This window comes from Bufo gargarizans, chromosome 2, assembly GCF_014858855.1.
Source record: "Bufo gargarizans isolate SCDJY-AF-19 chromosome 2, ASM1485885v1, whole genome shotgun sequence".
Classification (NCBI taxonomy): domain Eukaryota; kingdom Metazoa; phylum Chordata; class Amphibia; order Anura; family Bufonidae; genus Bufo; species Bufo gargarizans.
Window position 1 is genome coordinate 540,632,359 of NC_058081.1, and position 72,089 is coordinate 540,704,447.

Consider the following 72,089-nt stretch of genomic DNA (forward strand, 5'->3'; position numbering starts at 1 on the left):
AAATATCATTTTCAATGTGTGATCAAGCACATGTCAAAGCAGAGCATCAAGGGGCAGTGATGGTCAGTTTGCAGTGTTCGCCAACGAACACATGCGGCCGGCCATCTTGACTCACCCGTCCAGCGATGCACAGGTAAGCCCTTACCTGTGCCAGGAGCCGGTCTGAAATCAAATGCGGTCACCGGGAACAGGCAGTTCTGATAACAGCCCAATGATGGCCCCCGGCGGCTGTTCTCAGAACTGCCTGCTCCCGGAGACTGCATTTGATTTCAGACCGGCTCCTGGCACAGGTAAGGGCTTACCTGTGTATCGCTGGACGGGTGAGTCAAGATGGTAACCCGCATGTGTTCATTGGCAAACACTGCGAAATGGCCATCACAGTCAAGGGGACCTGTCCGCCAAATACACACGTCCATGTAACACGGTCCGTGAGATACCGGCCTGGATTCTTGCTGAGTGAAGGAGCGCACAGCCTCATTGGTTGCACTGATCTATACGAGTGTAGGCCTCATGCACAGGAACGTGTGAGCTCCTGCACTCACCAAGAATTCAGGCTGGTATCTCATGGTCCGTGTCTGTCATGTGCATTTTGATGAAAAGTGATGATCTCATATACTTACCTTTTCTGCGTAGAAGTGGAATCTTGATGGATTGCGTGCCTGATTACGTCTGGTGTAGTCCTTGTTCAACGCTGAAGGCAGACATATCCGATTTTTAGTAATAAAAATTGGACATGTTCGTGTTTAGCTGTGAGTACATACACATTTAAATAGTAACAAATTTTAAATTACATTATAATAGACGTAAGTCAAAATGAGGTATTAGAAGGTATTTACACCAAATTGTTTAAAAATGTGGATTTTACTAAATACCTCAGCCCGCAAGCCCACGTCAAGGGTCCTCATTCTCTTGCGAGTCCCTAATCTAAACTAACAACAGGGGATCTAACCAAACTAAGAAATTTCAATTTTTTTAAAAATTTAAACCAGATTCCAGCTGAAATCAGCGTCTTCCACGGATGGCATCCAATTGCCACGACAATGCCCCCTCAGGACTGCAGAAGTAGTCGGCATAGAGTTCCCAAACAGCTAGTCCAGCTGTACCAGGGCGTCCAGGCCGGCTCAGGTCTAAACTGACTGAAGATGTCATATTTAGGCCCAAATCTGCATCTGTGGAGGCATCGTGGATCCTGGTGAAGTTGTGTAGCAGTACACAAGCCGGTATCACCAGGGTGGCATTGTCCGGATTCATCTGTATGGATGACATGAATACTCTCCACTTAGTGGACAGTATTCCGAAAGCGCACTCCACATACCGACGGGCGCGAGTCAATCGATAGTTGAAGATGCGCTTCCGGTCATCCAGATCACGTCTAGGGAAGGGCTGCATTAGGTGGGGTGCCAATGCAAATCCTTCATCTGCCACGATCACAAATGGAGCCGGCGGACCTGCAGATCCGGGAAGTCTACTGGGCTCTGGCAGGGCAAGCTGGTTTGTCTGAAGCCGTTCACCCATTCTGGAAGCACTAAAGATGCGGCTGTCTGAAGTGCTCCCATAGGCCCCCATATCCACAATTACAAACTTGTAGTTACTGTCAGCCAAAGCCATCAGCACCACAGAAAAATACTGCTTGTAATTGAAGTACCGGGACCCTGAGTGAGGCGGCTTCTTCACACGGATATGCTTACCGTCCAGTGCCCCAATGCAGTTAGGAAACTGCGCAGATTGGTGAAATCCCTCGGCGATACGTAGCCAATCTTCCGCCTTGGGGGTGGGCATCACCGCTTCTCTGAGACGCTGCCATATAACTTTGCAGGTATGGCAGACAATCACAGAGATTGTGGAGATTCCAAGCAGAAACTCAAAATGTAAAGAAGCGAATGAGTTCCCGGTAGCAAGGAATCTAAAATAAAACAAAAAAAATAAAATTTGTTCTAACTTTCATTTTCATATAATAATATTTAATACCCAGTATATAAAAATGGCACATTCACTTACCTCAGGGTGACAAGCAACCGTTGTTCAGCAGAAATGCAGCGCCTCATGCTGGTGTCCAGGAAATTAAGGTCATGATGTAGAGAGACCAGCAGATGATCGAATGCTTCCATGGACATCCGGCAATAGCTTTTGAACTTTAAAGGGTCACGTCGCAGATCGTTGTATAACTTGTGAAATTGTCCTTTTTGAAGGCGCTGAGCAACAATGGGATGGACCCACTGCCGTCTCCTCTTCCTCCCCGGTTCTTCATCCAGCATAGATGACGGCCGTCTGAATCGCCAAGAGAGAATCCAGTGAAATAGTACGTTATCCATGTCTTCTGCCATGATGATCGCTGAGAAATCGGTAAAAAACTATGCCAGCCAAGCAGAGGTTTCTTACACAGCTCTGAACGACACCAAAAGCACAATACAATGGCGCCTGTACAAGCACATGTCCTCTGTTTTATACCCCTTTTTTTTTCTTCTTCTTTTGCTACCCTAGCAACATCTACTCCTCCTCCTTTTTTTTTTTTTTGCGGAAAAACGGAAACACGGAACGGATGCACTTTTTTTTACGGAAAAACTGAAGGTTTTTGCGGAATCACGGAACCGCAAAAAACGGACCGCAAATCTGGAAAGAAAAAAGACGGACGTGTGAATGTAGCCTAACCCGTAGTACGTGCAAATGTACCACTGTATTTATTTCACTCCCCTTTTTTTTTTTTTTTTTTTTTTTTTAAATGAGTAATTATGTTTATCATCCCCTATTTTATTTTATTTTTAGGGAGTGTGTGCATAAATAAAATAATGCCATAAGTCATATTAGTATGTGTATGTATGTGTTTGTTTTTTGTCACTTTCATCTGCTGTAGCAGGAGTGACCACCAGAGGGCGTTGATCTCCAGACCTGCTACACACTCTCTAGTGAGCTCCCCGTCCTGCATCCTCAACTGTGGCCACCAGGGGCGCAAGGAGACGGACAAGAACGAGCCTAGGACGCCGAGCGATCTGGAGCAAGCGGGCCGGCTGTCACGACTATGTGTTTGGTCGTGACTCTTTGTGTCACATGCAGTTGTCAGCGGTCTGCTTGTTGTCTACCGCAGGTGAGGGCAGTTAGTATGTTGTCTCACGTGTGGTTGCCGCTGGCAACATGTTGTTGTTGGCAGTGTAGCAGCCTGAGCTGGTTGCCAGGCGGCTCGCTGTCAAGGCATGCGGTTGCATTTAGCAAAGTGTGTTTGTATGTGTTCACGTTCCATGTTTGGTTTGCACGGGATTTAGTTGTGTGTGCATTTCCCCTTTAAGTGACACTTACCTTGTCTGGTGTTGGAAGGGTTAACTCCTTTCCTAGTATGTGTGTGTGGGTGTGGCTGCTTGGGCTATTTAGCTCCTGCTGGATGCCTGTAGCTGAGGGGTACTCCAGCCATGCTTTATGCTAGAGTCATCCTCCTGGTCTCATATGCCATCTATCCAGTGAGGGCCACCCTTGTGGTCATAAAAAATATATGTATGATGTTAAGAAGATTTTTTTATGCTCTTTATATTTATTGCAGCTATGGGTGTCCTGGGTATCTGTGTGATTTATGTGTGTGCTGTGTCCTTAATGTTTGTGTGGACATCAGTACTTGTGCACGGGTTCCAGTCAGCGTGTCTGTGGCAGGTAGGTGTAGTACTGGTTTAACTCACCTGCCATATCCATATGCTGTATATGTTTCCCTTCTCCTTGCTCCTTGGCCAGTGAGACTCCTGTTCATCCATGTCTAGGAGGAACAGGTCATCTTACCCTGCTTCTAGTCCAGGGATTTCCTGGGGGCTAGTAGGGACCCTAGGTTCCGGAGTATGAGCCCTCCTACCATCTGGGTTGGCTCATACGGTTAGGAGTCAGGGTCAGAATTAGGGATGCGCTAGGAGGTGACCTGCTCCCTGATCCTGTCGTCCTGGCCTAGCAGCTACCCTTATCCTATTTATATCGCACAGTTGAGGGTTCCCCCCATTCTCAGCCGTGACACCGGCGGCAACAGGAGAGGACACCAGAAGGGAGAGGACACCGGAAAGTAAGTTAAACAATACCCTGCCTCACTAATGGCACAGCGGCTCGTGCCAGACATTTACAAACGAGTTCAGGACCACGCTGGCCCCTGCACCCTGCCTATACTGCCGCGTGGGAGCCGATGCATCCAGGCAGTTCACTCCTGTGCAGCGTGACTCCCTCTTACCTGGGGAGCCGGCGCTGCCGACCGGACTTTAAGCAACGGGGCCGCTGACTGAGCCGGCATCTTACCTGAGAGGTGGGCGAACGGGGTAGACACAGCGCACAGTGTAGACTTCGGAGCAGGAAGGCAACTAGTCCAGACGCACACGAATATGGCCACGATCTGTGTTGAGCAGACGTAGAATGTAGGGGAGGGGGAAATGAGCCTAAATAGCAGGGAAGAGCCCCTCCCACAAATACAGGCCAATAAATCGTCCTTAAAACATGTTTGCTGTTCATTTTGTACCAATGCTTGAGAAAGGCTCATGTATGAGCCGACATGTCGCTCTGTGCCACTTGATGGGTGAATAAATTGACTCATTGGAAAGTCCTTTGGAGTGCAGTCCAATTTTTGTCTTATACAAGTGGGTAAGCACCTATTGCCATACTTGGGCCTTGCACCCTCCTTTTTTCCTCTTGGATGGTGCTGCTGGTGGTTTTTCTTTTATATATATATATATATATATATATATATATATATGTTTAAATTAAGTTTAGCCTCTATTTCTAAAAACTTTTGTGATAGGATTTGAACTCACAGCATCTGCATCTAATACAGAAGTTCATGAGTTCAAAGTCTAAAATACAGGCTAAATTAGATTTAAATACACTGGGGTGTCCTCAAGCACTTACTCCATATGTGGACATAACTATATATGGAGTCAGAGCAGGGATTCCTAAGCCGAACTAGAGTCCCGACACCGTCCCCTCTTCAGAGCAGAGGGTGCCTGGGGTTCTACCATTGTGCTCGGGTGTGTGAAGTGTTCTACTCAAGCACACAAGCACTTTGGTGCTCGCTCAACATTATTTATTATACAAACCGGATTCCAAAAAAGTTGGGACACTAAACAAATTGTGAATAAAAACTTAATGCAATGATGTGGAGATGGCAAATGTCAATATTTTATTTGTAATAGAACGTAGATGACAGATCAAACGTTTAATCCGAGTAAATGTATCATTTTAAAGGAAAAATAAGTTGATTCAAATTTTCATGGTGTCAACAAATCCCCAAAAAGTTGGGACAAGTAGCAATAAGAGGCTGGAAAAAAGTAAATTTGAGCATAACGAAGAGCTGGAAGACCAATTAATTGACTAATTAGGTCAATTGGCAACATGATTGGGTATAAAAAGAGCTTCTCAGAGTGGCAGTGTCTCTCAGAAGCCAAGATGGGTAGAGGATCACCAATTCCCACAATGTTGCGCAGAAAGATAGTGGAGCAATATCAGAAAGGTGTTACCCAGCGAAAAATTTGCCAAGACTTTGCATCTATCATCATCAACTGTGCATAAATTCATCCGAAGATCCAGAGAATCTGGAACAATCTCTGTGCGTAAGGGTCAAGGCCGTAAAAACCTGGATGCCCGTGATCTCCGGGCCCTTAAACGACACTGCACCACAAACAGGAATGCTACTGTAAAGGAAATCACAGAATGGGCTCAGGAATACTTCCAGAAACCATTGTCAGTGAACATAATCCACCGTGCCATCCGCCATTGCCAGCTGAAACTCTACAGTGCAAAGAAGAAGCCATTTCTAAGCAAGATCCACAAGCTCAGGCGTTTTCACTGGGCCAGGGATCATTTAAAATGAACCAAAGAGGACAAGGACAACCCAAGTTGTTATCAATGCTCAGTTCAGAAGCCTGCATCTCTGATGCGTGTGGCATGGGCAGCTTGCATGTCTGGAAAGGCACCATCAATGCAGAAAAATATATTCAGGTTCTAGAACAACATATGCTCCCATCCAGACGTCATCTCTTTCAGGGAAGACCCTGCATTTTTCAACAAGATAATGCCAGACCACATTCTGCATCAATCTGCAACATCATGGCTGCATAGGAGAAGGATCCGGGTACTGAAATGGCCAGTCTGCAGTCCAGATCTTTCACCTATAGAGAACATTTGGCGCATCATAAAGAGGAAGGTGCAACAAAGTAGGCCCAAGACGATTGAACAGTTAGAGGCCTGTATTAGACAAGAATGGGAGAGCATTCCTATTTCTAAACTTGAGAAACTGGTCTCCTCGGTCCCCAGACGTCTGTTGAGTGTTGTAAGAAGAAGGGAGATGCCACACAGTGGTGAAAATGGCCTTGTCCCAACTTTTGGGGGATTTGTTGACACCATGAAATTCTGATTCAACATATTTTTCCCTTAAAATGGCACATTTTCTCAGTTTAAACTTTTGTTCCGTGATTTATGTTCTATTCTGAATAAAATATTAGACGTTGGCACCTCCACATCATTGCATTCAGTTTTTATTCACGATTTGTATAGTGTCCCAACTTTTTTGGAATCCGGTTTGTATCTTTTCATGGGACAATGCTGAAGATATGACACTTTGATACAATGTAAAGTATTCAGTGTACAGCTTGTATAACAGCGTAAATTTGGTGTGCCTTCAAAATAACTACCATTAATGCCATTAATGTCTAAACCACTGACAACAAAAGTGAGTACACCCCTAAGGGAAAATGGCCAAATTATGTCCAAAGTGTCAATATTTTGTGTGGCCATCATTTTTTTCTAGTACTGCCTTAACTCTCTTGGGCATGGAGTTCACTAGAGCTTCACAGGTTGCCACTGGAATCCTCTTTCACTCCTCCATGATGATATCATAGATTTAGTGAATCTTAGAGTCCTTGCGCTCCTCCACTTTCTGTTTGAGGATGCCCCACAGATGCTCAATAGGGTTTAGGTCTGAAGACATGCTTGGCCCGCCCAGCACCTTTAGCCTCAGTTTCTTTAGCAAGGCAGTGGTCATCTTGGAGGTGTGTTTGGGGTTGTTAACATGTTATAATACTGCCCTGTGGCCCAGTTTCCGAAGGGATGGGACCATGCTGTGCTTCAGTATGTCACAGTACATGTTGCCATTCATGGTTCCCTCAATGAACTGTAGCTCCCCACAGCTGGCAGCAGCCATGCAGCCCTAAACCATGACACTCCCACCACCATGATTGACTGTAGGTAAGACACACTTGTCTTTGTATAGTACTCCTCACTTGGTTGCTGCCATACACACTTGACACCATCTGTACCAAATAAGTTTATCTTGGTCTCATCATACCACAGGACATGGTCCCAGTAATCTATGTTCCTAGTCTGCTTGTTTCAGCAAACTTTTTGTGGGCTTTCTTGTGCATCATCTCTAGAAGAGGCTTCCTTCTGTGACAACAGCCTTGGAGACCAATTTGATGCAATGTTAGGCATATGGTCTGAGCACTGACAGGCTGACCCCTCACCCCTTTAACCTATGCAGCAATGCTGGCAGCACTCATACAACTGTTTTGAAAAGATAACCTCTGGATATGACTCTGAGCAAGTACATTCAACTTCTTTGGTCGACCATGGCGAGGCCTGTCCTGAGTGGAACCTGTCTTGTTAAACTGCTGTATGGTCTTGGCCACCGTGCTGCAGCTCAGTTTCAGGGTGTTGGCAATCTTCTTATAGCCTAGGCCATCTTTATGTAGAGCAACAATTCTTTTTTTCCGGATCCTCAAACAGTTCTTTGCCATGAGCAGTGGCGTGCTAACAGGGGGGCAGGGAGGGGGGTGGCTTGCGGTCCACACCAGGTGCCCGCTGTCAGGGGGGTGCCAGAGCCTAGAAGCAATGAGAGCTTCCATCAATACAGATGGCAGCGCTCACTGCTGTAGCGCAGGGAGCTGCGGTCCTGTCACTCATCTCCCTGCACTCTGTCTCTCCTACACTGAACGATGAAGCAGGGAGACGTCTCCCTGCTCCACTATTCAGCCTGCAGGCACAGATCGAGCTGCCGGCCTGTGTTGGAGGCCCCTGCAACCCGGAAATCTACCTAAGCTCCTCCCGCACATGGCTTCAGAGCGATCTGTGTATGAAGGGGAGAGAGGACTGTGAGCTTCAGGAATGGGATAAGGTGAGTAGGTACTGTGCTTTTTTTTTGTTTGTTTTTTAACAAAGGGGGCACAGAGGGTATTACTACTACAAAGGGGGCACAGAGGGCATTAATACTACAAAGGGCACAGAGGGCATTACTACTACAAAAGGGGCACAGAGGGCAATACTACTACAAAGGGGGCACAGAGGGCATAACTACTACAAAGGGGCACAGAGGAATTACTACAATAAAGGGGGCACAGAGGGCATTACTACCACAATGGGCAGAGAGGAATTACTACTACAAAGGGGGCACAAAGGGCATTACTACTACAAAGGGTCACAGACGGCATTACTACTACAAAAGGGGCACAGAGGGCAATACTACTACAAAGGGGGCACAGAGGGCATTACTACTACAAAGGAGCACAGAGGAATTACTACTAAAAAGTGGGCAGAGAGGGCAATAATACTACAAAAGGGGCATAGAGGGCAATACTACTACAAAGGGGGCACAGAGGGCTCAATTACTACAAAGGGGGCACAGAGGGCAATACTACTAAAAAGGGGGCACAGAGGGCTTTACTACTGTGAAGGGGGCACAAAGGGCATTTCTACTACAAAGGGGCACAGAGGGCATTACTACTACAAAGGGAGCACAGATGCAATATTACTACAAAGGGGGCACAGAGGGAAATACTACTATAAAGGGGCACAGAGGGCAATACTACTACAAAGGGATCACAGAGGGCAATATTACTACAAAGGGGGCACAGAGGGAAATACTACTACAAAGGGGCACAAATGGCATTACTACTATTAAGGGGGCACAATAGGCATTACTACGATGAAGGGGGCACAATGGGCATTACTACTGTGGAGGCGGCACGATGGGCATTACTATTATGAATAGGGCACAATGGCCATTATTACTATAAAGGGGTCACAGAGGGCATTACTACTATGAAGGGGGAACAATGTGTATTACTACTATTTAGGGGGCACAGAGAGCATTACTACTGTGAAGGAGGTGGGCATAATTGTTATGAGGCACTGAATGGGCATTATTACTGTCAAGGGGCACAATGGGCATTACTACTGTGAAAGGGGCACAATGGGCATTACTACTATGAAGGGAGAACAATGGGCATTACTATTATGAAGGGGCACAATGGGCATTGTTACTATGAAGGGGGCACAATGGGCATTACTACTATGAAGGGGGCACAATGGGCATTACTACTATGAAGGGGCACAATGGACATTACTACTATGAATGGGCACATTACTACTGTGAAGTGGGGCACAGAGAGCATTACTCATATGAAGGAGGTAGGCATAATTGTTATGGGGAACTGAGTAGGCATTATTACTGTGAAGGGAGCACAATGGGCATTCCTACTCTGAAGGGGCACAGCGGTCATTATTACTGTTATGTGGCACTGTGAGGGCATTACTACTGCGAAAGGGGCACAAAGAGGGCAATACTAATGTGAGGGGGTACAATTTTTTTTAAGTATTGGGGGGTGCCAAACGGAGCTCACGAGCGGACCGACGAACGCTAGTGTGAAAGTAGCCTTATTGGGCACAATTTTTCCATTTTCATTATTGTTGCCAGCGGTTTAGACATTAATGGCTGTGTGATGACTTATTTTGAAGGCACACCAAATTTTCACTGTTATACAAGTTGTACACCGACTAATTTACATTGTATCAAAGTGTAATTTCTTCAGTTCTGTTCCATGAAAAGAAATAATTAAATATTTACAAAAATAAATAGGGTTGTACTCATTTTTGTGAGATACTGTATATGTACTGGGGCACTATGTGGGGAAAATTATATATACTGGGGCACTATGTGGGGGCCTTTATCTAATATATAAAGCTGAGTGTATGTGTGTATGTCCGCTAAAGGAATCCACACCATCGCATTTACAATCACAAAATTTGGTACACAGGTACATCAGGTGTCCGGGAAGGTTTTAGACCAGGTCTCAGCTCTCTAGCACTTACCGTTCCTGAGATATTCCTGAGAGTGAGCTGTTCAAAATGACATCCCTGTGTCCGTCCAGGCCCCTGCACCGGACTGAGGACAGGGAGTCTGAATGCCGGACTGTCTGGCCTAAAGCCAGACCACTAGCCACCCTAGGGGCAGGCTGCTGTGGAGGTCACAGTTAAGGGGACGATCCGCTATGGAGGTCAGTGTTAAGCTCCGATTGCTGTAGAGGCCACTGTTAAAGGGACAGGGTGTTGTGGAAATCACTGTTAAGGAGATGGGGTACTGTGGAGGTCACTAATAAAGAGCCAGCCGCTGTGGAGGTCACTGTAATAAAGGGGCGGCCTTTAGATGAACTATACCCGTGCAAAGCCGGGTCCTTCTGCTGGTATGTATATATATATATATATATATATATATATATATACATATACATATAACCAAAGAAAAGAACAGCACCTCCAGACAGAATCGCAGTTGCAAGCTACCAAGGCAACAATGTATTAAAACACGAAGAAAGTAGCAGCACACTACTAAATGCACTAAGACTGGGTGAACAGGTGAATGTGTGAACAGGGTCAAATACATAACGCCCATACTTACTATTAAGCGGGGTAGAAGCTCTTAGCGCATATAATTGATCAAAAATATGTCGTGCCCTTCTACCAGACGTCAACGTGGCTTCTAATCAGATGGGACCTACTCTTACACGGAGTATCCAGCTCTATTGTTACTCTGACTAAAAGCACCAGAGGGTGGGTGGGGAGTAGAGGAATAAGGTGTCCTCCGTGGAACTTAGCACTCCCCGCCCACCCCCTGGTGCTTTTAGTCAGAGTAACAATGCAGCTGGACACTCCGCGTTAGAGTAGGTTTTTGCGGAATGGAAGTGCAGATCCGGAAGTGTGGATCTGCAAATTCGGATGCAGACAGAACATTCTGGCTCCATTGAAAATGAATGGGTCCGCACCTGCACCTGTTAGGGTCCATTCACACATCCCTGTGTGTTTTGCGGATCCACGGATCCACGCATCCGCAAAACATGGACACCGGCAATGTGCGTTCCGCATTTTGCGAACCGCACATCACCGGCACTTAATAGAAAATGCCTAATCTTGTCCGCAATTTTTAACAAGAATAGGGATCGGAATTGCGGACCCTAAAGTGCGGGTCTGCCTTTCCGGATCCAGGCTGCACATCGTGAGGCCCCATAGAAATGTATGGGTCCACAATTCCGTTCCGCAAAATGTGGAACAGAATTGCGGACATGTGAATGAAGCCTTATAGTGGTGTAGAACACTGTGCCGTGCAGTAACACGCATAGGGAGTCTGCTGTGGTAGTGAAATAATACTGCAAGTCTGTATGACATGCAGATGACAGGCATCGCTCTTAGAATCACTGCACACTTCACTTATTTGGGCAGTCACGGGGCCAAAACTGACCAAATAACTCAAGTATGAACTCAGTCTTACAGGTCAATGTTAGTGCCAAAAAGAAGCGCACTCCTTTTACACCATCGTCAGCTGACTCCACATAGATGTCTACAGGACCTGTTCTATTAAACACTTATACAAGTGTAGTGTCCCACTAGGTAAATGTGGGCACTACACAAGGGTCAATTCGGCCACGTTGTTCCCACCTCCTGCGGGACAGGGTCATTGTATTTTATGTGATGTTTGTATGTGTATTTTCCCTGTTAGCTGTGCATCAGGCCTGTAGTTCCTCCTCCTAGACAGTAGAGGGAGCTAGGGAACCCCTAGTATTTATGGTCAGGCCCAGCTCAGGGAGAGTCAGTCAGGAGTCTGTGTAGAGTCAGAAGAGAGTGGGTACTTTAGCCAGAGAGGAGCTGAAGGCCACATCCTGACATGCAGCTAGACAGCCCAGGCTTCTAGTTGCCACCATGAGAAGAAGCTACCTCCTGGGAAACCAGAAGTTCCTATAACAGTGCAGAGCAGAGCCAAGTTGTTTCCAGCCAACCTGAAAGCTGAAGGGCAGAAGGATATATTTAAAGCAAGAGACATATACCTGAGGAAGTTTTCTCTAACCCAGGATAAAGCCAGCAATAGGGCATACGGTCCTTGGAATAAAGACAGACAGGATTCTGAGGAAAAGTGCCGCCTGATTTGTAAGTGTTTAACCCTCTGCGTATCTTGCAAGAACATTGTACCTGCCAATTGTTGTAAAGCCTGCTTGTGACTGCTGCTGACATATGGAACTTTGACTAAAAGACTGTAAATAGTTAACTGTTTCCGGTAAAAGAAAGTTTTGGTTCACCACAACATCGTGTTCCTCAATTATTCCTACCATAAATCGGTGTGCCACCGTTACCAGCACTGGCGACACAAATTTAAAGGGATCTTGCCACCGGCACATTAAACAAACCTGCAACATCCAGTGCACCTCACCTACCATCAGGCCTGGTCCCTATACACAGAGAGTGCCCCAGAGGTCCCCTGTGCCAGCCTCTCCATCACTGCTGTATGTCTGCCCAGGGTATACAAAAGACTGTGAGTACTATAACCACCCTCGGTTAGTAACTACCCCTGTGACCTCACTATTCGCCTCACCCACCCTGCAGGGCGGCGTACTGCACAAGTAGAGCCCCCCGGACAGAGTGGAGAGGGTGTCAGCAGTAAGTTTGTGATGATGTCACAGATTATTTTGCCCTTCCTCTGATCCGTCAGAACAATAACCCACATAAAACGGATCCTGTCTGTTGAGCATCTACCTTCACTCGGTCAGCATTTGGTCAGTAATCCATCAGTATTGCTAAAGCCAAAAAAAGAGGAGTGGATCCAAAACAGATTTAAAACGTGAACCGAATAGTTGCATGTCTTCTGTGTTTTTCACCCACTCCTGGTTTTGGCTACCAAATGACAAGCCAATTCTATTTTTTTTATTTTTTTTATTTGGGAGAAAAAACTAATATTTGGGAGAAAAAACTAAGTTTATTTAACAAACAGGACATTAATTTAACAAACATAAAATACAACACGGAAGGGGCAAAACCACAAGATTTAAAAGAGAAACTGGAAAAAATAAGTATTTCATTAACAAGAATGTCCCATCACTGTAACCAGTGTCGGGTGACCAGGATGGTAATGCATATTGATCATGAAATGTATGGGGTCATGGCTGCTAACTGGAGGACAGCCCAGCAAACACGGCGACTCCAGCTCATTCCTACAGTGCAGGCTACACAATCACAGCTGGAAGGTAACTGGTGGGTACAGGCAACACCCGAAAATCTTCATAAATAAGCCTTAGTATGTGCAGGTCTCACAGCTGCTGTAACAGAACAGTAAGAAGCGGTATAACATGTAGTAAGCACTGCAGGGATCATGCCTAAGACATGTAAGACGTCCGGGAGGTCCCGAACATTGTGGACAAGGTCCGAGATAAGAGTTGTCAATGTGTTCAATACTGGATGTTAGTGATGGCCAGCTCAGTGATGAATCCCAGCAATCGGATTAGGTAGTCCTTACTTTTCCTTCACAATGCGCTGATGCCACAAATGCCGTCACCTTGATGAGCTGGGTTGCTGATAAGTGGATTCTAAAGTGCCTGAAGAACTGCGAGTAAAGACATTGGAATAAATTGTCCACTTCCTCCAATGTGACCTTGTCCTTTGATTTATGAATATTATTCCATAAAGTCTTGAAGTCCTCTGTGTGGATGGCATAAGAAATGTCCATGCGAGGTTCGACAGGCACAGAGAAAACAAGCTCTGTGGCCGACATTGATCCAGACACGTCATACCCAGTCCACATCATGGCTAGCCACATAAAAACTGATAACCTGCTTACCGAAACAACAGTCAAAGTTTTTTCGAACCACGTCCCTACGATAGCTGTGAGCGCCTCTGAGCCGTTATACAAGAAAAGCAGGAGGCAATTAAATGTCTCTGGTAACATCTCCATTAGATCGTCCTCTGTGGGATGCAGAACAAACCTGTCCACACAATCCGGTCCTCTGTGCTTGCCTTGGTGATTGTAGACTTGGATGAAATCTGTATGAGCACAGCCAGTGGATCTATGTCCTTTCCTTTGAGTCCAGGTAAACAGGAACATTTGGCTTTTAGGTTCAGCTCTGATCCCACTTCAATGGCAAGACCCTTCTGCTTCTCGGCAGCTGTGTGGGCAGACAGGTGCTTGGAATACCCTTTAAGTCTGGTGTATGAGAAATGATACATCGTTGTCACGCTGTACAGAGTCCATTGTTTTTGAAGAAGCAAAGCAGCCTGTGCCGGGTCAAGAGTTTCCTCAGAGGGGGTGCACAGCGGGATTTTTCTTTTAGACAAGCTTTGCAATGCGGACCGACGACGTGCAGAGGTCAATCTTCCGGGTGGATACCTTGAGCTGTGAAAATGTCACGGGGCGCCAAAGGCGCACTTGGTCTCCCATCAGCCGCAGACCTGCTGCTTAGCTTCGGGAGCGAGGATCTGTGTTTGGCCTCGTTCCCAGGGAGGCTTTGCTAGCTGGGAGACTCCCTGCTCCTAGGTCTGCCTTGAGCGCCGAGCTGATCACTCGGTGCTCGACTTGTCTGTCTGTCGGTCATGTGACGCTGGCCACGTCACATGACCCTCAGACCCCACTATAAATACAGGCAGCCTGCTGGCCACAGGTTGCCTGTTAATTCTAGGTTCCTGGTTATTTGTTGGACTACTGATTACTCACCTGATCCTGTTCCCTGACAATCCTTTGCCTGCTCCTCCTGTACTGCGCATCCCTCCTCTGGTATTGTGACCTCGGCACCCACCTGACTACTCTTTGCGGACTCCTCTGGTACTTCCCTACTCTCCTGGTATTTGACCCCGGCTTCTCCTGACCATTCTTTGCTTAACCCTTTGTACTGCGTAGCTCTCTTGGTTCTGACCCTGTCAGTTCACATTCCGTTATTTGTCTTGTCTGTCTTCCCAGCACGTATCCTAAGTTAGGGACTGCCGTCTAGTTGTCCCCTGTCATTAGGACTTGCGAGGCAAGTAGGCAGGGCCAGGGGTGACGGTGGAGCGCAGTGGTCACTATCCTCCCCCCTGTGTGTAGTGTACGTGACCATCACAGAAAATGACTGCTCCTTCGTGCCGATGGCCTACTTCTGGGGGTTAACACCCCATTGGTTGGTGTTTGCATATCCTTGCGATAAATGATGTTCCCATTCACTGACTGTAAATAGAGAACTTGACAGACAAATGTATCAAACTCTGCCACCATCTTTCTAGGCGCCATGTCTCCAGTCCCCTGACCAGCCATATTTACCAGCATCTCTTCCAGGACATGAAGCATTGGAATGACATTGTTCATCCCGAAGTCCTGGAGACTGACAAATAACATGGCCTCCTCAAAAGGCCTGAGCAAACGGCAGGTGTCACGCATGAGCTGCCACTGGCTGACATCGAAGTTACACAGGGGACTATTCCTGTCCGCTTGGATCACCAAGAAATCGTTGATGGCCTTTCTCTGTTCATATAGTCGGTCCAACATATGGAGGTTGAAACGTCACATATTAGCCGATGTGCATGCAAAGTTTCCTGGCCATTGTTAGGATGTCTTGCAGATGGGTGGAAAACTTCAGGAACCGCTTGACAACTAGATTGAACACGTGGTTGCGATTTTCAGTTGTTGTGGGGAAATCCAGGATTCGATTTCTTGCTGAAGGACATGGAGCAGTTTCTCCCCTGTGTGACTATATTCGCCCAGGCAAACCAGGTGCAGAACAGCGTGAGAGTGATGAGAGGGGTCGCACATGGCTTGCATGCACTACATGCCTCCAATATAATTCTTGGATCTCCACATAAAAATAATGTATTTGGTGTAAATCGCGCAAGGGGCATAGTTGGAGACATTAACGTCACAAGGCATACAAAGTAGCAGAGTTTGCTTTGAAATTAAAAATTTCACCACTGCGTCATTCGGCCCATACAACAAAAGGAGGTGTACAGTCACCCATCAATTTTCCCAAACAAATCCCGTTTCACATAAAAAATTTCACCACTACGTAATTCGGCCCATACCGCAAAAGGTGTAGAATTACCTATACATTTACCAAAACAAAGCCAGTGTGACATAAATAATTTCACCAGTAAGTAATTTGGTCCATACCACAAAAGGAGGTGTACAATCACCCATACATTTTCCCAAAGAAATCCTGTGTCACATAAAGAATTTCACCACTAAGTAAGTCGGTCCATACCGCAAAAGGAGATGTACAATCACCCATACATTTTCCCGAAAAAAACATGTTTGAAATAAAAGATTTCACCAATAAAAGGATAATGGAATTCGGTTCACACAGAAGAAACTCTACAATCACCTATCAATTTATATTGATATTAAAATGAGACTTTCACCAATATATTCTTATATCAAGAACATATCGGAGCCTGTGCACCCCCGTCAAGGTCTCTCAAAATGGCAGGGGACCTAACGCTAACCTACCTATGCTATATGGACAATTTATGATAGGTGCATAAAGTCCAACACACAGCCAGCAGCTCCCAGTTACCTCCAGCATGAAATCACACTTACAATGGGAGGAGAGAAGAGGCTGTGAGTCCAACCTGGCTCATGTAATGCAGGCTGCCCAGGTGCACCTGAATGTTACCCACAGATAAAAATCAAGGCACATTGAAACTTAAGGTTGCCCCACCACCAGGCATGCATATACAGACAAAATCACTGAATAAAGTGGTCTAAAAGACACCCCAAATGCTGTTATGCATTTCTACCTCTATGCATTTTTGCTGGGGATTGCTGTTAGCAACGGATCACATGGGCAGGATTTTCTACCCCAGGTAGAAATGCACATCAGCATTTATGGTTTTAAGCATCTTTTGCCTTTTAGACCACTTTATTCTTTGATTTTTGTCTGTATATGTATGCCTGGAGGTGGGTATATATAGAAATCTGCAGCACTCTTCCAGTAGTGAAAAAATTCCGGTCTTTAATTTAAACCAGCAGCATAATACAGCGACGTTTCGACCACTTCCGATCTTTGTCAAGTGCTTGACAAAGACCGGAGGCAGTCGAAACGTCACTGTATTATGCTGCTGGTTTAAATTAAAGACCGGATTTTTTTCACTACTGGAAGAGTGCTGCAGATTTCTATATATACCAACTTCACGCTGGGACCCATGGCCAGGATCCCTATCTGCGAGCACCATCACTCTTCTTAATGGTATTTCTTATTCCAATGCTGGGATTTGTAGTGCTGCTTATCATCCAAGTGCCTGGAGGTGGGCAACCTCAGGTTTCAATGTGCCTTGATCTATGGGTAACATTCAGGTGCACCTGGGCAGCCTGCGTCACATTTGCCAGTTATGGGTGGAACTCACAGCCTCATCCCTCCTCCCATTAGATGTTTATTTTCACGCTGGAACTGGGAGCTGCTGGTTGTGTGTCGAACTTTATGCACCTATCGTAAATTGTCCATACGGCATAGGTAGGTTAGCGTTAGGTTTCGTGCCATTTTGAGAGACCTTGACGGGGTGCACGGGCTCCAGTATGGTCTTGATATTAGAATATACTGTCGAAAGTCTCATTTTAATATCAGCGTAAGGGTTTAGCCATATATTGTCAATTGCATTTACTATTGTAGTGCACCATTTTATTTTATTTTTTCTATTTCTTATAGTCCTATCCGCACATTTGTCTTACATGTGGTCCGTTATGGGCATCCTCCATTGTATGCATTTTTTGCTGGTGATTGCTGTTAGCGACAGGTCACATGTGCAGGATTTGCTCCCCTGGTTAGAGATGCGCTACAGCATATGGGGTTTTGAGCATTTTCTGCTGTTAAGACCTGTGTAGAATGTTTTTGTGGTGCATGTGGTCTGCTGCCGGCATCCTCTATTGTATGCATTTTTGCTGGGGATTGCTGTTAGCAATGGATCACATGGGCAGGAATTGCTCCCCCAGGTAGAAATGTGCAACAGCATTTGGGGTTTTAACATCGTTTGCCTTTTAGACAACTTTATTCTGTAATTTTGAGGTCTGCAATCATCATCAATTTTCCCCCAAAAAAACATGTTTGAAACAAAAAATTTCCCCGATGAAAGGAAAATTTCACCACTACGTAATTCGGTCCATACTGCAAAAAGGGCTTCACCACATATAACTGCACCGCATATAACATATAACACAAAAAGCTTTTCACCAGATAAGTGCAAAGCTGGATGAAAATATTTTTATTTCGCCACTAATACACAGCAAACAGGGTTGTAGAATATAACACTGCACAGCTGAACGGCAATTAGGCCCTATTTTTTTTTCTATTTTTACACTACACAAAAGGCTTTTCAACAGATAAGTGCAATGCTGAACGTCGAATATATTTTTCTGTAGGTAGAGACTTCTGCAGAAGTCTCTACCTGCACTAAGTACACTGGTAAATGGCAGAATCTAAGATGGCTGCCGCTGTTTATAGGGCTGTGACATCACAGGACTGGCTGGCTGCTGATTGGCTGCATGCATGGCATTATGGGTGATCCTGCCTTCCCAGAGTTTATTTCTCCATGTCCTCACATGTGCAGCAGCCATTGTAGGAAAAATGTGATTAGTTACCAGGAAGCGCAAGGAAGTTCGCCTTCGGTGCGAATCGTAGGACAGTACTATATTTTATTATTATCACACTGTCACTGCTGATTCAAAATAGAAAAACTCAGACCATCCCTTTAAGGGCCCTGTGCATTTGCTGCGGACCACAAAGAGCAATCCGTGTGCACGCTATTTGCAGATGCGGACCCATTGACTTGAATGGGTGTGCGGTCTGCAAGAGACGGTCTGCACCGTAAATAAAAGTAGGACCGAAATACCACAGAAGTGTTTGTAGTGCTTCCATGAGCTTCCAATCCGTGCCTCTGCTCCGCACTGCTCCGTATCCTGAGGATTGCAGATCCCTTCAAGTCAATGGGTCCGCATTTGTAATACAGAGCACATGCGGCCGGTGCCTGTATATTGCGGACTCGCTATGTGCACGGGGCACTCAGGTTGTAAGAATGAGGATGGACTGGGATCTGTAGAATTAGTTCAACATTTTAAAAGGAATGTGTCATCAGTAGAATTGAGCGGACACCTGAATGTTCGGGTTCAGCAGGTTCGGCCCAACTTGACCCGGAACCCAAACCCCATTGAAGTCAAATGGCTCTAAAATAGTCCTGGAAAGGGCTAGAGGGCTGCAAAAGGCATCAAAATGTGCTTAAGAGCATGGCAACTGTTCTGCAAACAAATGTGGATAGGGAAATAACTTAACATACAATACAGACAAATTTTAAATAACAATCTGGATCTAGGAGTAGGAGGTTTAGGCGGTGGATGGGTGGATGTGGCGGTGTAGGTTGACGTGGCGGTGTAGGTGGAAGCGGTGGTGAAGGAGGAATAGGTAGCCAACACTGATTTGTGTTATTTTTTTATTTTTAAATTGGGGTATCCCCCAAAATATTGGGACATAAAACAAAATAAAACTAAGAATAAGTGCACTTGAGTACAAGAATGGATGGTTGAGGCTGGTATAAATGTCTATTCTGCACAAGGTACGGACAAGTCCTGTGGAATCCATGCCTGGTTCATTTTAATAAACGTAAGCTTGTCCACATTGGCTGCGGCCTGTGATAATGCTCTCTGCTGTGCTAAACACACGTTCACACTATACACTGGCTGCAGGGCAGGTCAGCACCTCCAAGGCTGACAAAGCTTTTCCACATTTGGGCCATGCTAACCCTGCCTTCTCAGCTGCTGGCGGTGCCCCAGCTGTGTTGGCGACCTCTTCCTCCTCCTCTGCCTACGCCTTGTGCTTCCACTGTGCCCCCGCTGTCAGGTGGAATGCCACCAGCAGCGTGCGCTTGTAGTCGTGCATCTTCCGATCAGTAACAGATGTTTTCACTAAATTGAGTTCCCTGTCAGCAATGCAGAGCAGGGGTTCATTCATGGCAAAAGGGGGTTCATGTCACCCAGCAATAGAACAGAGGATTTTGAGAGATTTAGGCCCCTGTCAGCAATGCAGAGCAGGGGTTCATTCACAGTAAAAGGGGGTTCATGTCACTCAGCAATAGAACAGAGGATTTTGAGAGATTTAGGCCCCTGTCACCCAGGCACAGCAGGGGTTCATTCACGGCAAAAGGGGGTTCATGTCACCCAGCAATACAACAGAGGATTTTAAAAGATTTAGGCCCCTGCCACCCAGGCACAGCAGGGGTTCATTCACGGCAAAAGTGGGTTCATGTCACCCAGCAATACGACAGAGGATTTTGAGAGATTTAGGCCCCTGTCACCCAGGCACAGCAGGGTTTCATTTACGGCAAAAGGGGGTTATTGTCACCCAGCAATACAACAGAGGATTTTGAGAGATTTAGGCTCCTGTCACCCAGGCACAGCAGGGATTTGTATACGCCAAAAATGGTAAAATGGCACCCGACAATTAAAATTAAGAAATTTTTCAATTTAGGGCACTAAATTTTTTTAATTAAAATGGCTCTAAAATAGTCCTTGAAAAGGCTAGAGGGATGTAAAAGGCACTAAAATGTGCTTAAGAGCATGGCAACTGCTCTGCAAACAAATGTGAATAGGGAAATAACTTAAAGAGAAATAAAATAACTAAAAATTACTAATTATTAACCTGCAACTCAGAGAAGGAGGTGGATATGGAGTCGGAAGTTGAAGAGGCAGTGAATGTGGTGTTGTAGGTGGAGGCAGCAATGGAGGAGGAACAGGTAGCCAACAATGTTTTTTGATATTTTTTATTGGGTAGGTAGCCGCCAAAATATTGGGCCAAATAATAAAAAAACGAAAACAAAGAATCATTGCACTTGACTTGAGTACGAGAATGTATGTTTGATGGTGGTATAAATGTCTATTCTGCACAAGGTACAGACAAGTCTTGTGGGATCCAAGCCTGGTTCATTTTAATGAATGTGAGCTTGTCCACGTTGGCTGTGGACAGGCGGCTGCGTCTGTCTGTAATGACTCCTCCTGCTGTGCTAAATACACGTTCAGAGAGTATACTGGCTGCAGGGCAGGCCAGCACCTCAAAGGCATACAGGGCAAGCTCTGGCCATGTGGACAATTTGGAGACCCAGAAGTTGAGTGGGGCAGAACCATCAGTCAGTACGTGTAGTCGTGTGCACAGGTACTGTTCCACCATGTTGTTCAAATGCTGCCTCCTGCTAACACGCTCCATATCAGCAGTTGGTGACAAAGGCTGACAAAGCTTTTCCACATGTCGGCCATGCTAACCCTGCCTTCTGAGGTGCTGGCGCTGACACAGCTGCATTGGCGACCTCTTCCTCCTCCCCTGCCTTCGCCTTGTGCTTCCACTTGTCGCCCGGAATCAGTCCGGAATGCTCTCAGGAGCGCGTCTACCATCGTGTGCCTGTAGTCGTGCATCTTCCGATCACGCTCCAGTGAGGGAATTAAGGACGGCACATTGTCTTTGTAACGGGGATCAAGCAGGGTGGCCACCCAGTAGTCAGCACACATTAAAATGTGGGCAACTCTGCAGTCGTTGCGCAGGCACTGCAGCATGTAGTCGCCAATGTGTGCCAGGCTGCCCAGATGTAAGGACAAGCTGTCCTCTGTGGGAGGCGTATGGTCTGCATCCTCCGTATTCCCCCAGCCACGCACCAGTGATGGGCCCGAGCTGCGTTGGATGCCACCCCGCTGTGAACATGCTTCATCCCCATCCTCCTCCTCCTCCAGTAGTGGGCCCTGGCTGGCCAAATATGTACCTGGCCTCTGCTGTTACAAAAATCCTCTTTCTGAGCCAAGACTGGTCTGAAAGTGTTATAGATGACCCCTCTTCCTCCTCCGCGTCCTGGGCCACATCCTCTTCCATCATCGCGTGTTTTCTCAAGGAGACATAGAAGTGGTATTGTAACACCGATAACGGTGTCAACACCACTGGCCATGTTGGTGGAGTAAACGAAACAGCGCAACAGGGCACACAGGTCTTGCATGGAGGCCCAGTAATTGGTGGTGAAGTGGTGCTGTTCCGCAGTGCGACTCACCCGTGCGTGCTGCAGCTGAAACTCCACTATGGCCTGCTGCTGCTTGCACAGTCTGTCTAGCATGTGCAAGGTGGAGTTCCACTTAGTGGGCACGTCGCATATGAGGCAGTGGGCGGGAAGGCCAAAGTTACGCTGCAGCGCTGACAGGCGAGCAGCAGCAGGGTGAGAACGCCAAAATTGTGCACAGATGGCCCGCACTTTATGCAGCAGCTCAGACATGTCGGGGTAGTTGTAAATTAATTTTTGCACAACCAAATTCAGCACATGCGCCAGGCAAGGGATGTGCGTCAAACCGGCTAGTCCCAGAGCTGCAACGAGATTTCGCCCATTATCGCACACCACCAGGCCGGGCTTGAGGCTCACTGGCAGCAACCACTCGTCGGTCTGTTGTTCAATACCCCGCCACAACTCCTGCGCGGTGTGGGGCCTGTCCCCCAAACACATCAGTTTCAGAATGGCCTGCTGACGTTTACCCCTGGCTGTGCTGAAGTTGGTGGTGAAGGTGTGTCGCTGACCGGATGAGGAGGTGGTAGAAGAGGGGGAGAAAGCCGAGTAGGAAGAGGAGGCAACAGGAGGCAAAGAATGATGCCCTGCAATCCTTGGCGGTGGAAGGATGTGCGCCAAACAGCTCTCTACCTGGGGCCCAGCCGCCACTACATTTACCCAGTGTGCAGTTAGGGAGATATAGCGTCCCTGGCCGTGCTTACTGGTCCACGTATCTGTGGTTAGGTGGACCTTGCCACAGATGGCGTTGCGCAGTGCACACTTGATTTTATCCGATACTTGGTTGTGCAGGGAGGACACGGCTCTCCTGGAGAAGTAGTGGCGGCTGGGAACGATGTACTGTGGGACAGCAAGCGACATGAGCTGTTTGAAGCTGTCCGTCTCCACCAGCCTGAATGACAGCATTTCAAAGGCCAGCAGTTTAGAAATGTTGCCATTCAGGGCCAGGGATCGAGGGTGGCTAGGTGGGAATTTACGCTTTCTCTCAAAGGTTTGTGAGATGGAGAGCTGAACGCTTCCGTGTGACATGGTGGAGATGCTTGGTGACAGAGGTGGTGTTGTTGGTGGCACATCCTCTGTTTGCTGGGCGGCAGGTGCCAACGTTCCTCCAGAGGTGGAGGAAGAGGCCGAGGCAGCAGCAGAAGAGAGAGCAGGAGGGGCCTGAGCCCTTTCTTGGTTTTGAAGGTGCTTACTCCACTGCAGCCCGTGTCTCGCATGTAGATGCCTGGTCATGCAGGTTGTGCTAAGGTTCAGAACGTTAATGCCTCGCTTCAGGCTCTGATGGCACAGCGTGCAAACCACTCGGGTCTTGCCGTCCGCACATTATGTGAAGAACTGCCATGCCAGGGAACTCCTTGAAGCTGCCTTTGGTGTGCTCGGTCCATAGTGACGGTGGCCAGTAGCAGGCGAACTGTTTTGGTGACGGCTGCTCTACTTTTGCACCCTGCTCCCGCTTTTGCTATGCTGTTGGCTCAGTCTCACCACTGCCTCTTCCTCCGAACTCTGAAAGTCAGTGGCACGACCTTCATTCCATGTGGGGTCTAGGACCTCATCGTCCCCTGCATCGTCTTCCACCCAGTCTTCCTCCCTGACCTCCTTTTTGGTCTGCATACTGCAGAAAGATGCAGCAGTTGGCACCTGTGTTTTGTCATCATCACAGACGTGCTGAGGTGGTATTCCTATGTCCTCATCAGGAAACATAAGTGGTTGTGCGTCAGTGCATTCTATGTCTTCCACCCCTGGGGAAGGGCTAGGTGGATGCCCTTGGGAAACCCTGACAGCAGAGTCTTCAAACAGCATAAGAGACTGCTACATGACTTGAGGCTCAAACAGGTTCCCCCGATATGCATGGGTCTGATGTGAAAGACTGATGGGCATGGGTTTCAGGCGCCACCTGTGCACTTTCTGCAGAAGACTGGGTGGGAGATAATGTGAACGTGCTGGATCCACTGTCGGCCACCCAATTGACTAGCGCCTGTACTTGCTCAGGCCTTACCATCCTTAGAACGGCATTAGGCCCGACCAAATATCGCTGTAGATTCTGGCGGCTACTGGGACCTGAGGTAGTAGGTTCAGTAGGATGTGTAGCTGTGGCAGAACGGCCACGTCCTCTCCCTGCATCAGAGGCTCCACCAACACCACCACCACGACCATGACCGCGTCCCTTATTAGATGTTTGTCTCATAGTTAGCGTTTACAAAGCAAAGTAAAAAGTGGTTAAGTCGGTTAAAAGTTAACCGCCAATAAAAACCCTGATGTAGGGTATTTGCACTCAATTATTATTTTTTTTAACTCTATATGACAGCGGTATTTGTGGCCTAAATGTGACACTCACTTATGCACGTGTAATCACAGATATGCAGTATATCAGAGGCTTTTTTCACCCCAGTAACCAAAAAGGCATATTTCTGGCCTAAATGTGACACTCACTTATGCATGTTTAATCCCAGATGTGCAGTATATCAGAGGGTTTTTTCACCCCAGTAACCAAAAAGGCGTATTTCTGGCCTTAATGTGACACTCACTTATGCATGTGTAATCACAGATGTGCAGTATATTAGAGGATTTTTTCACCCCAGTAACCAAAAAGCTGTATTTCTGTCCTAAATGTGACAGTCACTTATGCACGTGTAATCCCAGATGTGCAGTATATGAGAGGCTTTTTTCACTCCAGTATGCCAAAGCCGTATTTATGGCCTAAATTTGACAGTCACTTATGCACGTGTAATCCCAGATGTGCAGTATATTTGAGGGTTTTTTCACCCTAACCAAAAAGCTGTATTTCTGTCCAAATGTGACAGTCACTTATGCACGTGTAATCCTAGATGTGCAGTATGTAACCAAAAAGCTGTATTTCTGTCCTAAATGTGACAGTCACTTATGCACTTGTAATCACAGATGTGCAATATATTAGAGGCTTTTTTCACCCCAGTAACCAAAAAGCTGTATTTCTGTCCTAAATGTGACAGTCACTTATGCTTGTCTAATCCCAGATGTGCAGTATATTAGAGGGTTTTTTCACCCTAACCAAAAAGCTGTATTTCTGTCCTAAATGTGACAGTCACTTATGCACGTGTAATCCCAGATGTGCAGTATATTAGAGGCTTTTTTCACCCCAGTATGCCAAAGCCGTATTTATGGCCTAAATGTGACAGTCACTTATGCATGTGTAATCACAGATCTGCAATATATTAGAGGCTTTTTTTTACCCCAGTAACCAAAAAGCTGTATTTCTGTCCTAAATGTGACAGTCACTTATGCTTGTCTAATCCCAGATGTGCAGTATATTAGAGGCTTTTTTCACCCCAGTAACCAAAAAGCTGTATTTCTGTCCTAAATGTGACAGTCACTTATGCACGTGTAATCCCAGATGTGCAGTATATGAGAGGCTTTTTTCACTCCAGTATGCCAAAGCCGTATTTATGGCCTAAATTTGACAGTCACTTATGCACGTGTAATCCCAGATGTGCAGTATATTTGAGGGTTTTTTCAACCTAACCAAAAAGCAGTATTTCTGTCCTAAATGTGACAGTCACTTATGCACGTGTAATCCCAGATGTGCAGTATATGAGAGGCTTTTTTCACCCCAGTATGCCAAAGCCATATTTATGGCCTAAATGTGACAGTCACTTATGCACGTGTAATCCCAGATGTGCAGTATGTAACCAAAAAGCTGTATTTCTGTTCTAAATGTGACAGTCACTTATGCACGTGTAATCACAGATGTGCAGTATATTACAGGCTTTTTTCACCCTAACAAAAAAGCTGTATTTCTGTCCTAAATATGACAGTCACTTATGCTTGTCTAATCCCAGATGTGCAGTATATTAGAGGGTTTTCTCACCCCAGCATGCCAAAGCTGTATTTCTGGCCTTGCAGATAGCTTATGCTGGTGCACTATCGTTTCATAAAATGGCTGCCGATCAGGTATTGATATTGATGAAATGAAGAAAAAAAAAGTTTGTTTTCAGCAGTAGTTGGTTCAGGGCAGGCTTAAAAAAAATTGTGCACTGCACCCACAAAACACTTTTTCTGTAGATCTCTGAGTACATAAACCAGTTCTTGATAAGATTGCTCCCTGATCGCTCCCTCACAGCAGCTGCAGGCTCCTCCTACACTAATCCGAGCAGAGTGAAGGGCGGCGCTAAGTGACACCAGCTTAAATAGAGGCTGGGTCACATGCTGCGGTTGGCCAATCACAGCCATGCCAATAGTAGGCATGCCTGTGATGGCCTTTAGGGGCAAGTAGTATGACGCTTGTTGATTGGCTGCTATGCAGCCTTTAAAAAGGCGCCATAAAAATCACCGAACCCCGAACCCAAGCTTTTACGTAATTGTTCGGGTCCGGGTGCCGAAAAACCTAATGTTCCGTACGAACCCGAACTTTACAGTTCGGGTTCGCTTAACTCTACATATAATTGCACTGTTGAACGGCAAATATATTTTTCTTTTGCCACTAATACACAATAAAAAGGGCTGTACTTTTAGCACTTCAGCACACAACGGCTAATAAGCCCTTTTTTCCCACTTATACAAGCCAAAAAATGCTTTAGAACATATAACTGCACCTCACAAGGGCAAATAAGATATAGAAATATTTCCTTGTAATAAACCCTATTAATGACTGTATCAAACAGCACTTGCACCCTAATAACAAGAACGGTTTGCTAGAATTACAGAGCTGTATAATGGCAATTTGAATCCCCAGTCAGTGCAGCAAGGTATAATAGGATTGTTCCTATTACTCAGGCTTTAACCTCCCCTACTGAATCCTGTTCCACTTAAATGCTGTGGAATGATTCCTACCTATCCATTCCCTACACCTTGAATAATCTTTTTCCTGAACTTGTAAACTGTTTTTTTTAGCACAATGAAGTCTTTCCTATCACTGTCCCTAGCGCCTGCTGACGTCTCTCCCTGCACTAAGTACACTGGTAAATGGCAGAATCTAAGATGGCTGACGCTATTTATAGGGCTGTGACATGACAAGCTGGCTGGCTGCTGATTGGCTGCATGCATGGCATTATGGGTTATCCCGAGTTCCCAGAGTTCTTTTCTCCATGTCCTCACACATGCAGCAGCCATTTTAGGAAAAAATTTGATTCGTTACCTCGAAGCGCGAGGAAATTCGGCTTCGGTGCGAATCGAATCTTTCCTGAACTTTGGATCGAATTCCACTTTGTCAGTTTTGATTCGCTCATCTCTAATAGTCATATCAAAATGGCCAAGGCTCCTTTATTAGTCAAGGCCAAAGTTTCATGCCGCTAGCCATATAACGTGATATATTGAGACTTGAAATATTGTTTGTCATTTAATATTGTTTGTGCATTGCTCGTCATTATATATCTTTTTCAGCTCATACTGTTTGGAAAGTACCGTAGGTATAGTAGAGTGCTTCAGACAGTTATTTAAGAGTGACTAGTTTTTGAGTATCTGAAGTGCAGTAAATTATAGTTTTATTCCATTAAATCCACAGGAAAGCACATGGGGTCACGTTATTACCTGCTGGATGTGAGAAGCCTAGAGAAGGCACAAAAAATAATGGGAGAGATTTACTAAGCTAAATGGGTCAGTATTCTGCCTCAATTTACACCACATTTATTATTTTTTATTATTATTATCTATTATATTATCTATTATTATTATTATTATTATTATTATCTTTGCCATTCACTTTACACTTTGGAAAAGTAGCTAGAAAAAGGAGGTGTAGTCTAGAGAAGAGTGAGCTGGTTAAAATGCACCAAAATTTTGCAGAAAAATAATATTCTACATTAAAGTGAACCTGTCATGTTGAACATGGTGTTTGATCTGCAGGCATGTTATTGTGCAGGGGGAACTGAGCAGATTGCTATATAGCTTTGTGGGAAAAGATTCAGTAAAACTGATCTGCATGATCAACCCTATTAAACCATACCATTCTTTTGTCTGTATGCTAAACAGCTGCAGAGATATCTGCATTTTTATTCATATACAAATGAGCACATTGGAACACCAGGGGGTGGGACTGAATACTTGGAGTACTGCTTTTGTAACACCCCTGTGATCTGCACACTCCCTCTTCCCCTTGATTGACAGGGCTAGATGTAAGCATGCTGAGGGCAGAGCTGTCTTCTAGAGATATATTCTAGCATGTACATATCATATACACCACTTACTGTAGCCTTACCACATTGAGAAGCTAGGAATACTATGCTTAGAAAGCTAATATATTTTGGTGCTTTATTCACAGACACAATATATGATTATAATTAGAGATGAGCGAATCGAAGCTGACGAAGTCAAATTCGTTCCAAATTTCAGGAAAAATTTGATTCCGAACTAATGCAAATTTCCTCGCGCTTCGTGGTAACGAATCGCAATTTTTCCTAACATGGCGGCTAGCCGGCTACAATGGCTACTAAAATGGCGGCTACACATGGGGAGAGGAACTCTGGTAATGCGGGATGACCCATAATGTCATGCATGCAGCCAATCAGCAGCCAGCCAGCCCAGTGATGTCACAGCCCTATAAATACGGCGGCCATCTTAGAGTCTGCCATTCACTATCGTACTTTGTCCAGGGACAGATGTGTAAGCAGGCGCTAGCGAGAGTGAAAGAAAAACGAATTGTTAAAAAAAAAAAAAAGGAAAGAAGCGATTTACTAGTGCAGGGAAAGGATAGTGAAGGAAATCTCACATGCAGGGGAAGACGTGTGCAGATGCTAGGGAGAGTCATAGGAAAATCCTCATTGTGAAAAAAAGCTATTTACAAGTGCAGGGAAACATTACATGGGGATCCAGATAGTCTCATAATACAGCTCTGTCATTCCAGCAATTAGTTATTGGGGTGCAAGTGCTATGTTGAAAAGCCTTTAGTGGCTTTTATCTGTGGAAAAATATAAATATATATGCAGGTCACTTTTGCTGTTAACTGCGCTGATATCATTTAGTGGCCTATTTCAATACAATACGAGAAATATTTACGTAGGTCACTTTTGTTGTTATTTGCACTAAAAGTGTTTATTGCCATGTTTCTAGAGAAAAAGAGGAAAATAGACTGTTCGTATTTGCTGTTATTTGCGCTAAAAGCGTTTCTTGTCATATTTCACTACAATACGAGAAAAATAGACGCAGTTCACATTTGGTGTGACTTGCCAATCTGTGGTATCATGCTGCTGCTGTTGCTGCCATCTCCACATTATTTCACCCCACCACTTTGTGGCCTCCTGATGCTGCCATGTCCACACTATGTCACCTTGCCACTCTGTGATATCATGCTGCTGCTGCCATCTCCACACTATGTCACCGTGCCACTTTGTGGCCTCCTGATGCTGCCATGTCCACACTATGTCACCTTGACACTCTGTGGTATCATGCTGTTGCTGCCATCCCCACACTATGTCACCTTGCCACTTTATGGCCTCCTGATGCTGCAATCTCCACACTGTCATCTTGTCACTCTGTGGTAGCATGCTGCTGCTGTTGCTGCCATCTCCACACCATGTCACCTTGAAACTCTGCGGCCTCCTGATGCTGCCATCTCCACTTTATGTCAGCGTGCCACTCTGTGGCCTAATCATACTGCTGCTGTCACCTCCACACTTTGTCATTGTGCCACTCTGTGGTCTCTTCATGCTGCTTCCACCTCACCACTATGTCATAGGGCCACTCTGTGGACTTTTCATACTGTTACTACCCTCCCCACTCTATGACAGGGTCGCTATTGTCTTTGTTTGGACTTCTTGAAATCACCATTTATTTGACCTTTCATCTGATCTGTTAGAAGGAAGGAAACATGAAAAGCACAACAGATCATGTCTGTGTAGCAGCTGTAAGGCCTGTATGGTTCCATCAGAATTGGCTTATGATTTGGTAGCCAAAAGCAGGAGTGGGTCCAAAACACAGAAGACATGCAAATATTACCTTTACGTGTCATCTCTGTTTTAGATCCACTCCTGTTTTTTTTTATGCATTACCAATACTCATAGATTACTGAGCAAATGCTGACCGAGTGAAGGCATATGCTCCCCAGACAGCAGGGGCGTTACTAGGTTAAAAGATTCAGGGCCTGGGCCCCTTATGTTTTGTCCCAGGCCCCGAATGTCCTGCCTTCCAGCTAGATACATCCACAGGACGGCAATACAATTGAATCTAATGCAGTGGAAGAGCTGAAGGACCTGTGGTGACATCACAGGTCATGTGACCAGTAAAACAGTCAGAGGTTGAGAAGGACTTGCAATGATGTCACCATCATGTGACCAGTGCAGGAGAGGGTGGCAGTGAAGAGGGAAAGAAGCTGAGGTGATGTTTGGTACATCAGGAGAGGTAAGTGAAGGTAGAGGCAGAGCAATGTTGGGAGTTGTGGTTATTTAACTGGGACTGTATGTTAGGGTTGAAGGGAGGGATGTTATTTACATGGAGCTGTGTGTTGGAGGTGGCTGTGGATGGGATCATGTTATTTACATGGGACTGTATGTTGATAGTGGCTGTAGGAGGGAGTGATGTTATTTACATAGGACAGTATGTTGGAGGGGGCTGGGGCAGGGTGATGTTATTTACATGGGACTGTATGTCGGAAGGGGCTGGGGGAGGCAGTGAAGCTATTTACCTGGGACTGAATGTTACAGTGGTCTGAGGGAGGGAGTGGTGTTATTTACATGGCACTGAATGTTCAGGGGGCGATGTTATTTACGTGGGACTGTATGTTGAAGGTGGCTGGTGGGGGGGAATGATGTTATTTACATAGGACTGAATGTTGAGGGGGTGATATTATTTACTTGGGACTGTATTTTGAAGGCACCTGGGGAGGAGGTGATGTTATTTACATGAGACTGTATTTTGGAGGGGGCTGTAGATAGAAAGGGATGTTATTTACATGGGACTGTATGGTGGATGCGGGAATATAACAGGGACACTGCAAATCCAGGGGACATAAGGTGTTCTTATTACTACTGAGGGCTCTATAAGAGGGACTTATAGATCTGCCTTTTTTCTACTAAGAGTACTATGGGGGCCTTATTACTACTGAGGGGTTTGTAGAGAGCTTTATTACCACTGGGGGAACAATAGGGGGCCTTATTTATACTGGGGGCTCTGTGAGGGTATTATTAATACTGGAGGGCTCTTCTACTAATGAGGGCACTCTTGGGGAGCATTATCACAGTTGGGGGCACTGTAGGGGGCAGTATTACTATGGGGGCACTAATATTTCTTCAGGATATAATTTGGGGGTATTGGGGGGCACAGCGAGCAGCAGAATAACACTGTTGGGACTCCAGGTTGGGTGATGATGATGATAGAAATGTGAGGAAGCTACGATGTCTGTGTGTCACACTCTGCTTAGACAAGGCGGCTGAGAGAAGTTGTACGGACCGAATGGAGAAGATGATGACAGAGAAGATCTACATCGGAGGAGATGTCCCCTGGAGGCCCTGGATGTGAGAGGTATGTGCTGCTGTATAGCAAGTACAGCAAAATGCAGTGTGTCGGGGGAGGGGGGACGACTTAGAGAACTGGGCTATATTTATTGGGGCTTGGGCCCCAGATGTTTTGAGACCCTAGCAACATTCCTGCCAGACAGGATCCATTTTTTGCATGTTATTGTTCTGACAGATCAGAGGAAGGGCAAAATAATCAGTGACTTCAACACAAATTTACTGCTGACACCCTCTCCACTCTGTCAGGGGAGCTCTACTTATTTAAAGAGGACCTTTCACCTGTAAAAACAATGTGAACTAAGTATGCTGACATGGAGAGCGGCGCCCGGGGATCTCACTGCACTTACTATTATCCCCGGGCGCCGCTCCATTCTCCCGTTATGCCCTCCGGTATCTTCGCTCTGTAAGTTATAGTAGGCGGTGTCTGCCTTTGTCCTGTGGGCGTCTCCTTCTCCTAGGCTGCAGCGCTGGCCAATCACAGCGCACAGCTCACAGCCTGGGAGGTTTTTTTCTCCCAGGCTGTGAGCTGTGCGCTGCGATTGGCCAGCGCTGCAGCCTAGGAGAAGGAGATGCCCACAGGACAAGGGCAGACACCACCCACTATAACTTACAGAGCGAAGATACCAGAGGGCATAACGGGAGAATGGAGCGGCGCCCGGGGATAATAGTAAGTGCAGTGAGATCCCCCAGGTGCCGCTCTCCATGTCAGCATTCTTAGTTCACATTGTTTTTACAGGTGAAAGGTCCTCTTTAAGTGTTTAATAAAACAGGTTCTGTGGAAGTAAAAAAAAAAAAACTGTCAGTCAGTATGACACGCAGATGACCGGCGTCGCTCTTAGAATCACTGCACTCTTCACTTATTTTGGAAGTTACGAGGCCAAAACTGACCAAATAACTATGAACTCAGCCTCACAGGTCGATGTTAGAGTCAAGAAGAAGCGCACTCCTGTTACACCCTCATCAGCTGACTCCACATATATGTCTACAGAACATGTTCTATTAAACGTTAGATGACACGGGGAGTTCAGACCTCTCGCTGCGACTCCTGCTGCCACGCCCCCTTACTCTGCTGCGACCTGTGCCTGCGCCAGAAACATTTAGGCCTCTGCCACTCCCCTATGCAGGGCCTGGCACTTCTCTGTCTGACATACTGTTAGATCAAATAAATAAATAAAAAGGAAATTAAAACACCCCAAAAAAGTCTGTAATTTTCTCACTTCACCACACAACAGCAAATACTTTTTTGTGCCACTAATACATGCAAAAAAGGGCTTTAGAACATATAACTGCACCACTGAACGGCAAATATATTTTTCTTTTGCCACTAATACATGACAAAAATGGTTTTAGAACATATAACTGCACTGCTGAACGGCAAATATATTTTTCTTTTGCCACTAATACCCGACAAAAAGGGATTTAGAACATATAACTGCACCGCTGAACGGCAAATATATTTTTCTTTTGCCACTAATACACGACAAAAAGGGCTTTAGAACATATAACTGCACTGCTGAACGGCAAATATATATTTTTTTTTGCCACTAATACCCGACAAAAAGAGCTTTAGAACATATAACTGCACCGCTGAACGGCAAAGAATTATTTATTTTTTGTGCCACTAATACATGCCAAAAGGGCTGTACTTTTCGCACTTCACCAGACAACGGCTAATAAGCCCTTTTTTCCCACTAATACAAGCCAAAAAATGCTTTAGAACATATAACTGCACAAGGGCAAATAAGACGTATAAATATTTCCTTGTAATAAACCCTATTAATGGCTGTATCAAACAGCACTTGCACCCTAATAACAAGAACGGTTTGCTGGAATTACAGAGCTGTATAATGGCAATTCGGATCCCCAGTCAGTGCAGCAAGGTGTAATAGGATTGTTCCTATTAGCCAGGCTGTAACCTCCCCTACTGAACCCTGTTCTACATAAATGCTGTGGAATGATTCCTCTCTATCCATTCCCTACACCTTGAATAATATTTTCCTAAACTTGTAAACCATTTTTTTAGCACAATGAAGTCTTTCCTAGCACTGTCCGTAATCTTGCGATGCGCGAGCTCGTGCCTGCATAGTGTTCCTTCCCTGTGCTGGCATCAGCCTCAGGGAAGGAACTGCGCATGTGCGAGCTCACACATCGCGAGATTACGGCGATCTAACTGTGAGCAAAGAGGAGATTCGGAGGACGCAGGCAGTGCTGGGCTCCTTCACAGGGGGCGTGGCTGGGCTCCAAGAAGGTTAGTACAGCCCCTTGGGCTCCTTACCAGGCTAATTTACATATCTATGAAATCATTTTTTAAACACAATAAAAGCACACAGCGCTACGGGACAGGTATATTGCGGACATGCTAGCGGCGATATAGCCGTGCATGTCCGCAGCTCTATAGGTTAAAATGAGGTGACAGAATCCCTTTAAAACTGTCCACTGTTCCTGCTGTGACCACGTCCTGAGGAAGTCTTTTCCACAGCTTCACAGTTCTTACAGTAAAGAAGCTTTAACACTTTTGGAGACTGAACTTTTTCTTCTCCAGTCGGAGGCAGTGCCCCCTTGTCTTTTGAGGGCATTTTACATGGAACAGCTTTTCACCGTATTTTTTGTATGGCCCATTTATATATTTTTATAGGTTAATCATGTCCCCCCTTAGACGTCTCTTCTCAAGGCTAAATAAATTAAATTATTTTAATCTTTCTTCATAACATAAGATCCTCATGCCCCTTATCAGTTTAGTTGTTCTCCTCTGTACATTTTCCAGCTGCATTGCGTCCTTTCTATGGACTGGTGCCCGGAACTGAATATTCCATATGAGGCCGCACCAACGCTTTGTAAAGTGGTAATATCACATCCCTGCCCCGCAAGTCCATGCCTTGTTCAATGCATGACAATATCCTGGTGGCCTTAGAAGCAGCTGATTGACAATGTATGCTGTAATTTAATCTACCATCTACAAGGACACCCAAATCCTTCTCTATAAGTGACTCTCCCAGTGTAACATCACCTAGGACATATGAAGCACAGAGATTATTACTACCAAGATGCATAACTTTATATTTATCCACATTGAACCTCAAGTTGATGCCCAATCACTCAGAGTGTTAAAGTCAGCTTGTAGTTTATGGACATCTTCCATAGACTGTACAGTTCTACACAGCTTAGCGTCATCTGCAAAAATAGAAATGGTGCTATTAATCCCCTCCTCAATATCATTAATAAATAAATTAAATAATAGAGGGCCCAGCACCTTGGGGTACACCACTTATAACTAAGGACCATTCTGAATAAGAATCATTAACCACAACTCTCTGGACACGGTCCTTCAGCCAGTTTTCAATCCAATTACAAACTATACTTTCCAAGCCTATAGTTCTATAAATACCTGTGGAGGACCTAGATCCTTTTTTGAATATGGGCACCACATTTGGCCTTGCGCCAATCACTTGGCACTGTACCAGTACCTAGAGAATATTTAAAAATTATTAACAGGGGCACAGCAATGACTGAACTGAGTCCTTTAAGCACTCTTGGGTGTAATCCATCTGGACCCGGAGCCTTGTTCACATTTACCCTATTTAACTTCTCTTGGACCATATCTACAGTTAGCCAATTGAATATATCACTGGATGTACTAACAGCCCCAGCACCACATTTATCAGCTCCTTTCTCTTCTTTTGTATATACAGAGCTAAAAAAAACAATCCATTTAGTAACTCTGCCTTTTCCTTATCTTCAGTGACTACCCCCTTTTACCATTATTTAGGGGACTGACCTGCTCAGACCTTGGTTTTTTAGATTTTTTTAGCCTGGTATGTAGAGATCCCGGATTTGAACCTTGGGAGAGACTTTCAGGTATATTTCTTCAGATATTTTTTTCTCCCTCATTTATCCCATAATAAATGGATACAGACTTATCATATTGAGTAGAGATGATCGAATTGAAGCTGACGAAGTGGAATTTGATCCGAATTTCAGGAAAAATTAGATTTGCTCCGAATTTCCTTACACTTCGTGGTAACAATTCAAAATTTCTCCTAAAACGGCTGCTGCACGTGTGAGGATATGGAGAAAGGAACTCTGGGAACGCGGGATCACCAATAATGCCATGCATGCAGCCAATCAGCAGCAAGCCAGCCCTGTGATGTCACAGCCCTATAAATAGCCTCAGCCATCTTGGATTCTGGCATTTTTCAGTGTACTTAGTGGAGGGAGAGACGTTAGCAAGCGCTAGGGACAGTGATAGAAAAAACAAGTAAAAATAAGAGCCAATTTGCAGTTATATGTTATAAAGCCCTTTTTGGCGTGTAATAGTGGCAAAATAAAAATATATTTGCCATTCAGCGGTGCAGTTATATGTTCTAAAGCCCTTTTTTGTCATGTATTAGTGGCTAGTGTTGAGCGGCAGGGGCAATATTCGATTTTGTGATATTTTGTGAATATATGGGCGAATATTCGTCATATTACTAAAATCGCAATGTATAATTTGCTTAATGCGCATACGCAAAAAAGGTCGTGGCCTAGCAGCTGTTTTTGAACTACCCGAAGTCTGAGGTGATTGGAAAAGATGGTCGGAAGCAATTTTCGAGACAGTGAGGAAGAACTCCTGATCACTGTAAGTAATTTCACTTTACACCAGTGTATTTGATTACATTTCACATGCATGTCAGACCAATCGCTTTATATGCAAATAGAGTTTTACTAAATATTTGCGATTATGAAAATTGCCACTTATGATCTGAATGTTTTTTTTCGCGATACATAGAACTTCACTTTTTATCAGGTCTAAGTAGATACTACTGATTGGTGCACTAAGTATTGTTGTAACATCAGAGCACTATGTCTGTAGCATGTATGTATGGACAGCATAGAAATATCTCTCACATGCACATTGCACATCCATTTTCCTGCCACACACTATATGCACCCCCCCACACACACAAACGCAGTCTATAGATTAGAGTTTGTGTCCTGTTGGTCAGAATCAGAAGAAGCTTTCTTAGTTTTACCGCCAGTATTTGCTGGTTCATTTAGAGTTACCCAGGGTGCACCACAGGGAGGCAAACCAGCTGTACACCCCATATAGTACTGTCACTTTACTAGACAGGTACATCTCTGCTTAGCTGGCCAATATCCGATTGCTTAGACCCCACACACATACAATAGCAATACAATCCCATCTTATAACAGTAACATTAAATCTAATATTTCCCCTTCGAAAACAAAATACTTTTTGATGTTTTGCTGAGTACATTATTTATAATACTTGGATTAAAATAAATTGGGATTATATGCTTGCATCTTTATCCTGCAGCGCACATTGGAGCAGGGCTATGACCGGACCTGGGTCCACGCTGAGTAGCAGGCCATTGTAAGGGGATCCATTCCGATCTCAAGAGGAAGTTTAAGGGCAATCACCCTAGAATGGCCATATTTAAAAAAATGGTCAGATTTGAAGAGGAGGAATTCAGAGCAGACCAGAGAGATCCGTGACAGAAAATGCCCAGGTACAATGCTTACATTACTTTTGTATCTCTCGCCAACACTCTGTAATATATATATACAGGTTTGAAAATAAGTATTTCATCCCTTTACAAATGATTACTTATTAACTGGTGTGACATGTAGCAAATCAGCCAGTTAGATCATACATCTTTACCTCGCCATAAGTGTATATACAGGGAGTGCAGAATTATTAGGCAAGTTGTATTTTTGAGGATTAATTTTATTATTGAACAACAACCATGTTCTCAATGAACCCAAAAAACTCATTAATATCAAAGCTGAATATTTTTGGAAGTAGTTTTTAGTTTGTTTTTAGTATTAGCTATTTTAGGGGGATATCTGTGTGTGCAGGTGACTATTACTGTACATAATTATTAGGCAACTTAACAAAAAACAAATATATACCCATTTCAATTATTTATTTTTACCAGTGAAACCAATATAACATCTCAACATTCACAAATATACATTTCTGACATTCAAAAACAAAACAAAAACAAATCAGTGACCAATATAGCCACCTTTCTTTGCAAGGACACTCAAAAGCCTGCCATCTATGGATTCTGTCAGTGTTTTGATCTGTTCACCATCAACATTGCGTGCAGCAGCAACCACAGCCTCCCAGACACTGTTCAGAGAGGTGTACTGTTTTCCCTCCTTGTAAATCTCACATTTGATGATGGACCACAGGTTCTCAATGGGGTTCAGATCAGGTGAACAAGGAGGCCATGTCATTAGATTTTCTTCTTTTATACCCTTTCTTGCCAGCCACGTTGTGGAGTACTTGGACGCGTGTGATGGAGCATTGTCCTGCATGAAAATCATGTTTTTCTTACCTTGCAGACTTCTTCCTGTACCACTGCTTGAAGAAGGTCTCTTCAAGAAACTGGCAGTAGGACTGGGAGTTGAGCTTGACTCCATCCTCAACCCAAAAAGGCCCCACAAGCTCATCTTTGATGATACCAGCCCAAACCAGTACTCCACCTCCACCTTGCTGGCGTCTGAGTCGGACTGGAGCTCTCTGCCCTTTACCAATCCAGCCATCTGGCCGATCAAGACTCACTCTCATTTCATCAGTCCATAAAACCTTAGAAAAATCAGTCTTGAGATATTTCTTGGCCCAGTCTTGACGTTTCAGCTTGTGTGTCTTGTTCAGTGGTGGTCGTCTTTCAGCCTTTCTTACCTTGGCCATGTCTCTGAGTATTGCACACCTTGTGCTTTTGGGCACTCCAGTGATGTTGCAGCTCTGAAATATGGCCAAACTGGTGGCAAGTGGCATCTTGGCAGCTGCACGCTTGACTTTTCTCAGTTCATGGGCAGTTATTTTGCGCCTTGGTTTTTCCACACGCTTCTTGCGACCCTGTTGACTATTTTGAATGAAACGCTTGATTGTTCGATGATCACGCTTCAGAAGCTTTGCAATTTTAAGAGTGCTGCATCCCTCTGCAAGATATCTCACTATTTTTGACTTTTCTGAGCCTGTCAAGTCCTTCTTTTGACCCATTTTGCCAAAGGAAAGGAAGTTGCCTAATAATTATGCACACCTGATATAGGGTGTTGATGTCATTAGACCACACCCCTTCTCATTACAGAGATGCACATCACCTAATATGCTTAATTGGTAGTAGGCTTTCGAGCCTATACAGCTTGGAGTAAGACAACATGCATAAAGAGGATGATGTGGTCAAAATACTCATTTGCCTAATAATTCTGCACGCAGTGTATATATATATATATATATATATATATACACACACACAGTACAGACCAAAAGTTTGGACACACCTTCTTATTCAAAGAGTTTTCTTTATTTTCATGACTATGAAAATTGTAGATTCACACTGAAGGCATCAAAACTATGAATTAACACATGTGGAATTATGTACATAACAAAAAAGTGTGAAACAACTGAAAATATGTCATATTCTAGGTTCTTCAAAGTAGCCACCTTTTGCTTTGATTACTGCTTTGCACACTCTTGGCATTCTCTTGATGAGCTTCAAGAGGTAGTCACCTGAAATGGTCTTCCAACAGTCTTGACAGAGTTCCCAGAGATGCTTAGCACTTGTTGGCCCTTTTGCCTTCACTCTGCGGTCCAGCTCACCCCAAACCATCTCAATTGGGTTTAGGTCCGGTGACTGTGGAGGCCAGGTCATCTGGCGCAGCACCCCATCACTCTCCTTTATGGTCAAATAGCCCTTACACAGCCTGGAGGTGTGTTTGGGGTCATTGTCCTGTTGAAAAATAAATGATGGTCCAACTAAACTCAAACCGGATGGAATAGCATGCCGCTGCAAGATGCTGTGGTAGCCATGCTGGTTCAGTATGCCTTCAATTTTTTATAAATCCCCAACAGTGTCACCAGCAAAGCACCCCCACACCATCACTCCTCCTCCTCCATGCTTCATGGTGGGAACCAGGCATGTAGAGTCCATCCGTTCACCTTTTCTGCTTCGCACAAAGACACGGTAGTTGGAACCAAAGATCTCAAATTTGGACTCATCAGACCAAAGCACAGATTTCCACTGGTCTAATGTCCATTCCTTGTGTTCTTTAGCCCAAACAAGTCTCTTCTGCTTGTTGCCTGTCCTTAGCAGTGGTTTCCTAGCTGATATTCTATCATGAAGGCCTGATTCACACAGTCTACTCTTAACAGTTGTTCTAGAGATGTGTCTGCTGCTAGAACTCTTTGTGGCATTGACCTGGTCTCTAATCTGAGCTGCTGTTAACCTGCGATTTCTGAGACTTGGTGACTCAGATGAACTTATCCTCCGCAGCAGAGGTGACTCTTGGTCTTCCTTTCCTGGGGCGGTCCGCATGTGAGCCAGTTTCTTTGTAGCGCTTGATGGTTTTTGTGACTGCACTTGGGGACACTTTCAAAGTTTTCCCAATTTTTCAGACTGACTGACCTTCATTTCTTAAAGTAATGATGGCCACTCGTTTTTCTTTACTTATTTGCTTTTTTCTTGCCATAATACAAATTCTAACAGTCTATCCAGTAGGACAATCAGCTGTGTATCCACCTGACTTCTCCACAACGCAACTGATGGTCCCAACCCCATTTATAAGGCAAGAAATCCCACTTATTAAACCTGACAGGGCACACCTGTGAAGTGAAAACCATTTTAGGTGACTACCTCTTGAAGCTCATCAAGAGAATGCCAAGAGTGTGCAAAGCAGTAATGAAAGCAAAAGGTGGCTACTTTGAAGAACCTAGAATATGACATATTTTCAGTTGTTTCACACTTTTTTGTTATGTATATAATTCCACATGTGTTAATTCATAGTTTTGATGCCTTCAGTGTGAATCTACAATTTTCATAGTCATGAAAATAAAGAACTCTTTGAATGAGAAGGTGTGTCCAAACTTTTGGTCTGTACTGTAGATGGAAATGCGAACCATGCTCCATTTCTATGAGGGCTCCGGAGATAGTCAAGTACAGTAGGGTACGGAATGCCCATTCTTGTGATCGGTGGGCTCCCAGCGGTAGGAACACCACCAATATTATACTTATCCCCTGTTCTGAGGATAGGGGATAACAAATTATAACTGGAATGGCCATTTAAATCAGCTTGATAGGCTAATTATGCCCACTTTCCCACCCACTGAAGGGATTGGTGCAAACAATTTTATAAACCAATAAAGTAAACAAAACACCCTATTTTGCAACTTTTTGAAGCCAGAATTCTTGAATGCAAAGCTTGCTAAATCCCATTGTGCTGATTTATAAATGTGCAGCGGGCATTTACAACACCAGAAAAATAAACTTTGGCTAAGAGGCCAGCCGTCAGAATATACAGAAGCAGAGACGCGTATAATGGTCAAAATGGAGAAAAACTTTATCTCAGCAGACAGCTGTGTGTTTTCCCAATAAGAATAAATGCCCTTAGCCAGTAATGAAATATTTATTTCCATTAAATTGCAATGAACCAGAAAACATCTAGCTCGTTGGAGCCCAATTTCTTTTACCATAAGTTTCCTAAGTAAACCCCAGCCCTCCGTAGTACATGCCACAGAAGACTGTAGGGAATGGCGATTGTAAATCCTATTAACCTTTCTAATAATTTTCCAGTCCTGCCAGTGGTGTGTTGTATTCTACAAAACAGATTTGTGTTGTTGTTGTCTAATTAATTCACTTTAAAGCTTAAGCTACTCGATTTCCCTGACGTCTAGAGTTGGGAATAACTACAATAATACGTCGGACAGTAAAGCGGAGCATAATAACATCATGGGCTCTAGTCTATACAATTAGTATGAAAGTTAAAATGCCATTCAGATTCACACCAGAGTATTCCCAGCCATCATAAATGGCAGAAAATTGTCCTTTTGAAATTCACAATGCTTGTTGGCGTGTGGCCACGGCCTTCGTAGAGAATGTATTAAATGCTGACAGCTTTCATTTAATTGAACTTGACTATATAAAGCGGCACTAAGCACAATGACACCTTCTACAAACACTTGTTACCAAAATCGTGCAGTTGAAAGAGACCAGTTCACTATCCACTTTAAAAATTACTTGACGGAGACGGAAATAAAGAGATATATACATATTGTAGTACTTTGCACTTTCGTAAATGAAGTGAAAAATGTTAATTGCAGGATACAGTGGATGGCTGCCTAAGTTGATGGGTATAGGAAGGTTACTATGGTCCATTATCTGTAATAAACAGCAAAATCTTGAAAGGTTATATTTAATAATCACATAATTGGCCCCATAGGCATGCCTTTTAATAGGTACTGTTTCCCATTAAAATCATAAGATCGTGTACAACTAAGTCCTTGAGATATATTCCGCTGTCAAGGTGTTAAAAAGTCTATACAGCTATGCCTGTTATTGGGAAAGCTTGATGACATCCAATAAGGCGACCATTAAAGCTCTCACAGGGACTGTCAGCCAGCTTGACAAGATTTCTTAATTAAAAACTATTTGGTCTAGGAGCTCTATAGTTATGAAGTGTTTTAATAGGTTTCTCTTTAACCATGGCAGTTCTATTATCCTCATGTAAAATGGTTTCCAGGAGTTAACGATTGCCTGATTGGAGTCAGGAAGGATTTTTTTATTCCCCTAAAGTGGGGAAAATTGGCTTCTACCTCACAGGGTTTTTTTTTTTTTTTGCCTTCCTCTGGATCAACTTGCAGGATAACAGGCCGAACTGGATGGACAAATGTCTTTTTTCAGCTTCATGTACTATGTTACTATGTTACTATGATCTATTCTCAGGATAAGTCATCAATATAAAATTGGTGTTGGAAGGCGCCACGGTGCTTAGGCGGTTTTCATCCTTTTCACTCTTTAGCCCCTGTACAGGGATCTGGCCTTTGCTGTATGGGAACCACCAAACTGCTACCTCTTCATATAGTCCTGATATAGTTGGCAGCTGACCTACAGCACCAAGGGATCAGGTGACACTCGTAGTCAGGAAACAGGTCAAGGGCAGTGCAGACAGCGTTTGTGCATAGTTGCGAAACAAGTCTAAAGTCAGGGCAGGCAGCTGAGAATCAACATCATAAACAGGTAGTAGTCAGGACAGGCAGTGGAGGGTCACAAACTGGTGAACTGGCAGAGTTTGGTACATGGCAGACAGACAGAATAAGTACACCTTAACTAGGACTAGTAAACTAGGTGAAATAGCTTTAAATAGGTGGCGAGCCATAGGCTGAAACAAATCAGGGTGTGTAAATGCTGACTCTTCAAGAGTCTGCAGGAGTGTGTGGGCACACAAAGGAAGAGGGTTTGGCAGTGAACAGGCCGTGGGTTGCAGAAGGAGCGCAGAGAATGCCTATGCCTGGTCCCGCTGCAAAAAGCAAAAGAAGGAGAGTTAGGTCCAGGCTGGTGGGGGGACAAGGTCAGATGAGTACTGCAGCACCCGTACCAGCCAAAAGGAGTGGGACAGCAACGGGCATGGGTTGTAAACATAACAGCAGCACTCTTCTGAGCACTGCTGCCTCTTCAGACTGCTGATCGTCAGTGGCGGTGGAAAGAGATGAGCGAAGTTATGAAAACTTCAATTCGGCTGCTTCGCTGAATTTTCACAGCGAATTCCACTTTGCGAGGAATTACTTTGTCACAAAGCACATTTCTTTGTAAGTAGTGGGCGCAATGACGAGATGCCCCCATTATTGAACACCCCCCCCCCCCCAGAAGTCACATTCATTGCTGATTGAGGCATCTTATGTAAGAATGGAGTCCTTTCAGGGGTTAAAAAAAACAAAGACCTCATCCATTTGAACTCAAAGAGGCCACCATGGCCATCTTTACTGAAGATCCCATGCAAAATCATGCGCAGTGCGTGATGACTTCATCACGCTGGCTGGCGTGGTGATGTCATATGTTATTGCGCACAAGATTGATGTTCAATCAAGATGTCCGTGGTGGACTCTTTGCACTCAAACTGATGAGGTTATGCTCCTTTCACACTAGCGTTCATAGGTCCGTTCGTGAGCTCCGTTTGAAGGAGCTCACGAGCGGACCCGAACGCCTCCGTCCAGCCCTGATGCAGTCTGAATGGATGCGGATCCGCTCAGACTGCATCAGTCTGGCGGCGTTCAGCCTCCGCTCCGCTCGCCTCCGCACGGACAGGCGGACAGCTGAACGCTGCTTGCAGCGTTCAGCTGTCCGCCTGGCCGTGCGGAGGCGAGCGGATCCGTTCAGACTTACAATGTAAGTCAATGGGAACGGATCCGCTTGAAGATGACACCATATGGCTCAATCTTCAAGCGGATCCGTCCCCCATTGACTTTACATTGGAAGTCTGAACGGATCCGCTCAGGCTGCTTTCACACTTAGAATTTTTTCTAAGTTATTAATGCAGACGGATCCGTACTGAACGGAGCCTCCGTCTGCATTAATATGATCGGATCCGTTCAGAACGGATCCGATCGAACGCTAGTGTGAAAGTAGCCTTAGTATGTTTTTTTTTTTTACACCATTTATTACCACCAAGCACCAGGAAATTTGGATTCACAACTAATCAAATTTTCGATTTGCTCAACACTAGTTGTGGAAGATGGACTCCACTAATCTGATGTTGATAACCTATACTGAGGATAATTTAATAGTATTCTAATGTTAATGTTCAAAGATCAATCAAGCCCAGTGAACCACTGATATCTTCAGGAATGATCCTGGAGACATCAATGTCCATATTACATAATTTAATGGTCAAAATGTCAATTATTTTTTGTGGATCAACTTTACACTGCAAATTTCTTGGGTACTGCATACATACACATAAATGACTCATACACAGAAAAAAAAAAGCCAAGTGAACCCTGTGATTATGGTGGGAGCAGCCAACTAGCGTGGGGCCCACTCATCTCTCTTTGACAGATAATATCAGAGGTTGGATGGATCCAACATACTGAGTTTTAACATTCAATCCAGAGGTGTTTGAAAGTAGCTTATTTTCTACTTATTGAAAACACATGTTTGCAAGGTTAAACCAAGTGAGCATGTGTATGGAAAAATCGGGAGGAATAGCTGTTGTGATGTTTAAGCCAACATATACTGAAGGTGTATGGGTACATTAAGGGTACTTTAATATGGTCTGAGGACCAGGCAAGTTATTGGGAACAAACGTTCGAAAGAACACTCATTCCTGATCATTGGCCCGTATAAATATGCAGATGATGACGAATGAAATGAGCAACTGTGTTTTTGGCAGGTGATCACATACTTCAATGGGCATCAAATATCCTCCAACTGACAGCCCTGTTAAACAGGGATGAACTACCAACAAACAATAAAACTGTGTGGAAACAAATGATCCTAATAACCATCATTCATCCCAATACAGCAATGATTACGGCTGTATGTCATTGCCTGCACTATTTAAAAGGCCCCGAGTTACCCTATGGCTTAATAATCAACTAGCCCTATCTCTCATTTTGTAAAATTATGATATAATCTTCCTTAGGGCCCTTTTGCGGGAATGAACCCTTCATTCCCAATGAGTGTCAGCTCATTAAGCATTTCTTCAGTATTGCATATGTGATCATTCATCGCTATGCAGAGTCATTGTTTTAAGGTAGCAAATCCCTGTTACACAGGGTGATGTGCCGCCAATGAATGGTGATTTTATGTATCCCTGCATAGCAAGGTATTTTTAGCGGTTTCTTCCACTTTAATTCCTTGCAATATAGTTGGTTAGTGGTGTCTGACACATGGTCACATTCCTGAAGTATGAAGTATCTGTACATGTGTACTGCACAATGAATGCCATTCGGTGGGGCTACGAGGGGCCAGGAGGCTAGAATACATCTAGCTATGTAACAAAGAGATCAACTCCATTGAAGACATCATCAGGTAAGATGTTTCTTGCTACCATCACCTCTCATTGTATCATATGGGCATCAGCCAGGTGCCATATTAGAAACTGGTTGATTTGTTCACAGCTTTTTGGTGGCTATTACTTACTTTACTCTGTATGTTATCTTTTATCATAGTTTAGTAAACGTTTATGCACCTAAGTCGGGTTAAGTCTATTTTTTTATTTTCTCAGAGCTCACGATAATTCAGTCCCATAAACAACCGATCATCTGACAGTCCAATGTTTTTCTCACTTGTTGAGTGATCAGCAACACATTTAGGATTCATGCACATGAGCATAAGGGCCCCGCAATAGCAGTCTGCGTGCACGGGTACCAGCCGCGTGTACTCCATTTGCGGATGTGAACCCTTCGACTTGAATGGGTCAATGATCCGCAAGTTACAGCCAAAGGTAGAACATGTTCCATCTTTTTGAGGTACAGTGGCACAGATCTGAAAGCCCACAGAAGCGTTTTGTAGTGCTTCTGCAGGCTTCTTATCCGTGCCTGCGCTCCGCAAAAGATAGGTGAAGTCCTATCTTCGGTTATATCTTATGGATTCGCATCCACACCACAGAGTGCACATGGCCATCCCCGTACATCACGGACCGCCCGTTTACGGTCCCTAATACGGGGACTGAACCAGTACAGTCATGTGCAAGGGCTCTTACACCCAAAAATTATCAGGAACAAGTGTTTTCAGGAACATTCATTCCCAATAATCGTCAAAATAATCTTCCAGTGTCAATGGGCCTATGATTACTATGATAGGCTTAGGATTTGTGAACAAAAGTCTTCATGCACACTACCGTGTCTGTATTTCAGTTCGCAAACCACATCTTCCATGTGCTCATTTTTCTCTCTTCCATCTATAGAAATGGCTACTGTCATCCACAATGTAGACCAGAATAGGACATGTCCTATAATAAATGGCCACGCGGATCTGTCAAAAATACAGATGTGTGCATGGTCCTATAGAAATGAACGGGTCAGTGTGCTGCCCGCAAAATTTGCAGATGAAAAATATAGTTGTGTACATGATGCTTAATGAGAATGGATTCTTACTGGTGGTGATATTTCTCCACATAGGATCATTTTCGGGTTGGATATAAGTGGAAAACACATTTTTGCATCTACAAAATTTGTCACATGTACAGTAAAATTTCCAGCCAGTGAGCTGTGGCATCTTGGAGCAGCATTGTACTCAGTGTCCAGGTAAGCGGATGATTTAAAGGGAACCTGTCACCGGGATTTTGGGTATAGAGCTGAGGACATGGGTTGCTAGATGGCCGCAAGCACATCTGCAATACCCAGTCCCCATAGCTCTGTGTGCTTTAATTGTGTAAAAAAAAACAATTTGATACATATGAAAAATTAACCAGAGATGAGACTGAGCTTGAAAGTATGACTCTTCTCTGGTCACACAAGTAAGATATGACTCTTTTATGTTAATTTGCATATGTAGCAAATCAGGTTTTTTAACACAATAAAAGCACACAGAGCTATGGGGACTGGGTATTACGGATGTGCTAGCGGTGATCTAGCAGCCCATGTCCTCAGCTCTATAAACAAAATCCCGGTGATAGGCTCCCTTTAAATATAATTTATATTCAATATAGGCATAGACATTAGCTGCTATTTATTATGAAGCTGACTAATGCACTTACTTCATAGGGAACAGCTTCACAATACACATTATGACACAACCAACGTTTTCATTAGTGAATTTGATCTTTAAAGAAATGTTTCCTGTTCTTCACGTACACTTGAAATAAATGAAAACCAATTAGAATAATGTAAACTGTGCTCTTGTTTTCCCCTTTATACAATCAAGAGTTTTGCCTAATCCTCTGAAATTACTTTCATTGAAGTTTGCTTTTGGTCACATTTGTCGCTTTAGAGTTTCAAGAAAAGAAAAAAAATTCAGCTTCCATTTTTTCAGTAGGTAAACATAGACGTGCCTAAGGGCTTCTATACTGTGCATGTAGCTCTTATGGCTCCTTTAGAATGATGGGGTACAGCTTCCCCGCACTGCAAAGCAATGCTTCTAGAGAGGCACTAGCTTATACATTACATTTCCTATTTTTACATGTGTGCATTCCCATTCATGCCATGCCTCAGCCTTATATATCAGACATTGCATGCTTGATGTGACTACTGTCTAGAATAAGGCTTGGCTTTCATGGATCTCAAGGTGTTCTCCTTGGACCAAATAAGAAGCCTAGATGGCTGCAGGTAAGAATGTATCCTTTCTTTCCATTGTATATGTTCATAATGTACATGTTATGCTCTTCTACAGTATAGGTTGATATTGTTTTGCCTCTTCTTCCATGCATGTATGTGTATAAGAGAGTTGTGAAGAACAGCTGTTAGACTGACCGCTATTGTCTACAGGTACCTTTACATTCAGATGAAGTTTTCTGTGACTGGACCTTATAAGACCTGTTGTGGCTAAAACCCATTTATATTTCCGTACCACAGACCTCAGAAGATCCTCTTGTAAATGGACTACTCCAAATAGGCTGAGGTTCCAATGAGGTTAGAACCAGGAGTCTTTCATCTCAAAGACCTTACTATAATTGAGTTTTGTAGAGATGTTGTAGCTTCTTCCTGCCTCCTTCCTTCACTTCAGGGCTCATTGAAATGACTGTATGAATGGATGGCAATTTTGCGGAACGGATGCGGACCCATTCATTTCAATGCAAAAAATATAGAGCAAAGAGCAATCACGGACAAGAATAGGCATTTCTTGAATGGGTCACCCGTTACGCAAATTGTGGACCGCAAAACACGTCACGGTCGTGTGAATGCGCCCTCATGACATGTTCAGCAAAGTGGGGTCATAAATCACCCAGTAATCTGTATAAAATATACTTCTTCTATTGCATCAGTTTTTGTCTGAAAAACACTTACAGTATGCTCTGATTTATCAACAGGGGACAATTTATCTTCATATTTGTCTATTTGTAAAAAACGGTCCGTGGCACACAGTAATTCTTGAATTTCGCACAGGCAAACCATCACATTCTGATATATTTTCACAGCTACTGCAGGTCAGGAGTGGAGTGCAGTTGAGACTTTTTTTGAGACTTTTCCTATGATAAATAAGGCCAAAAACCAATGCGCTCTGCTAGCGGTGTGCTATGCTAATTTGCATATATTTTTACCAGAAACGCAAAGCAGCGTTGGCTGGACATTTATACTCCTCATGCATACTAGGAGGTCTCCTTAATGAGAAAGAACACCACTACCCCAACAAAGGCCGCTCAGCTAATCAGGACACTCAGTAATCTTGTGCTTTTGGAAAGTGAAGTGACTTTTATGTCTCATTCAGAGAAGTGTAATATCCCCCATATTCAGTACTCTTGTCCCTTTGGAAGGAGAACTGACTTGCATGTATCTTTTCCAGTCTCTTTTGATTCTATATATAGTATGCGTACATAGTATGTCATTACTGTAGCGTTCTACTTTGATTGCTCATTCTTGTTTTATCCTTGCTTCACAACACATTGTTATATAATTCTCCTGCTTTTTGCTGTCACAAGCTGCTGTACACTAACGTGTCATGACTATTTACTTGAGGCACCAGTCAGTTGCAGCACTATGGCTTCATCAATCTTGGCTTTAATGTGCATTTCTTCCTAAATCAAAGTGATACAAATTAATAATTACTGAAACATGCTCTTGCGCTTACAATTTATTAGCTGCTGTACGAATGGACAAGTAGCGCTGCATCCCAAAGGGCAGAAATGTAACATGATATGTACTGTACCATAGAACATGCATGCTTTAATTCTTACCTATTTTGTCATGTTATTTTGCAGAATTAACCTTAAAAAGTGGCAGAGTCCCTATTTAGTGACTTTTTGAAGCCAGAATTTTGGAGCAGAGGGCTTGAAAAATCCCCTTAATGTTTTTTCTGTAGCTTTAAAGCAGTTGTGCAGGGTTTTTATATTCATGATCTATCATCAGGATAGGTTATCAATATCTGATCAGCGGGGGATGAACACCCGACACCTCTGCCAATCAGCTGTTTGAAAAGGAGGCGGCACTCCATGCTAACCCTACTTCCTCTTCATTACACCGCCCGTCATCTTGAAAGTGAACGTCATTACAAGTATTCACTTGAATGGAGCGAGTATTTGTAATTACGGCACTCGTATTTGTAGTTTTGAAAATTAATATTTTCATTTCATTTGTCATTTCATTTGTCATTTCATTTTTATCAGCATCCAGGAATAATAAATGCAAACTGGCCAATGTTTCGGTCCTAACACGGGACCTTGTTCACGGCCTTAGTTATATGCAGCATGTTGCCTGTGGGATGCAGACTTTTTACTACATTACCTCCATTACCATTGAGCACCGTACCGAGTGACACGGGAGGAGTGCCGTCCAACCCAAGCTATATCAGTATTTGTAATTACACTGCGCTGCCTCTGCAAAGGAGACAACGCGTAGTCTAATGAAGAAGAAGCAGCGCTCACATGGCACACCCCCTCCTTTTAAAACATTTGATCGGAGGGGGTGCTGGGTGTTAAACCCCCAACAATCAGATGTTGATGACCTATCCTGATGATAGGTCATTAATACAAAACTCCTGCACAACCTCTTTAATATCACCAAAATATTTGCACTGTGCAGAGATCACCATACCTATCAGTCTCTTACCCAGTGCTGAAAAGCAGTAATACTTACTGACCACCATTAAAGGCCAAGGATGGGGGATAAAATAAAAAGCAAGGTGCCTTGTGAGTTGAAAGCTCATTTGGCTAATGGCTATTCCGCCTCCCATATACCCCATGCATCATCAATTAGAGAGATGTCTAAATAGGTAGGTTCGGGTTGACTTTATTGTTATGTATTTGGCACTGTTAGTCTCTGTTCACACGTATAATAAATCTCTTCAGTCTGGTTTCTATTGCTATTTTGAAAGTAACTCCCAAATCCTGACTTAAGCCTCTCACCCAGTTAAGCCAGTACTCTCTGCTCTGCACTGATGAGGGGCGATTAGCCCAAGACAGCTGTCTGCAGATGAGATGCTGGCTTATTTAATATCCAAGTCATGCCTCACAGCCTGTTTAAAGGGTCAAACATTGACTTATAGGAAAGCTGCCTTACATCTGGTGGCATTAGAGGCAGAGCTTTTAAAGAGCTCATTTGCATATCTTTCTTCCCAGAATTCCAGAGGAGCATGTATGCCCTATAAGTCTCCTCACACTGATTAAGGCGCTCTCTCCCCAAGGAGAAATAGTACCCTCCAAATCCAGTATAGGTTTCACTATAAGTCAATAGGATCTGCCAGGAATGGAGACCATGATGTCAGTCTGAACAGAGCTACATAAGAAGTTTTTAGTTTGTTTCTATACTTTTTGCTGGAGACGACGATGGTTAGGACAAGTACCTGCTTGTTTGTACAGATATTGGATAATGCCAACAGCTCACAATGTGTCCAAGGATTTCATTTCATTTATCTGTTTTTTATTCAGAATTGTTATGACAAAGACACTGCATACAGCGGGGAAGAAAAGAACATGTTCTGACGGCTTCCAGCTCAGTCTATCTTTTTATAGAAAACCTGTTTTCCTTTATTTTCCTTCTGATAGCAATGTATATAACTATACAGAACTTCTATTGTGCTTGTGTAAGAGCCTTGAAAACTATATAACAATTACAGTCTCCTATAGCATAGCTTAGATAGTTTAATGTATTATCTTCTGCTTCAACTTAAAGGGAACCTGGCACCTGGATTTTGCGCATAGAGCTGAGGACATGGACTGCTAGATGGCCACTTGCACATCCGCAATACCCAGTCCCCATAACTCTCTGCGCTTTTATTGTTTTAAAAAAATAGTTTTGATTGATATGCAAATGACCTGATATGAGTCCTGTATCCGGAGATGAGTCAAGTGGAAAGGAGCCCAGCACTGCCCCGCGTCCTCCGAATCTCCTCCTTGCTGGCTGACGTCACAGAGCTGGAGCGCCGAAATCTCGCGATGCGGAGTTCGTTCCCTGTGCTGATGCCAGTACAGGGAATGAACATGATGCCGACACTGCGCATTAGCTAGCTCGCGCATTGCGAGATTTCGGCGCTCCAGCTCTGTGACGTCAGCCAGCAAGGAGGAGATTTGGAGGACGTGGGGCGGTGCTGGGCTCCTTTCTGCTTGACTCATCTCATGATACAGGACTCATATCAGGTCATTTGCATATGGATCAAAACTGTTTTTTAACACAATAAAAGCGCAGAGAGTTATGGGGACTGCTAGCAGCCCATGTCCCCAGCTCTATGCGCAAAATCCTGGTTTTAAGCCACAGCTATATATATATATATATATATATATATATACACTTTTTTTTTTTAAAAAGGAACCTATCACCATATAAATGCAGTGCAATCTGAGTGCAGCATGTTTTCGAGCTGGAGTAGCTGAGCAGATTAATATATTGTTTTATGGGGTAAAATTCAGCCAACCTTGCAATTTATACATTACAATCTCTGATTTCTGGGCTTAGGAGTGCAGTGGGACACCAACACAGGTATCTGAATTCCCTGTAAAACAAATTAACCTTACACACTCATTGTCGATAGGAAAAAAGACACAGGTCCATCAAGTTCAATCTTTAACCCTACCGCGTGGATCCACAGGAAGGCAAACATCCCTGTGAAACCTTCTTTCCTCCTGACCAAGAGGATGCCCCCTTATCACAGTTACAGGTCTAAGCATAAAAAGGTCATTAGAAAGATCTCCATAATGTTTCACATTGTAATTGGGTCATCCCTAAGCTGTCACTGGTCATTTTGGTTAACGGGGTTGTCTCACTTCAGCAAATGGCATTTATCATGTAGAGAAAGTTATTAGGAGCCACTTACTAATGTATTGCTTCCTTTGTTGGCTTGATTTGTTTTTCCATCACATTATACACTGCTTGTTTCCATGGTTACGACCACCCTGCAATCCATCAGTAGTGGTTGTACTCACACACTATAGAAAAAACATCAGCCTCTCTGGTGGCCAGAACCGTAAGAGCGAACATAAGCTAGTGCTTTTTCCTATAGTGTGCAAGCCGGACCACCTCTGCTGGATTGCAGGGTGGTCGTAACGATGGAAACATGCAGTCTATAATGTGATGGAAAAATAAATCCAGCCAGCAAAGGAAGCAATATGGACAATCAAAATACATTACTTAGTGCCTTGTATTAACTTTCTTTACATACTAAATGTCATTTGCTGAAGTGAAACAATCCCTTTAAGTTTCCTATCTACCAATATCCCCAAGTATTTTCAATGTCATTTTTACCAAGTGTTTTTACTGTTTGATACATATTGTAGATTGCACCAGTGCCTAACCTTCCATTTCTCCAAACGAAGCTTAATTTGCTATGGTATGGAATTGCTGCTCATCATGTGCGAATTTCTTGAAATCTGTTTTGGAAGTAAAACACAGAATTTTTCAAAAAATTCAGTTTAGGTCCCAAACTGTTCAGTCAGCGATTTTTTTAATAATAAGATTTTCCCCTTGGTGGTAACCTTGAACTGTTGAAACAGTGCTTTTTTCATAATAAGATTTTCCCCTTGGTGGTAGCCTTGAACTGTTCAATCAGTGCTTTTTCACAATAAGATTCTCCCTTAGTGGTAGCCTTAAACTGTGTTAACCAGTGATTTTTCATAATAAGATTTTCCCCTGGTGAAAGCCTTGAATTGTTCAATCAGTATTTTTTCATAAAGGAAAGCAAATTTGCATGCATTTTCGGTTTCTAAGAAAGATATTTAAATTAGCTTTCATTCCAAAAGGTAAATGAACTCTAAGCCTATCAGATGCCAGTAGAAATAAGCTATGCTAATTTGCATATATTTTTCCCAGAAACGCAAAGCAGCGTTGGCTGGACTATGTATCACGACCGGCGTGCCGATCACATACGTGGCGCAAAGGGAGGGAAAAGGGAAGGCCCTGTCCAAGAGAGAGGGAAAGATGGTGACCCCTAACTCACCCTGAGGCTGGCAACTGATGTCCCTAGATGGGTTTTTCACTCGTACGCCGATCACGTCCCTAAACCCTGGCTTTCCTTAAGACGAGCCCTAAGTAGTGAATAGGGCGGTGGGAACACTAGTCCGCACCACTAACACTAAAGGAAAACACCAAGGAGAGGACAGACAATACTGACGAAACATATAATCCCAGGTGGGCAACAACAGCGGACAACAAAAGACCAACAGGGATCTGGAGGGTAATGCTCAGGTACGACAACCAGGAATCACAGCTACACAGCTCCAGTGCGTCAGCGTAGAAGTCCAGGCAGGAAGCTCTATATCTGGCAACCAGAGAAGTGGGAGAGGGGAATATAAGGAGGTTGGGAGTGCTGGACTAGAAACAGCTGTCAGAACCTCCCAGGGAGCCAGTAGTGGGATGAGGAACCCACTGGCAGTAAGCAGCTGACAGCCCAGAATGCGGTACAAGTTTAGGGATAATCCAAGAGGGGTAGTCAATGTCCAATCCGGGTCGAGGCAGGCAGCGAAGGTTCAAGGCGGAAGACAGTCCAGGGGTCAGTAGCCGGGAAGGATACAAAGAAACAACAGGCAATAGAAGGATCTGCAGGGAGGCTAGGTGTTCACCATAAGGTGGAATAACTCAGCAATGAACCAGAGCTCAGGCCAGGTCTTTATAGCCAGGGAAGGTAGGAACCACCCTCCCCAGGAACCAATGGCAGGTGAGGAAGGTGGAAGGTGTGTACTGGGAATCTCCCTCAGCAAGGCTCACACCTGACAGCCGGATAATGCAGGAACTCTATGCACCCGGAAATGTGCGAGCAGCCTGTGTACTGCGCACACGCCGTGCACCCGCACCTCGGGCACCAGGTGTTCTACCGAGCTAAAGGGGAACCCGTGCCCTGCGCCGTGCCCGTGGTCCCAGAGTAGGGGTAACACCCCCTGCTTCCTGACAGAGCCCCCCACCAAGGAGCGGCCTCCGGACGCGACCCTGGGAAGGCCTCTCGGGGTGAGCCCGATGGAACGCCCGCACCTTGGCGGCCGCATGGACATTCCCCAAGGGCTCCCAGGAATGCTCCTCGGGACCGTACCCCTTCCAGTGGATGAGATACTCCAGGACCCCACGCCGGCGGCGGGAGTCCAGGATCTCCTGGACTTCATACTCATCATCGTTATTCACCTGGATGGGAGGTGGTGGAGCAGGTGCCCGGTCCGGGAATGGGTTGGCACGGTGTGGTTTCAACAAGGACACGTGGAATACCGGGTGGATTCCCAGGGAAGTAGGCAACTGGAGCTTGGCTGCAACGTTGTTGACCATACTCACGATCTCAAAGGGACCAATGTAACGGGGTCCCAGTTTTCGGGAGGGACAGGACAGCTTGAGGTGCTGTGTGGAAAGCCACACCTTGTCCCCGTCTTTGTACCTGGGGAATTCTGTGCGTCTACGGTCTGCCTGCATCTTGTGCCGCTGCTGAGCGGCCTGGAGTTGTTGCGTTAGGGTCCGCCTCAGTTCTCGTAGGAGCCGGAGCCGTTGAGCCACTTCAGGCACTGGGACATCAAGGGGGAGATCCGGGAGAGTTGCGGGATGATAGCCGTAGTTGGCATAGAATGGTGAGAGCCCGGTGGAGGAATGAAGCTGATTGTTGAAGGAAAATTCCGCGAAGGGGAGATGGCTCACCCAGTCGTCTTGTAGATGGGATGTGTAACAGCGAAGGAACTGTTCGAGAGTTTGGTTGGTCCTTTCGGTCTGCCCATTGGACTGGGGGTGATAGGCAGAAGACAGGCTGCGAGTGATATGAAGGCTACGGCAAAACTGGGTCCAAAAGCGGGAGGTGAATTGTGAGCCCCGGTCTGAGACGATGGAATCAGGGAGCCCGTGCAACCGGAACACGTGTTGGAGGAACAACTCTGAGGTTTTTTGGGCCGTCGGGAGACCAGAGGTCGGAATGAAGTGGGACATCTTGGTACATCTGTCCACCACCACCATGATGGTGGTACAGGCTTGTGAAGGCGGTAAGTCCACAATGAAATCCATGGCTATGTTGCGCCATGGAAGGGTTGGCACTGGCAGAGGCTGTAATAACCCAACAGGTTTTGAGGTGGGACGTTTGTAGAGTGCACACACGGAACAAGACTCTATGAAGGAGCGTACGTCGGCTGCCAAAGAGGGCCACCAAAACTGACGTAGGATGCATTCCATGGTGTTGCGCCTACCTCGGTGGCCTGCTGTGGGGTGGTCATGGTGATGCTGTAGTACAGGCAGTCGCTGGGAGACTGGGACGTAGATCCACTGTTGGTGGTAACAAAGCCCCTGCTTCATTGGCAGATGGGCTGCCTCCTCTGGAGCTGGCATGCTGGCCCGTCGGATCCTCTCGATCAAGGAGTGTTGGGTGGCTAGAAAGTATGCGGCTGGCAGGATCGGTTCCGGAGGTGCAGGATCGGCCTCGGAGGAGCACATACGGGACAAGGCATCAGCCTTGCCGTTCTTGGATCCCGGTCGATAGGTAATCTGGAGGCGAAAACGGGAGAAAAAGAGAGCCCACCTGGCTTGTCGAGGACGCAGTCGCTTGGCACTGCGGAGATATTCGAGGTTGCGATGGTCGGTGTACACCACCACAGGGTTTTCGGCTCCTTCCAGCAAATGTCTCCATTCCTCCAGGGCGTCCTTGATAGCGAGCAGCTCCCTCTCACCCACATCATAGTTGCGTTCGGCCCCGGTGAGTTTGCGGGAATAAAAGGCAACGGGATGGAGAAGCTGCTTCTCCCCTTGGACCTGGGAGAGAACAGCCCCGATAGCCCCCTCGGAGGCATCGGTCTCCAGAAAAAACGGGCAAGAGGCGTCCGGTTGTACTAGTATAGGTGCCTGTGTGAACAGCCTCTTAAGGTGCTGGAATGCCTGTTGGACCTTCGGGGTCCATTCAAACAGGGTGTTGCTCCTGGTCAGAGCAGTGATGGGAGCGCAGATCGCTGAAAAGTTCCGAATGAATCGGCGGTAAAAATTGGCAAAACCAATGAACTGCTGCACCATCCGCCGATTGCGGGGGACAGGCCAATTCTGGACGGCCTGGATCTTCCTGGGGTCCATCTCCACTCGACCTGGGGATAGGATGTAGCCCAGGAACTCAATGGACGAGACTTCGAAGGTGCTTTTTTCAAGCTTGCCATAGAGACTGTGGGTCCGCAGACGCTGGAGCACCGATTTGACATGCCGTTCGTGTTGTGGCAGTGATCTGGAGAAGACAAGGATATCGTCCAGATATACCACAACATGGGTATCCAACAGGTCACGGAAGACGTCATTGATGAAGCACTGAAATGTGGCAGGGGCGTTACAGAGCCCGAAGGGCATGACAAGGTACTCGTAGTGCCCAAACCGTGAGCGGAATGCTGTCTTCCACTCATCCCCCTCCCTGACACGAATCAGATTGTAGGCCCCACGGAGGTCGATCTTGGTGAAGAAACGGGCATCCTTGACTCTGTCCAGCAAGTCGGGAATGAGAGGGAGTGGGTACCGGTTTTTCTTGGTGATGTCGTTCAGGGCCCGGTAATCGACACAGGGCCGGAGACCCCCATCTTTTTTTCCCACAAAGAAGATGCCGGCCCCAACTGGAGAGGTCGAGGGACGGATGAACCCCTTCGCTAGGCTCTCCTCTATGTAGTCCTTCAGGGCCCTGGTCTCGGGTTCGGACAGATTGTACAAGCGCCCGTACGGCAGTGGGGCTCCAGGGAGCAGGTCAATGGGGCAATCATAAGGCCTGTGTGGCGGCAAGGCGTCTGCTCCTTTTTTTTCAAAAACGTCTGCATAGTCCCGATATTTGTCAGGTAGTCTGTGTTCAACGGTGCCCAGAACCGCAGGAGGGCTTGGAGCCGGAGACGCGTGAACAGGAGAACCGGAGGGGGGCGTGAAGGTGATGGAGCCAGAGGTCCAGTTAATCGTGGGGTTGTGTCTCCTAAGCCAGGGGATGCCTAAAATGACTGGAAACAAGGGGGAAGGCACGATGTCCCACACGATCTTCTCGGAATGGTAAAGGCCGATGCGGAGGAACAAGGGATGATTCCATGGCGATAGGTCCCGTCTTTAGGGTGCTGCCATCCACCAGATGCAGCTGGGATGGGTTCTTCTTAGGGCGCAACGGGATGCCTAGTTGGGAAGCCAGATCCTTGTCCATAAAACAGCTGCTTGTGCCCGAATCAATGATGGCAGAGAGATCAATATTGTTGTTGCCCAGCTGCAGGGAAACAGGGATGGTGAGATGAGACGAGTTGTTATACATAGGTAGGTTAATGCATACCGTGGGTGTCTCCGGCCTACCTTCGGTAGGTTTGATGGGACAGTCCTTCAGGAAATGGCCCGGTTTTGCGCAATATAAACACAGATGCAAGGTTCTTCTCCTGGTTCTCTCCACCGTGGACAGGGGACCCCGAACAGCCCCGATCTGCATCGGCTCCTCCTGGTTACCGTCTGCTGCCACAGGAACAGGAAGCCTTAAGGGTTCCGACCGGCGCTCCGTTAGAGGCGGGGTCTGTTGTCGCTCCTGTCGTCTTTCCCGGAAGCGGCGATCCAGGTGGGTTACTGAGTCCATCAGGCCCCCCAAGGAGCCCGGCACCCCAATGCGGGCGAGCTCATCCTTGAGCTGCTCGGACAAACCGATGCGGAATTGGTCAATCAAGGCCACCTCGTTCAAGCCCGTATCCGGGGCTACCTCACGGAATTCCATGATGTAATCCTCCACTGGACGTCTGCCCTGGCGGAGGGTGCGCAAGGTACCCCTGGCGGTTGAAGAACGCAGGGGGTCATCATAAAGTCTTTGCATAGCTGCGGCAAAGGACTTCCAAGATGCCAGCACTGGGTCATCGGCTAGTAGGAGTTGGTGCGCCCAGGTCTGGGGAGGCCCCGAGAGCAAGGAAATTGCCGTGCGTACCTTGACGAAGTCCGTGGCATATGTACGTGGCTTCAGGGAAAACAACAGCTCGCAGGAGATGACGAAGGAGCGGTACTTCCTCCGATCTCCTGAAAACCGCTCAGGGAGGCTGACTGACGGCTCGCTAGAGACCACTTCCAGGGTGCGCGCCGGCGTAGGGGGAGGCGAGGGTGGTAGCGCGATGCGCTCTGCGATGCGCTGCTCCTGTGTGGCAACCCTCTGCAGCAGGTGCTCATGACTCGCTTGCATCTCCTGAAAGGCCTGCGTCATGAGGTTAAGTTGCTGGGTCATGGCCGTCATGGGATCCACTGCTTTTGCGGGTTCCATGGTGAAGGCTGAGTTATTATGTCAGAACCTCCCAGGGAGCCAGTAGTGGGATGAGGAACCCACTGGCAGTAAGCAGCTGACAGCCCAGAATGCGGTACAAGTTTAGGGATAATCCAAGAGGGGTAGTCAATGTCCAATCCGGGTCGAGGCAGGCAGCGAAGGTTCAAGGCGGAAGACAGTCCAGGGGTCAGTAGCCGGGAAGGATACAAAGAAACAACAGGCAATAGAAGGATCTGCAGGGAGGCTAGGTGTTCACCATAAGGTGGAATAACTCAGCAATGAACCAGAGCTCAGGCCAGGTCTTTATAGCCAGGGAAGGTAGGAACCACCCTCCCCAGGAACCAATGGCAGGCGAGGAAGGTGGAAGGTGTGTACTGGGAATCTCCCTCAGCAAGGCTCACACCTGACAGCCGGATAATGCAGGAACTCTATGCACCCGGAAATGTGCGAGCAGCCTGTGTACTGCGCACACGCCGTGCACCCGCACCTCGGGCACCAGGTGTTCTACCGAGCTGAAGGGGAACCCGTGCCCTGCGCCGTGCCCGTGGTCCCAGAGTAGGGGTAACACCCCCTGCTTCCTGACAACAGCTGAGGAGAAGAAGCTACCGATCCCTGAGTGAGACAAAAAGGATTGCAAGGCAATCACAGAAAGCTACCATTAAGTAACAGCGCGATCTTTAGACATAGAGCACGCAGCCACCCGCTGCGACTTCCTGACCCCGGGTATAACGGAGTCAGACATGGCTCTTGACACCCTTGTGACACTATGACACTCCTCATGCATACTAGGTGGTCTCCTTATTGAGAAAGAGCATCCCCATGACCCGGACAAAGGCCACTTAGCTAACCAGGGCAATTTTCTACTGAGGAATTCAGTACTCTTGTCCTTTTGGAAGGAGAACTGACTTGCACATTGCTTTTCCAGTCTCTCTTGATTCTATATATAGTATGCGTAGATAGTATGTCATTACTGTAGCGTTCTACTTTGATTGCTCATTCTTATTTTATCCTTGTTTCACAACATGTTATATAATTCTCCTGCTTTTTGCTGTCATAAGCTGCTGTACACTTACGCGTCGTGACTCTTTACTTCAGGCACCAGTCAGTTGCACACTATGGCTTCAGCAATCTTGGTTTTAATGTGCATTTCTTCCCAAATCAAGATAATACAACTTAATAATTACTGAAACATCCTCTTGTACTTATACTTTAATAGCTGCTGTACGAACGGACAAGCAACGCTGTGTCCCAAAGGGCAGAAATGTAACATGATGCGTACTGTATCATACAACATGCATGCTTTCTTTCTTACCTATTTTGTTATGTTATTTTTTATATAGTCTTTGCAGGATGATGAGTAGTGTTGGGCGCGAATTTTAATTGCGAATATCGCCACTTTGAGAATTCTCAAAGAATTAGACTATAGTGTTATATATTCGTATTCGCAAATATTCTAGATATTTTTTCATCAATAACCTCCCTTCTTGCTTGTGGGCCAATGAGAAGGCTGCAATGTTTTTGTCTGAGCTTAGCAACATCCCTAGCAACCAATAGGAAAGTTGCCTCCCCCTTACTATATAAGAACCTCCCCAGCAGCCATTTTCTGTAGTGTAATGGAGTTCTGAGAGAGACATCAGTGTCATTGCTGTGCTCTGTGCTTTACTGTTTAATTATATTAGATAGTCAGTTAGTTAGTTAGCTTATACAGTCAGGTCCATAAATATTGGGACATGGACACAATTCTAAAATTTTTGGCTCTATACACCACCACAATGGATTTGAAATGAAATGAACTAGATGTGCTTTAACTGCAGACTGTCAGCTTTAATTTGAGGGTATTTACATCCAAATCAGGTGAACAGTGTAAGAATTACAACAGTTTGCATATGTGCCTCCCACTTGTTAAGGGGCCAAAATTATTGGGACAGAATAATAATCATTAAATCACTTTTTAATCCTTTGCAGTCAATTACAGGCTGAAGTCTGGAACGCATAGACATCACCAGACGCTGGGTTTCATCCCTGGTGATGCTCTGCCAGGCCTCTACTGCAACTGTCTTCAGTTCCTGCTTGTTCTTGGGGCATTTTCCCTTCAGTTTTGTCTTCAGCAAGTGAAATGCATGCTCAATCGGATTCAGGTCCGGTGATTGACTTGGCCATTGCATAACATTCCACTTCTTTCCCTTAAAAAACTCTTTGGTCGCTTTTGCAGTATGCTTTGGGTCATTGTCCATCTGCACTGTGAAGCGCCGTCCAATGAGTTCCTAGGCATTTGTAAAATTATTTGTTAATAAACCTTACCCAGGTTAGGTCCTAATCATTATTTGTCCAATGAGTTCTGAGGCATTTGGCTGACTATGAGCAGATAATATTGCCCGAAACACCAGAATTGATCCTGCTGACAGCCATTCCCTTGACAGCCATACATGCCCACGCCATGACACTACCACCACCATGCTTCACTGATGAGGTGGTATGCTTAGGATCATGAGCAGTTCCTTTCCTTCTCCATACTCTTCTCTTCCCATCACTCTGGTACAAGTTGATCTTGGTCTCATCTGTCCATAGGATGTTGTTCCAGAACTGTGAAGGCTTTTTTAGATGTCGTTTGGCAAACTCTAATCTGGCCTTCCTGTATTTGAGGCTCACCTATGGCCAACTATTGCGAAGGGTGTTTTCTTCACCAGGGAAAGAATTCTTTGGTCATCCACCACAGTTGTTTTTCGTGGTCTTCCGGGTCTTTTGGTGTTGCTGAGCTCACCGGTGTGTTCCTCCTTTTTAAGAATGTTCCAAACAGTTGTTTTGGCCACGCCTAATGTTTTTGCTATCTCTCTGATGGGTTTGTTTTGTTTTTTCAGCCTAATGATGGCTTGCTTCACTGATAGTGACAGCTCTTTGGATCTCATCTTGAGAGTTGACAGCAACAGATTCCAAATACAAATAGCACACTTGAAATGAACTCTGGACATTTTATCTGCTCATTGTAATTGGGATAATGAGGGAATAACACACCCCGGGCCATGGAACAGCTGAGAAGCCAATTGTCCTATTACTTTTGGTCCCTCAACAAGTGGGAGGCACATATGCAAACTGTTATCATTCCTGCACCGTTCACCTGTTTGTGATGTAAATACCCTCAAATTAAAGTTGACAGTCTGCAGTTAAAGCACATCTTGTTCGTTTCATTTCAAATCCATTGTGGTGGTGTATAGAGCCAAAAATGTTAAAATTGTGTCGATGTTACAATATTTATGGACCTAACTGTATAATACAGATAGTTAGTGGGAGATAGTCAGTGTAGGTTAGATTGTGATATAGTGTAGCTCAGGGATGCCAAATCTGCGGCCCTACAGCTGTTGCAAAACTACAACTCCCAGCTAGCCCGGACAGCTTACAGCTATCAGCCTACAGCAGGGCATTCTGGGAATTGTAGTTTTGCAACAGCTGGAGGGCCACAGGTTGAGCATCTCTTGTAGCTAAGGTTCCAGTGCAGGGTGTTAGGTGCACCAATCAGTAATATGTAGTCAGACCTGCTAAAATGTGAAGTAGCACGTATTGCGCCAAAATATGCGCATCAATAATTGCAGACTTGCGCAATCGCGAATATATTGGAGCACTCTATCTGCATATAAAGCTATTGTAATGTTCTGACGTGCCAACCATTTTCTCCAGTCTCAGGAAACTTCTAGCAGCTTGAAAAATGTAGCAACAGTGACCCACGCCTGTATTGCACGCACAATACGCGCATATTACATTGCCGATTTTCGCAATCAAAAAAATAATTGTGAATTCTCAAATACACGAATATATGATGAATATTTGCCCAAATATTCGCGAAATATTGCAAATTCGAATATTGTCCCTGCCGCTCATATCTAATGATGCGGATCCGCTCAGAATGCATCAGTCTGGCACCGTTTGTCCTCCGCTCAGCAGGCGGACACCCGAACGCTTGCAGCGTTCGGGTGATTGTTCCTGTCAGGCTGCCATGATGGCATGCAGTAGACAGAATTGCATCATTAGCATCTATCTATCCACTGACTTTAGGCAACTGATGCTGTATATGGTGTATACTCAGCTTAGTATACTCTTTGTACCTTGATGGCCACAGATTACATTGAGCAGAAGTCGGCACTCATGTGTCTATGAGCCACCTCTTCAAGGTGCAGCCAGTACAAAGGCAGGGAGTGAAAAACAAAATGCAAAAACAGAAAATCCTTGTGTCAGGAGGGGGTTAATCCTGACCAAATCCACAACTCAATTTGCTAAGATGCACCATCAAACTTACCTATCACTTACTTAGGGTGGGTTCACATCAGCGTTATGGATTCCGTTATGGCTTTCCATTATAACATGGTTATAACAGAAAATAACGGAATCCATAAAACGGACGTCAAAATGGAAGCCTTTAAGAGGCATCCCGTTTCGATCCTTCATAATACAAGTCTATGGGCAGCAGAACGGATCCGTCCTGGTTTCCATTATGCAGGTGTCCAGTCCTGCATAACTGAAACAGGACGGATCCGTTATGCTGCCCATAGACTTGTATTATGACGGAATGTCAAACGGATGCCTTTAAAGGGGTTGTCCAGGTTCAGAGCTGAACCCGGACATACCTCAATTTTTAGTCCTCTTATAAACCTATGCTTTTGCCACATGGGGGAAACACGTCAGGACGTTGGACAGGGTTTTTTTTATTAACCTTACAAGGACAGCCTTTCAGGGCGATTACTCCACTTTTAGGCAGGAATTGATATTGCAGAAATAGGGAGAGATTCTGTATGCATCAGTTTCCTAAAACATGGATGTGGTGTTTATAAATATCAAAATGTTTTTTAGATAGCAGAATAGTAGAACTATCCCCAACACAAGGCTTGTCTGAACAAAACCAGGGTAGCAGAATAACTTCACACAGACATGAGATCCCCCTCACAAAACTTCTGGCTTATGAGTTTTCTTAAACTTTCCTAGACCTGGTGGAACTGTTCGAAAGGTCAGGCTAAGGATACCTTCACCTGCACAAGTGGTCATGTATAAAAACCCATAAAGATGAATATTAATCAAATAAATACTGGACCTTATCCATACTTGGGCAGTGCGCTCCCTCGTGTTACCGGCATCACCTGTGTTAACATCACTTCAAGCAGGGCTCTGTAAGATGTAGTAATTAAAGGGGTTCTCCAGCAATTAAAAAAAAAATTAAATACTTACTTTTTTTATAATAAATATATTTACAAATGCCTTTGATTACTTAGAATGACTTGTTTAGTCTAGGGAGCAATCATTAGGATAAATAAAATGTCCGCCATTCTATCAGTACACACAAAACCTGTCCTAATCATATAGGAGGACAAGTTACTTCACCACAATGAGCCATAGTGCTGCCTCATCTTCCTCTCTGCTCTGCTTGTCAGGAATTATGATCCTGAATACAGGTGAATCTCTGTGGGAATGGAGAAGATGAGAAGACATTGGAGGGGGTGAGGTGTGGCTAATGAGCAGCAGCACTTGTTTATAGTCTCCATTACCACAGTCTGTCCTGTCCATCCTCTCTGTACAGGTCCTTCTCAAAATTTTAGCATATTGTGATAAAGTTCATTATTTTCTGTAATGTACTGATAAACATTAGACTTTCATATATTTTAGATTCATTACACACAACTGAAGTAGTTCAAGCCTTTTATTGTTTTAATATTGATGATTTTGGCATACAGCTCATGAAAACCCAAATTTCCTATCTAAAAAAATTAGCATATTTCATCCGACCAATAAACGAAAAGTGTTTTTAATACAAAAAAAGTCAACCTTCAAATAATTATGTTCAGTTATGCACTCAATACTTAATCGGGAATCCTTTTGCAGAAATGACTGCTTCAATGCGGCGTGGCATGGAGGCAATCAGCCTGTGGCACTGCTGAGATGTTATGGAGGGCCAGGATGCTTCGATAGCGGCCTTAAGCTCATCCAGAGTGTTGGGTCTTGCGTCTCTCAACTTTCTCTTCCCAATATCCCACAGATTCTCTATGGGGTTCAGGTCAGGAGAGTTGGCAGGTCAATTGAGCACAGTAATACCATGGTCAGTAAACCATTTACCAGTGGTTTTGGCACTGTGAGCAGGTGCCAGGTCATGCTGAAAATGAAATCTTCATCTCCATAAAGCTTTTCAGCAGATGGAAGCATGAAGTGCTCCAAAATCTCCTGATAGCTAGCTGCATTGACCCTGCCCTTGATAAAACACAGTGGACCAACACCAGCAGCTGACATGGCACCCCAGACCATCACTGACTGTGGGTACTTGACACTGGACTTCAGGCATTTTGGCATTTCCCTCTCCCCAGTCTTCCTCCAGACTCTGGCACCTTGATTTCCGAATGACATGCAACAGTCCAGTGCTGCTTCTCTGTAGCCCAGGTCAGGCGCTTTTGCCGCTGTTTCTGGTTCAAAAGTGGCTTGACCTGGGGAATACGGCACCTGTAGCCCATTTCCTGCACATGCCTGTACACGGTGGCTCTGGATGTTTCTACTCCAGACTCAGTCCACTGCTTCCGCAGGTCCCCCAAGTTCTGGAATCGGTCCTTCTCCACAATCTTCCTCAGGGTCCGGTCACCTCTTCTCGTTGTGCAGCGTTTTCTGCCACACTTTTTCCTTCCCACAGACTTCCCACTGAGGTGCCTTGATACAGCACTCTGGGAACAGACTATTCGTTCAGAAATTTCTTTCTGTGTCTTACCCTCTTGCTTGAGGGTGTCAATGATGGCCTTCTGGACAGCAGTCAGGTCGGCAGTCTTACCCATGATTGCGGTTTTGAGTAATGAACCAGGCTGGGAGTTTTTAAAAGCCTCAGGAATCTTTTGCAGGTGTTTAGAGTTAATTAGTTGATTCAGATGATTAGGTTAATAGCTCGTTTAGAGAACCTTTTCATGATATGCTAATTTTTTTAGATAGGAATTTGGGGTTTTCATGAGCTGTATGCCAAAATTATCAATATTAAAACAATAAAAGGCTTGAACTACTTCAGTTGGTGTGTAATGAATCTAAAATATATGAAAGTCTAATGTTTATCAGTACATTACAGAAAATAATGAACTTTATCACAATATGCTAATTTTTTTAGAAGGACCTGTACTTCATGTCTCCTCACAAACTAAATTCCCCAGAGATTCAGCTAAAGTTCTTATCATCTGTATTAAGGATCATAATCCCTGACAGGTAGAGAGGAGGAGGAGGCATCTCTTTAGCTCAATGCTGTGAGGTAACTTGTCCTCCTGTGTGATCAGGACAGGCTTTGTGTGAACAAATGGGGCAGCAGCCATTTTCCTTCCCCTGATGATTGCTCCCCAGACAAATTGAGCCATTATAAATAATGAAAGGTATTTGAGAATATATTTATAATAAAGTAATATTTCAGTTTTTTCATTTTCTTAATTCCAGGAGAACCCCAATTTTGCGGAACAGGTGCGGACCCATTCATTCTCTATGGGCCCGGACGTGAAGCGGAGAGCACACTGTGTGCTCTCCGCTTCCGCATTTGCGGAGCGCGGCCCTGAAGTTCCGGGTTTCGGCCCCGAAGTTCCGATCCGCAGCTCCGCAAAAGATAGAACATGTCCTATTCTTGTCCGCAGCTGCGGACAAGAATAGGCATTTTTATAGCGGGTGCCGGCTGGGTGTGTTGCGGATCCGCAATTTACGGGTCCGCAACACACCATGGACGTGTGAATGCACCCTTAAGGAACTCATCAAATGCTGCTTGCAATCCCTCCATGTTTGATATGTAGGTGTGTGGAACATTATGACGGGTTGGATGAAAGTAGTATGAAGTAGCTATGATGTCCACCCCAAAATATATTTTAGAGGAGAGTTTAACTTAGTTATTAAAGTCCATTAGAATATACACAAGCCTCTCCATGACATCAGAGGAAGGGGGGGCTAGTGATGGAATCGTCAGACCTTCTTAAGTCTTGATTCACATTTGTGTTTACAGATTGTTGAGGAAGGGTTGAGACGTATGCATATATATCCATGCATGCCTGAAAACACGTGCGGACATGTATGGTATATATGCATACATTAACCACAGCATCATGGGACGATGTGCGCAGATGTGCCCAGCATCTGCGCACGTCTGCCCATGGTGATCCCCAGGGGCTCATGGTGGCCCCTGTGGGAAATATGTGCCTCCTTTAGACCGTGTCCCTTATAATATATATATATGGCTGTGGCCCCTTATAACACATATATATATATATATATATATATATATCTATAATCCCCCTTAGAATACATTATGCCCCTTATATATGTGTATATATATTATCAGGAGGACATATATGTGTATCTGCCATGGCTCTCCCCCAGGTGTGTGTGTGTGTATATATATATATATATATATATATATGGGCCTATAACTGCCCATGTATGCCCCCAGGTTTATAATGAGTATATATATGTATATAGATGCGCCCCAAGTATCTATATACATATATATATACTTTAATTTCCCCGGCGTTCAGCCAGTTCCTGCAGGGGGGTGGATATGTCTCCAGGTGGCTGGTGACTTCAAAGGCTAAGGGATCAATTTGAGGCACTTTGTTGAGTTTTTATCAGCCTATTTACTATGCGGCCCCACCTTGTGTTTGTGACTTGGCTGGGCGTGTGGTGCTGCTAGCCTCAGGGGGCCAACTGGCATGCATACGTCACAGTCACAGTATGATGTCACACCCCTGAGAAGGGGGAGGTGGGCTGGTTTTGAGGCGGATATAGGAGCCTGAAACCAGGAAGAGGGGCTCCTGCAACCAGACTACAATCACAGACACATGGGGACTGCTGCCTGAAGGAAGAGAGGCCCATATGCCCCTGGAGATGGCTGAGTATACGCTGGCATGGCATTGTACCTCCCTTGCAGTGCCAACCATATTCACCCCCCCTTATTTCCCTACCACTATCCCACCAACGATTTAACCCTTTGTATCCCAGACCCCATGCTGCCCCTTGTTACCCCTGATTAACCCTACTGTTTAACCTCTTCCCTGCCAGTACCCCAGCTCCCCTGCTGGTCTCATACCCCTGAGTGTTTAACCCCTTCCCTGCGAGAACCCTGGTGTCCCTGATTCTGTGCCCCTGATGTCCCTAATCCATTAACCCCTTCCCTGCCAGAACCCCAGCTCTCCTGCTGGTATTAACCTCAGCACTCACTGGCAAATAACCCTTGCAGTGCTGAATCTATAGTGTCTGTGGCCTGCACTCGCCCCTGCAGCGCCACTGGTAACCCTTTGTACCCCGTAGGGACAGTGCAGACGGGTGGGTTATTGTTAATATTACTTGTATGTGTGTATTGTATAGTTATTTTGTGGGTGGAATTTGGGAACGTGTAGTGTAGTACTGTATATTTAGTGCTGTATTGTTAGTGTATTGTGTGCGTAGTGTATTGTAGTAATAAATACTGTGTTACTTGTACCTATCTGTGTAACGTGTAGTTATTGGCAATAGTTAGTACAGTAAGGCGCATGCAGCTAGCATAGTGATTAGTGTAAAGCATAGCGAAAGTATTGTGTATTTATTATATAAAGGCACAAATAGGCGGAGTCATCACTAGACGGTTCCTCTTATTTAGGAATATTAATTATCGATATTCGCATAATATTGGTGATTAATATTCCCCCTTTACACAGATCCAGCAGGCTGTTCTGGCTGGGAACAGATTGCTGGATCCAGCATTGCTGGACACTGCCAGAATGCTGTCCAGGCCCACTATAATAGGGTTGAACAGAGATCCAACCAAAACCAATATGATGAGAATCGGCCGGACAAAAACAGCACATCCCAAAGATTCTCAATGGGGGTTAAGGTCTGGACTCTGTGGTGGCCAATTCATGTGTAAAAATGATGTATCGTGCTCCCGGAACCACTCTTTCACAATTTGAGCCTGGTGAATCCTGGCATTGTCATCTTGGAATATGTCCATGCCATCAGGGAAGAACAAATACATTGATTGAATAACCTGGTCATTCAGTATGTTCAGGTAGTCAGCTGACCTCATTCTTGGAGCACATACTGTTGCTGAACCTAGACCTGACCAACTGCAGCAACCCCAGATCATAGCACTGCCCCTACAGGCTTGTACAGTAGGCACTAGGCATGATGGGTGCATCACTTCATCTGCCTCTCTTCTTGCCCTTATGCGCCAATCACTCTCAAACAGGGTAAATATGGACTCATCAGACCACATGACCTTCTTCCATTGCTCCAGAGTCCAATCTTTATGCTCCCTAGAAAATTGAAGCCTTTTTTTCTAGTTTGCCTCACTGATTAGTAGTTTTCTTATGGCTACACAGCTGTTCAGTCCTAATTGAGTTCCCTTCGAATTGTGTATGTGGAGATGCTCTTACTTTCACTATTAAACATAGCCCTGAGTTCTACTGTTGTTTTTCTTCGATTTGATTTCACCAAACGTTTAAGTGATCGCCGATCACGATTATTCAGGATTTTTTTTCCCACCACATTTCTTCCTCTATCCTTCCAGTTTTTAATAATGCATTGGACAGTTCTTAACCCAATTTTAGCAGTTTCTGCAATCTCCTTAGATGTTTTCTCTGCTTGATGCATGCCAACGATTTGACCCTTCTCAAACAGACTAACATCTTTTCCACGACCACGAGATGTGTCTTTCGACATGGTTGTTTAAGAAATGAAAAGCAACTCATTGCACCAGTTGGGGTTAAATAACTTATTGTCAGCTGAAAGATAATCGCCCAGGCAGTAATTATCCAATAGGAGGCTCATAATTATTTGCTTAGTTAAATCCAGGTGGCAACTTTTTTTTTGTTGGACAGGCAGTGTATCTATCTAGCTCTGTATTTATCATCTCATATGTTAATGCTCTATCAATCATCTCATATTTAGTTTATATCTGTCTGTCAATATATCTATTACTAGATTTTATCTGTTATCTATTCATCATTTTATATTGCATTTTATAGCACAATCTTTAATATTAGATCGGCGGGGGTCTGACACCCGACACCCGCGCCTCCACCAGTAGTCTACAACTGGAGTGGGCGGAGTAACTGGGTGGAGTGGCTGGAGTAACTGTGGAAAGGTTGGACTGGGCAGAGTAACTTTATGGAGTGGGCAGAGTAACTGTGTGGAGTGTTTGGAGTGAGTAAAGATAGTAAACATTACACTAATCAATTAATTGATTACATGTAAAAGGTGCACATGGCAAGCTTGAGAGTGAGAAACGCATTTCAACTTTTATTTATATAGCACATTTAATTGCATACATTTACAGCTGTAAAGTGAAAGTAAATATCCCAGCATGCATTGCAGCAAGCATCTTCAGAGGAGTAGTCACATCCCCGCCCATCTCTGTTCCTATAGAGATAAGAGCCCCTCAGACTGCTGTACAGACACATCAATAGAAAGCACACCCCAGCAGTAAAGAGAGGTCACTTCACTGGTGGTTGCCATCTTCAAACGGTTGCAGTTTAAAAGATCTTTATATTGTGAGAATCACAAGACCCAGACCTACATTTTTTTCAGGCATAGTATGTCTCTGAAATATTAAAAATGAAGGCACAGTCACAGTTTAGAAATTGCCCTTCAAATTTGAGGTGGCTAGAGTGGAGTTTCAATGAATGTCAATGGGCGGCGTGAGTTGCAAACGAATGGTCATAATGTGAAAACTATCAAGACTATGGTTTAGCCGTGGACATTCTAGTAGCAGCAGAGATAGCTGAACGTTTTGATATAAGATTTATGTAGGTGGGCTTGAACATGAGGGAGTGGTGGCAGTTTATAAATCATGTCCTGATTTTTCAGCTCCCACTCTAGCTTTTGTCAGCTCCCACTCTAGTTTTGAACATTTCACCATTCATTCCTAGGGGACCACTTTTGCCACAAAAACGCTGATATTTCTTGAACCATTTGGTGAAATGTTCCACAAAGTAATAGCACACCAATCGGGAACAATTTGCACATTTCGGTATATTACTGTCTATGTAGTGTAAAAACTGTGGGAGGCGACAGGGTGGTAAATTTGGCTATAATAATAAGAATATATATGTGAGATAACAGTAAGTGGTCTTTCCATCCAATAACACTTAATAAATGTAAATAAAAAAAGATTTCAGGTGTTGAAAGTGAGACATTTTACTGTTTCATTAAAACTAATAAGTTATTTAGAAGTTGATGGCAGCAACATGTGTCAGAAAAGTTAGGACAGAGACAACAAAAGGCTGGTGATAAGTGATACTAATAAAAAAAAAACAGCTGGAGAAGCACACTAGTGGGTATAAAAAGAGTATGTTAGAGAGACAGAGTCTCTCAAAGGAAAAAAAAAAAGATGGGCAGAGGTTTATCAATCTGCAAAAAACTCCCTCTGAAAATTGTGGAACAATTTCAGAAAAATGTTCAAGGTAAAATTGTGAAGACTTTGAACATCCCATACACTACATAATATCATCAAAAGAATCTGGAGAAATCCATGTGTGCAAGAGTCAAGGCTTACAGTCAATATTGGATGCTTGTGATCTACGGGTCCTCAGGCAACATGATTCTGTAGTGGAAACCACTACATGGGCTCAGGAACCCTTCTAGAAATCATTGTCTGTGAACATAGTTTGCCATGCAATCTGCAAATGCAAGTTAAAGCAGTATCATGCAAAGAAGAGATCAAATGTCAACATGATCCAGAAATGAAACCGTCACCAAAGCTCACTTAAAACAAACTGAGGCAAAATGGAAAAATGTTCTACAGTTAGATAAATCAAAATTTGAAATTCTTTTTGGAAACCACACATGTGATCTTCGGACTCAAGTGTTGAGGGATCATCCAGATTGTTATTAGCACAGAGTTCAAAAGCCTCTATCTCTGATAAGGGGTTGCATTAGTGCCTATGGTGTGGTCAGCTTACAGATCTGGAAAGGCACTACCAATGCTGAACAGTATATATGCAGTGTCCCAGGGGGTCAGTAGTGTAGCTTTAGGTATGCTGGGCTTTGTAGTGCAGGGTAACCCACTAACCTGGGACTCACTGTCGTCTTCAAACGGGTCAGCACTGGAACAGGCAGGTGACGAATGTCGTGACGCCAGTGTCAATTGAACGGTGACACACCGTGTAATGATAGGTGGAATAATGGAGTAACTCAGGTATTCATACAACCGGTCAACTTTACTGCATGAATATGTAGTAGGGTAAACAGCCAGATAACACAGTTCCAGAGCTATTTCACACTTTATCATGGAGTTAACAGTGGTGGTTCAAGCTTTCACTTACAACAAGATTAACTTCGAGACAGGCCTCCTAGGTTCAGGGATTTCCTCTTACTCTACTTGCAGCAAAACCCTCAAGGTCCAGACACCTAATTCTTGGTAATAACCCTTGAGCAAATACTTGGTAGAGGTCTTCTTCCCTCCTGACGGCTGGCTCTGTCTTTGGAGTTCTTCAGGTATCACTAACCTGGAAAGCTGGGTGGGTATGACCCTCCACACCAGAGATGCAATCTCTGCACTGTTGACTGAGCTCTGACCCTCTTAGCACTGAGTCTATAAGCT

At 44.8% G+C, this 72,089-nt stretch overlaps 1 long non-coding RNA gene and 1 pseudogene across 2 annotated transcripts; one reads left to right on the forward strand and one right to left on the reverse strand.

Annotated features, from left to right (window-relative positions):
- Positions 1 to 13,137: 13,137 nt before the first annotated feature.
- Positions 13,138 to 15,202, reverse strand: LOC122926638 (annotated as a pseudogene).
- A 12,345-nt stretch (positions 15,203 to 27,547) lies between these two features.
- Positions 27,548 to 46,502, forward strand: LOC122926639. 2 transcript variants are annotated; one of them, XR_006387694.1, is made up of 3 exons: positions 27,548 to 27,639; positions 36,805 to 36,997; positions 46,393 to 46,502. It is a non-coding gene; the product is annotated as an uncharacterized LOC122926639 (long non-coding RNA). The 2 variants fall into 2 exon arrangements; XR_006387695.1 differs by lacking the exon at positions 27,548 to 27,639 and adding an exon at positions 36,001 to 36,105.
- The last annotated feature ends 25,587 nt before the right edge of the window (positions 46,503 to 72,089 follow it).